The sequence below is a fragment of the Apium graveolens genome, chromosome 6, assembly GCF_009905375.1.
Source record: "Apium graveolens cultivar Ventura chromosome 6, ASM990537v1, whole genome shotgun sequence".
Lineage (NCBI taxonomy): Eukaryota > Viridiplantae > Streptophyta > Magnoliopsida > Apiales > Apiaceae > Apium > Apium graveolens.
Window position 1 is genome coordinate 17,413,716 of NC_133652.1, and position 72,089 is coordinate 17,485,804.

General features: G+C 35.4%; 3 protein-coding genes across 3 annotated transcripts; 1 reads left to right on the forward strand and 2 right to left on the reverse strand.

The window, feature by feature from the left end:
• Positions 1-32,797: 32,797 nt before the first annotated feature.
• Positions 32,798-35,830, forward strand: LOC141668346 (glycosyltransferase BC10-like). Its single transcript, XM_074475199.1, has 2 exons — positions 32,798-33,730; positions 34,981-35,830. The coding sequence occupies exons 1-2, from the start codon at positions 33,182-33,184 to the stop codon at positions 35,623-35,625; spliced, it is 1,194 nt and encodes a 397-aa protein (XP_074331300.1). The 5' UTR covers positions 32,798-33,181; the 3' UTR covers positions 35,626-35,830.
• Positions 35,831-36,035: 205 nt separating this feature from the next.
• Positions 36,036-38,861, reverse strand: LOC141666544 (cytochrome P450 98A2-like). The gene is made up of 3 exons (XM_074472601.1): positions 38,309-38,861; positions 37,306-37,703; positions 36,036-36,875 (listed from the first exon to the last, which is right to left on the reverse strand). Exons 1-3 carry the CDS (start codon positions 38,790-38,792, stop codon positions 36,228-36,230), a joined length of 1,530 nt encoding a protein of 509 aa, XP_074328702.1. The 5' UTR covers positions 38,793-38,861; the 3' UTR covers positions 36,036-36,227.
• Positions 38,862-40,017: 1,156 nt separating this feature from the next.
• On the reverse strand, positions 40,018-44,423 carry LOC141666545 (putative protein phosphatase 2C 15). The gene is made up of 8 exons (XM_074472602.1): positions 43,330-44,423; positions 42,604-42,775; positions 42,344-42,497; positions 42,209-42,272; positions 41,964-42,071; positions 41,697-41,822; positions 41,329-41,561; positions 40,018-40,437 (listed from the first exon to the last, which is right to left on the reverse strand). The coding sequence occupies exons 1-8, from the start codon at positions 43,540-43,542 to the stop codon at positions 40,218-40,220; spliced, it is 1,290 nt and encodes a 429-aa protein (XP_074328703.1). The 5' UTR covers positions 43,543-44,423; the 3' UTR covers positions 40,018-40,217.
• Positions 44,424-72,089: the final 27,666 nt, after the last annotated feature.

A 72,089-nucleotide genomic window follows, 5' to 3' on the forward strand; every position in this document is an offset into this window, starting at 1 on the left:
ATGATTTCACTAGATATACGTGGGTTTATTTTCTACACAGGAAGGATGAAACTCCAGAAATTCTTCTAGACCATATAAGGCAAATTGAAAATGGATCCACTCATAAAGTGAAAATTCTGAGGAGTGATAATGTCACTGAATTCAAGAACTCAAAAATGGAGGAATTATGCAAGTACAGAGGCATATAACAATAATTCTTAGCTCCTGGTACACCTCAGCAAAAAGGTGTTGTTGAGAGGAAGAACATAACCTTAATTGAAGCTGGCAGAACTCTGCTAGAGGAAGCAAAACTACCCACTTACTTCTGGGCTGAAGCAGTAAACACAACATGTTATACTCGGAATATCACTCTGATAAATAGAAATGGTGTTACTCCTTATCAAATGCTAAAAGAAAAGAAGCCCAGTCTTAAACATCTTCATGTATTTAGATGTAAGTGCTTTATTTTAAGAACTCATACTGATCAGCTTGGAAAGTTTGAATCAAAGGCTGATGAAGGAATCTTTGTTGGATACTCACCATCAAAAGCTTACAGAGTGTTTAATCTAAGAACACACACTGTAGTAGTCTCCATAAATGTATCTTTTCATGAAAAGAAGATTCCTGGTTTTGAAGAAGACACTCATGAAAGTTTAGTATTTGCAAATTAAAAGGCATTGTTAGAATCTGGATCAAACTCTAATGAACCGTCAAATCCTGATGATCCAAACCCTGACACTCCTTCAGATTCTGAAGATAATCATTGTGCTAATAAGCCTGCACAAGTTGAGGGGGAGCAACAGCAAAGGTCAGGTGATGATGCTAACACTGAAGAATCATCTCAAAGTTCTTCTCAATCCAATGTTGATTCAACATCAGAAGAACATGAGTCAAGTCTCAATAATTCATCAGAAAATGACCCAACGGATTCAGGGGGAGCCTCAAATGCATTTGATGAGGCATTAGAGATGCACAAAAAGCCCGGGCCCGAAAATCTGGCCCGGCCTGATCCGGTCAAAGCCCGACCCGGTCAAATCCCGGCCCGGTCCCGGCCCGGGCTTCGGGCCTCGACGGGCCCTATATTTTTAGGCAAAGCCCGTCCCGGCCCGGCCCGGTTAAAAGCCCGGGCTTCGGCCCGGCTCGGCCCGATTAACAGCCCGAAAAAGTCCGGTTATAATCTGATTATTATAATATATTTTCTTATATATTTATAAATTCACATTTACTATAAATATAAATAATATTTTAAACACATATATACATATTTGTGATTAATAATATTATTTATATATTTCTTTGCATAAATAATGAAAGAAGATATAATAAGTACACTATATATATTTGGATATCATTGTTATCATAACAATGATAAAACATATTATTCTATGAACATGTTTATTTTTTGCCGAATTTAAATGTTTTTAATGAAGTAATGTTTTCATAAAATATTCCATGTTAACTAATACATTTTTACGGTGATCTAGTTGTTAATACATGTATTCTTCGGAATCTCTAATAATACTCGATCCGATTTAATTTAGAAAAAAGCCCGGCCCGATCCGATCCGGCCCAAAGAAAAGCCCGGTTAGGCCCGCCTTGAGGGCCCAAACGGGCTCTGACATTTTCGGAAAGCCCGGTCCGGGCCAGTCAAAGTCAAATCCCGAAAAGCCCAGCCCGGTCAAAGCCCGGGCTTTTTAAGGCCCGGTCAAAGCCCGGCCCGGTGGGCCTTTTGTGCATCTCTATGAGACATACAATTCAGGGGGAGCATCTAGTTCCAGAAGGACACTTCCCAGTGCCAGAAAATGGACTAAGGATCATACTCCTGGTCTGATCATTGGAAATCCTGATGATGGTGTAAAGACAAGAAGTGCAACTCAGAATGAATGTTTATATCATAATCTACTTTCAAAAGAAGAGCCAAAGAAAGTAGAAGATGCACTCAAGGATGCAGATTGGGTCATGGCTATGCAAGAAGAATTGAATGAGTTTGAAAGAAACGAAGTGTGGAAGCTGGTGCCTAGACCTAAGAACGGGTCAATTGTGGGCATAAAGTGGGTCTTTAGAAATAAGACTGATTCTGATGGAACAATCATCAGAAACAAGGCAAGTTTGGTGGAAAAAGGATATTCCCAACAGGAAGGTATTGACTATGATGAAACATTTGCTTCTGTTGCTAGGTTGGAAGTAATCAGAATCTTCTTGGCATATGCTGCTCACAAGAAGTTCAAAGTCTTCCAGATGGATGTCAAGAGTGCATTTCTCAATGGAGAACTTGAAGAAGAAGTCTATGTTGAACAACCACTAGGATTTGTGGATCCTAAACATCCTGACTATGTTTACAGACTTGATAAAGCACTCTATGGACTGAAGCAAGCACCTAGAGTATGGTATGAAACCCTTGCTCAGTTTCTACTTGAAAGTGGATTCAAAAGAGGTATAATAGATAAAACACTGTTTTATCTGAATAAAGGTAAAGATTTGCTTTTAGTTCAAATTTATGTGGATGATATTATTTTTGGATCAACTAATCAAACAATGTGTGATAAGTTTTTAAAGTTGATGCAATCAAGATATCAAATGAGTATGATGGGAGAGATGAGCTACTTTCTAGGCTTGCAAATTAAACAGACTGATAATGGCATCTATATCAATCAGTCCAAGTACACAAGAAATCTACTGAAGAGGTTTAATATGCAAGAAAGTGCAACTGCAAGTACTCCTATGGCAACTGCTACAAAACTTGATCCAAATGAAGGTACAACAGTTGATGTGACATCCTACAGAGGTATGATTGGATCTCTGTTATACCTAACTGCTAGCAGGCCAGACATTATGTTTGCCACTTGTTTGTGTGCAAGATTTCAGGCAAATCCAAGGGAGCCGCATCTTATTGTAGTGAAGAGAATTTTCAGATACCTCAAGGCTAAAGTTTTATTTGGACTTTGGTATGCAAAAGAAGCTGATTTTGCATTATGTGGTTATTCAGATGCTGATTTTGCTGGATGCAAAATAGACAGGAAAAGCACATCAGGAAGCAGTCAGTTCTTGGGAGGCAGATTAGTCTCATGGTTCAGCAAGAAGCAGAAATCTATTTCTACTTCAACTGCTGAGGCTGAATATATTGCAGCTGGGAGTTGTTGTGCTCAGTTGTTATGGATGAGAAATCAGCTCATGGACTATAGATTATCATTCTCAAAAATTCCTATTTATTGTTATAATCAAAGTGCTATTGCTATGACAGGAAATCCGGTGCAACACTCTCTTACAAAGCACATCAGTATCAGATATCACTTCATAAGAGAGCATGTCATGAAAGGAACCATAGAGCTTCATTTTGTTCCTACTGATCAGCAGCTGGCTGATATCTTCACAAAGCCATTACCTGAAGCAACATTTACAAAGCTTGTGAATGAACTTGGTATGGTTAATTGGGACAAGTAAATTTTTTCAATTTATATTTGATCAAATTCTGATGTATATTGATCAAATCCTGATATGTCCTAAATGTTGTGTTTTTAGATATTAAACCAGAAATATTTGATGTATTCTATTCTATATGCATGATAAATTAAGTAAATTTATTTGCTAATTGTGCATGACAGAATAAATATATCACTGTCATCATTACACATCAGTCTAGGGAGACGTGCCTTAAAAGGAAATCTTTTGGTTAATTCATTAAGTTAACTCTACACTTAATCATTAATCAGTCCTCTAGTCCCTTGATATTCCTTTGGCTATTTAAAAGTCATTTCATCTCAGATATATCATCTTTTTTCTCACACAAAACTATTCTCTCTCTTTTAATCCTCACTATTTTCTTCCTTCATAAAAAAATGGTTCTTGTAAACATGTTTATGAACTATGAAAACTTTAACGTCGAGTTCAGTTATGGTGACTGGGAGCAGGAATGGCATGTCACTGTCATTCCTGATGAGATATGGAACTTGGTTCCACAAGAGGTTCAGACAAATCTCTTGTTCTTTGAGATGGACCATCAACTCTATCTTGATCGCTTGGAAGAAGAACGGAGAGAGGCTCTTCTTCAGCAAGAACGGATCATCCGTCTTGCAGTACTAGTTGTCAATAGCAGGAAGAACTAATCGATAGCCTTCCTTCTTAGACCAAGGCTGCTGATATTCACCATCTTAGACTAGGATTATCTTGTAATCTACAAATTTCATGAAATGTACTCTTTTGATATACTAATGAAATTTCTTTTGATTGCAAGATTTAGTCTTTGTTTATCTCGAATTATATGCATGTGAATGTTCTTATTGAAGCCTGTTAATCTTTACTTCATCCACTTAAATTGTATTTTTTGATGAATGTTTTGATTAAAATTGTGGTTACTAATAATTTGTGATACTTTTGCAAACAAATGTTGAATTTGAATCGACATATCCTGAGTTAGTCAAATCCTGACAGAAGAAAGGTCTCAAATCCTGATGACAAGTTAACACGTTCTAATTCAGATTATTAGTGTTAATCAATCTCTGAGTAAGCTTTATTATTGCAATTAAGTGTCTCGCTTAATTAATTATTAATGGTGGATTTTCATATAAACAAATTTCTACGGTTGTGTCTTGATATAACTATATGTATTTTGTATTTACTTCCGCAATTTACTCCATTTTCAAACTCAATTACTCAGTAATTGTTTCCTGTTCGAAGTCGAATTCTCTAGGTTACCTTCTTCATACGAGTGTGTAATACATATTTCTGAAGAGTGAATCTATAAAACCAGAAGAAATTTTATGACACGGTTCATCATACACATAGTTTCACTGCGCACATCTCACACTTACTCTCTCTCACAAGTTATTCACATCATGACAACTTCTGAAGTTTCACCACTCTTCAGTCAAACCACAATCATTCATGGAAATACATTTGGCACTAACAATTACTTAGCTTTGCTTACACATCAGCAGTTACCATCATATTTTCATAATATTCAGGATTTTCTCCTTCTATGTCCAATTGGGTATGCTCTCAAAAATCCTGTTAAGGTATCATACAGGGCTGTCATGCAGGTCTGGAACACAGCTGTGGTAAATTCAACACATACTGGCTTTTCCTTTGAGTATAAGGACCAAAGATATGAAGTTGATGCTGACATTCTGCTTCAAGCATTGAGATTGCCTGCTCTTGATGGTGCTCCTGATACTCATACCACTGAGCAGCTGTTTGACATGCTCAGGACTTTGGGTTATCAAGGAGAAATCACAACCATTGGAAAATTGGCCAGGACCAAACTGAAAAGAGAGTTGATTTTTTTCTTTGACTGCATCAGTAGATGTTTCTTGAATAAGACAACAAACTTTGATGCTCTTCCATCCACTTCCCTGAGAATCGGGTACTCTCTTCTTAACTTTGGTAATTTTGATTATAGTAATACTATATTACAGTTCATAATTGCTAGGAGAGCAGATGCTTCAGGAGCAATAGGGTATACTAGATTTTTACAACTGATTTTCACTTATCTATGCCCTAATGCTATTTTTGATGATGATGAATTACTCCCTATTTTTCAAATTTCTGAAAAAGCAATCACTGATCATATTAAAAGGGATGAAAAGAATAAATTTTCAGGACCACCCTTTCTTCCTAGAGAGGTCTGGCAATTTCTGTTAAGAAATAGACCTACTCCTACACAAGTGCCTGTAAATCCTGATGTTGTCACCTCTGTCACAGTTCCTGATGCTAAGACTCAAGAAATCACCCATCTTATTTCTAACCCAAGCATTTCTTCTTCCAAACTGCAAACACAACAAGCCTCTAAATTAGCCTCCTCTGCTGTCTCTCAAAAGACATCAGTTGTAACAAAGAAAAGGCTGTTTAAGAAATCTGTCATATCTGGACAGAATGCTAAACAAGTCTCACTGAGTGAGAGTGAGAAGAAAGAAGACTGCTTTCCAATCAGGAAAAGAAGACTGATCATTCAATAAGATTCTGAATCAGATGATCATATGCCAATAGGGTCCCTGTCAAAAATCAAGAAGCCTATTGATCAAAATCCTGATGACTTGTTTGACACTACTGGAATCAAGAAGCCAACTACTGATGCTAGTGCTCTGCTTGACAAGCTTCCAGAAATTGAAGCAACTACTGAATACAAGAAAACTGCAAAGAGCCAGTTGAAAAGAAGAAGTGAAGAAGTAGTTGGATACATCAGAAAGAAGAAAAAGACTCAGCCTCTTGACAAGGATGTTAGTACACAAGAACCTAGGTCTCAAAGGGATTTAGCAACTGCATCACATCCAGTCACACAAGAACCATCTTCTCAAAGAGAAGATGCAGACACTGAGGCTGCACAAATCATTGTTAATATTGCTCAGAGTGATCTTTTTGCTGACTCTGTTCAACTACTCCAGGAAAAGCAAACTCATCAGGAGATACTGTCACGGGTGGATGCAATCATTGATGATCCTATTTTTAAGAAGAGCACACAAGAACCTTCACCAGGCATTGCTAAAGCAGCTCACATCTCTCAGACTCCACAAGAACCATCAGTTCAAAGTACTGATGTTGGTCTTTCAATTTCTCCTGACAGATCAAATCCTGATGATACAACAGCTCCTACTGAGAATCATCCTTCAACTTCACTAGCTACAATTGATGATCCATTACTAGTTGCTAGTTTGAAAAAGCATCCTGATGTGTTGTTTGTTCCTCCACTTTCATCACTTCCACTTGAGGAATCACCTTCAGGTATTGCTAACTTCTCATATATTCTCATGTTTGTATGATTATAAATAGTCTCTTATTTGAGGTTACCTCTATTTATATGAAAATCATACAACTCTTCTCAGCCATCTCTTATTTCTTTGCTAAATGTGTGATTGAGCCTTTCTGAGAGGCTATGTGAAAATATCATATTTAAAAAAAAAAGAAAAATATTTTGAGTGGCAGTCTCCTGTACTGGCAAAAGGAGAGGTAGTTTTGAGACAAGAATCTTATAAGTTTTTCTTTACTTATAAGGTTTCTTCTGTGAGTATAATGTTACTCTTAAAAGTAATATGTTGTATGAGAAGTGATGAGATCACTTGAAAAGAACAGAGAGATTTAGGTGTTACTATGTTTCTGTTTCAGGATCACAGCAGCCACATGCATCTCTTGCAAAGAATCTGGATAAAGGCAAGGAAATTCTGCCTGATTCTGCACATTCTTCTGGTGGCTTGTGTGACGGCCTCAACCCCGGGGTCACGAGTTGATGTCAACAATAACAATATTAACAACTTAACATAATCAAATTCAACATTATTATATAAATACAACCCCTTTTTCCAAGATCTTTTCCAGGTTTAAGTATGACTTAGGTTATAATCCTCACAAAACCAACTTACTAAAGACAATCCTGACAATACTATCTTTGTTCAGCAACTCAACAGACCCGCTTGGGTCCAACACAACTACCTCAGAGGAGCCTGACACAGAAGGAACTGGAACTCTGCACTGATTACCACGGGAGAATCCCCTAAGCATCTGCAATACATATATATAACATTTTGCAAGGGTGAGCATTCAATTGCTCAGCAGTACCACTATATGAATAGTAATAAAAAACAGTTTATGAAAAACAGTTATAGGAACATAATTCATAACTTGCTAGAAAACAAGTAAAAGATGTGTGAACTGGATATCAAAACTAGCATGCTCTGTAAAACTAAATTATCAGTTGTGTGCTGTGCATAAAAACCAGAGTTCAATTTTAGCATGCTACTTTCATTTTCAAATCTTTCATGTCATCACGGGACCTATAAAACTTGTCCCATCACAGGACCTATAAAACTTGTTCCTCTCCGGGAACCTCAAAATCACTTGCTCAGATATAACAGTATTGGATGATCACTGGTGAGACAGCTGATCAGGCTATCCTATGAAACTTGTTCCGGAACTCAGAGACTAGCTAGGTCTCTGTCACACTGGGATGGTGGTTATAATAGGGTGCGCAACCACTTCGCCTCATACGCGAACTTCCATGCCGTTACGGGCCTTCTGCGCACACTCATCCAATTATCTGATCATTTTTATCCAATTTTCTAAATCACTTACCTATCTCTTGTCAAAACAATTATCACACAGCACGTTTTCGAAAACATTTTCATTTAATTTAAAATTTTAGAGATAGGCATTTTTAGAAGTTACTTTTCCCCCGAAACCAAGTCAACGAAACAATTTGAAACCCAGGGGATACGTAACTTAAATCGTTTTGTTCCACTACAAGAATAAAACAACATTATATTCATATATGCTGAACCATAAAGATATGGTCAGGGGTACTTGCCTTGCAGAGCTTTACCACTAATACCGATTGACCTTGAGCCGACACGGACGCTCAGGCTTTAATGTCTAACCACTAGATTATCCTGGATTCGACTTTAACACTCAGGTCCTTCGATTGGAACCTTACTGAGCTCGTTGACTGTCCACTAGGCTATCTAACGCCAACTCTTGGGCTTTCCGACTAGCACCTACGAAGTCGAACACCCTAACTTAGACCTTTGATTATGCTTGACATATTCTCGCTAACCATCTACTCGAACGTTAACAAAACCCGACTCGTAACATACTTCATATAATAATACACGTATTAATTAGGGTTCACATCTTCGAAAGTCGGTTCGGTGTTCATTTTCAGAAAATAGGTATATTTATCTTTTTACGAAATTAGGGTTATCGATTTTTCGTAAAGTATTTCATCACAACACATAATCAAATTTCGTATAAGGTACGCTGATATAACTGATCAATGTTCCGATAATCATTAGGTACGGCTTCATATTCCCGTAATTTAATTTTTCGGAAATCGGGCAGCACCTCCTTTGATTATCGGCTAACCCGTCAAACGTCCCGATGTCAAATCAATCACAACCAATTCAAATCAACCGCAATACAATTCCCAACCACTGATTCCAGTCCAACACTGACAATTCGCAAATTCACAAACATCAATTAAACACACTTATTATTCGCATTTTTATGTCTTAACTCGCATTTTATAATTTTATTCGCAATTTGCATTTTAAATCATATTTTTTATTTTAAATTGTAGGACTCAGAAATATTCATCATAGTCCACCGTCGGCTCGCCGAAGCTCATCGCCGACGACGACAAAATTTACGGGTTCCCATAAATACCGGGCATCCTACTTAAATTCCATCGATTAATTACTATAATCCTCGCAATAAAATATTTTATTTCACGAATCACAATCAACGAATTTCTGCAGAAATAGAATAATTAAATTAATAACAGAAATTCACAAAATCAACGTGTGTAAACACGCACCAACAGACAGGGGAGGGGAAACCACCGGAAAATACTACATACGGCCGGGAAATAGGTTGAGACAACAAGGAAACCAAGCGACAACACAAGACACCAGCACAGACCAAACAACAACATACATATAACATACACATGCGTATACACGCATATATATCAACAAGCCTAAATAGAGCAGACACAACCGGAAACGAACTGGATCAAGGCGGCGGCCGAAAACCGCTGAAATAGGGCGGGAAGGGAGGAGAAAGGAGAAGGAGGGAGAGAGAGAGGCGGCAGAGGAGAGAGTAGATAGAGATTGAGAGAGATTCCGGCGAGAGAGGGCCGAGAGATTCCGGTCGAGAGACACAGAGAGAGACGGGGGCGGGGGAATGAAGAACAGGGACGAAAAGGGGGGTTTTGGGGTTGTTGTGGTTTTTTTATTTTATTTTATTTTTTTATTTTTTTTTCAATTTTCTAAGAAGCTGCCACATTGCTATATTATTACTGAGAGACAAGCACGTGTACCTAATTGGACACGTATCTCCTGCATTCCGGGTTCAAACTCTCTTTTTATCTATTTTTAACAATATAACTTACGAGCAAGAAAACAGAATAATATTGAACTAATTTTAAAATCTTAGAATAATTGTATACTAATAAAATAAAAATTTACATAATTTTTAAAGCGTTTCTGGATCGCGCATCAGACCCGTAATTCGCAATTAATGAACCGAGCTGCACTTAAAACAATTTCAGGAAATCACGAAAATAGTCTTAAAATGTTAGATATATCCCGAAGTAAATAAAAACATAATTTTCAAAATTTCAAAACAATTTCGGAAATACAATTTATACTCGCTTTTATCATTTAAACGAATCAACGCGCGGGTGAAATCAATCCCAAAAATTCTCGATATACTTTTAAAATTCTCGGAATATTCCAAACTTAATAAAATATAAATTTCATAATTTTTAAATAATCCCAGAATTAAATACGGATTTAACAAATAATTGAAATCAGAAAATCATATATGGCTAAATAATTGATGAAATATTGATTTCTCAATTTTAAAAACTCCTAAAAATAATTATTAAAATTATGAAGCCATAAAATGATTTTAAGGATAACCCAAGTATTTATGGAAATAAATCCTAAATAAAATCACCTTTAAATATAAAAGTGACACAACACAACTTCACTACTAATTACACAAATCATCCTCGAACACCAATAATCACATATAAGTAATAACAATTTAATATCCAGCTGACAGAACCCACAGACATATTGCACTTGTAGCACACAGAATTAGCTTTGCAAATCCCAGAATGTTTCCTGCCATAAAACTTGCAATCTGGCATTGGTGGACGATCGAGCCTCTGCTGATTTGAATTCTGAGAACGGTTGCCTTGTCCTCCATTTCCTGATGGTGGTCTCTTGAATCCCACATTCCTGTTACCCTGAAATCATGGTCTTTTGTTGAAACGGCCCTGAAAATTACCTTACTGCTGACCTCCTTCTGAGGTTTCTATTTTCCTTTTCTTCCCATCCTTTCCTTTCTGAGACATGTCACTCCTACTTTCGATCACCATTGCTTTCTGAACCACTGCCACATATGAAGTTAACTCAAACATGGCCACTCTGTTCTGAATCCAAAACTTCAACTCCTATTCAAACCTTCTGGCTTTCTTTTCATCCGTATCAACCTGGTCTGGCATGAACCTTGCTAACTCAGTAAACTTAGCCTCGTACTCAGCCACGGTAAGATCACCCTGGGTCAGGTTCAAGAACTTAATCTCCATTTGGTTGTTCATATACCTCAGGAAATACTTCTCCAGGAACAACTCTGTGAATCTCTCCCAAGTTATAAACTCACCTCCTTCCAATGCCCGCGTGGATTCCCACCAATAGTTCGCCTCGCCCTTTAGAAAGTAGCTTGCAAACTTGGTCTTCTGTGCAGTTCCTACTCCGACTAATTCAAAAGCCTTTTCCATTTCCTTGAGCCATGCATTGGCTTCCACAGGATCAGCACTTCCCTTGAACTCAGGTGGCTTCACCGTTTGAAACTGCTTAAAAGTCACTGCAGGTGGTGCTGCTGCTTGCTGCTGTTGTTGCTGCTGCTGTTGTTGTTGCTGCTGCTGCATAAGATGTAACATCTGCTGCTGCATTAGTCCAAACATCTGGACAATCGCTGGATCTATCCGACTCTCGGTACGATCCTCTCCTGAATTATTCCTTCTCTTCGGTGCCATTATTCTTGTAAGAAACAAACAACATATATAATAATCTGTCAAGCATTGTGTCAAATATGTAGCAATTCCTTAGCATATCAAAATTCGCAAACAGTATCTCTTCCCAAAATATCATAAACTTGCTACCATATTAACACAAGCGACATGATTATCACATAATCCTGCTTATTATCTCAAGAATAATAACACAAAGAAAATTTACTCAGAGTTATCCAAACCTTTTAAATCCTTGCTTGAAATCTTAAATAACTAACAAAATAGCAGGGCAATGACACAAGGCCTAAGGCTAAACGCAAAACAGGGAACCTAAACAACCTAACTACAACCCAGCCCAATAACCTAAATTTAATCCTATAATAGCTAAACTACACGCACCTATCTTATGTGATCTTCCTATGACTCATCTATGACAATCCTACACCTGTTTCAGTGACCATAACATGTAGCTCTGATACCAACCTGTGACGCCCTCCAAACCCGGGTCTAGATTTGGGGGTCACCTGCCACTAAACTATAATAAAATAATCACAGCGGAAAGATATAATAAATATGACCCCTTTACCTGCACTGGATCGATCACAGATTACAGTATGAAACAGGCACTAATACAAACCAACTGTTATTACAAACCATAAGTCTAATTAGTTTTACAACTTATTCAAAATTTATTACAAACCTTTATACTATTCAAGCATCCCAAACTATCTACCTGGAAAACACACCAAACTATTTACAAGCGCTTGACCTCTAATCAAACCTGGAACTCAAGCCTGCTCCGGTTTAGCTGAAAGATTAGATTAATAAACAAGTATGAGCGAAAAGGTGCTCAACAAGTAATATAGAGTTTGTAAGTGAACAATAATAACAATATCTGAGTAAAATCAGAAGCTGATATAAACTTTAAAGTTTAAGCGACCGTGTAATAAAATACAATTACGCACTATGCTGTTCCTGATGATCAGTCATGAAACAACACCGGTATCCCCCAGCCATACCGTAAATATAGGTATCGATATCCCGCAGCCATACCGTACCTATTGGATATCCATGAAGAAGGCATACATTCGCCTAGCAAGATTTAACACTTTCGTATAATAACTCACGCTGGACCGGTGCCTCAGTCTCTTGTGCTAACCAAGAATCAATTCACAAAACAATTTTGATTAAAGGAGTCGGATCAATGACATCCTTATCTATTCAACTCCCCATGTCACATGGTCCGGAGTTATCTCAACAACTGATGGCGAAATAACTAGAATAATTAGTTATTTGTTAATCTCAATTCAAAGTTTCACTGTATAGAGTATATCTAGATAGTATAGTTATTCACTATTTATCAAATCAAAAGATTGGTTCTAGCAGAATGATTGCTAGAATAAGAAAATGTCAATAAATATAGGAGTATGGATATTCAATGTGCTATCAGAGTATTTATAAACAGTTCTTATATTTGAATATGTAAAACAATAAACTATTCTGAATTTAGAATAGGGAAGAATACTTGCCTGGTATGCTCAATAACTTTTCACTAAAACCCTGGCTTATAACTACTGGTTATCAACTTCGTCTAGCACTTGACCACACTATTTGCTACTCGATTCTATAAACAAAAGAACTATCTTAATTGACAGAACCAAACTCAATCGACGTAATTATACGTCTTGATATCTACCCGATCATTTATAACTAGCATGGCATTTTAAAACTATAACAGATAGTATGTATATCACGTAACACGTAATCATGGCATTCGTATAACACGTACTCACATATTTCATGTAACACATAAGTCAGATCATTAAGAGGTACGTCTCAGTGCGTTCAGAATGAAAATCAGTTCAATATTAGCATTTATCGATCAAATACCGACTCAAACTGCTAATCAAATCAAATGACATTGCAATACAAAGGAAATTAGGTTTCAAGAGTATTTTTATTGGAAGCACAATATTTTTCTGAGTCTGTACGCGTTCGTTTCGTATTAAACGGACGAACGGTTTAATTATTATGAATAAAATAAGAAATAAATAGATTTAAATCAATTAATAATAATATTAATTGATTTTTAAATACCAAAATATAATTTTTAAAACCTTAAAATAATTTTTTTAGAAATTATTTGAGTTAATTATAAATAATTTATATTTATTTAACTATTTATAAATAAAATTAATTGATTAATTGATTTTTTAATCAATTAATTAAATTCATAAATAATTAACTAAAATGAATTATAAATAATTAAATCAAATTATCTTTTTGAAAATAATTAAAGAAAATAATTTTTGGAATTTAGAATAATTAAGAAAATAATTTTTAGTATTTAAAATAATTATTAAATGATTTTTAGACGTAAAATAAATGATTTTTTAAAAATAAGAATATGAATTTTTGAAATAAAAAAAAAAGTAAAAAGAAATTACCAGAAATAGATTTATAAAACAGGGGAAGGGGTTTTGAAGATTGAAGGGTGGCTGGGGTAGGGGACGATCGGAGTTCAGGATGAACTCGGCCGGAAACTGGGAATAAACCCAGAATCCGGCGAGCTCGCCGGAATCCGGCGTCTCCCAAAATCCACCCATACGACACCTTTCGACCCCGATTTTTGTTCCCAACACTTTTACGCGTCGTTCCAACCCTGAATACCAACACCACCACCTCCTGACATCCCCAAAACCCGATTTCCGGTCAAAACCCCATAGAAACCGGCGAAAAGCTCCGGTTTCCGATCAAAACACCCAAAACACTGAATCCTTAACCAAAAATTACCATACCTATCTCAATTTGAATCTAATTAATCGTACAACAGGTTCACTAAATCAAAAACAATCACCAATCAATCATACCTTCGAAAAATCGACTTAAAAATTCAAGAATATTCAATAAATCGACTTCAACACTCCGGGAATCAAACAACACATATTTATAATCAAAACGACTGTAGGAATCATGATAAAGCTATTCCTCACATCAAAAACAATCAAAACAGTCCCAAAATCATCAATCAATTCGAATTAAAATAACAAAAACGACGAACATCGATATTCATAAACAATCGATCCCAATCGACAAAATTGGTATCAAAAGAACGGCCTCCTTACCAGCTAATTCTGTATCAAAATCGTCACAAACAGATCAGAAACAAGGGATCAATCGACCAAAATCCTGATGAACAAACCCTAGCCCCCTTTTTCCTATTTTCTGAATTTTTGTTTTATTTTTTTAGTAATTTTTGAAAATAAAATAAAATAAATAAAATAATTCTGCTATTTATACTTATAACAATTATATCCCCAAAATTATTTAAGGGTGTTTTTATCCTTTAATTATAATAATAAGGCTCCAAAATAATAATTACGGGGAATAATTTTAAAAATGATAAAATACAACATTAATATCAAAATTTCCCAAAAATTGCAAATAATTCGAAAATACAAAAATAAAGGGTATTTGAAGTACGAATCATTTTATAAAAATAAAAACACTGATTTTATGGGGTTTGTTGTCCCGGTGGGGTCCCGGTCCATTGATTTTTGAAAAACGGAAACGATCCCTTAATTACCAGAAAATCCCGAAAACACGTAAAATACACTCAGACGCGCATAAAATCAAATAAAGCAGGTATCTTAATAAGAACGCTGAGAAATACGTGTCCCGATTGCAAATAGATTCATATAATTGCAGTTTAAGCATATTTTAATCAATCGAAAAATTCTCTGGCTCGCACAGAAACACACATAATAGTTATAACATCTCATATCATGGCATTAATTACTTTAAACACATAATATTTATTTATTTAACATATAATATTCACATAATTTTCCCGGTTATTACAAAGAAGATAAAGAAGTTCAGAAGCCAGAAGAGTTGATTATACCAAGGAAGAAAAGATCAGCCACTGACATTGACCAAGCTAATACAGCAAGACAGAATGTAGCTCCTGATGCAGATACAAATTCTGAAATAAAAGCAAATCCTGATGCTATGAATCTGATAACTGATTTTGACTCTAATCAAAAGATTGATATGAGGATAGATGATCAAGCATGCAAAGAATATTTGCGGAGAGTCTTAAAATCAAAGAGAGAGCTATGGCATAAAACAAAAGGGAAGATTAAAGATTTGTCTACAAGTTATGTTCCTCTCAGCAAGAAGGATAAAAGATGGAAAGATATTTAAACATTTGACTATCATAAAGGGTTCAGGCATGTTGAATTTGTGTCAGCAGGGTTAAGAGTTTCTATCTCAGAACAGGAAGATGTTGATAAGTCCATCAAGAAGCCTTCTTGGGTGGTATACAATGAAAAACTGAAACTTATCAAATCTCGAACCAGAGGAGGCATTGGTCATTCCAGTATGGAGATCTTAGAATCTGATATGCTGGATACAAATACTCTGACAGAGAATCTTGGTGAAAAGGTTTCTCCTTTACATCTTGAGAAAGTTGAAGCTATGAAGATTGTTCATAGAAAGATAAATGATAATGATGTCAGAGAAGAGATTCTGTACTTTTTCAGGGATGGTAAAGTTAAGAGCTTTACATTGCAGCAACTCTTAATGAAGACTGTGACAGAATTGAAATATATTCACTAACTTCTTAGAGTTAAGAACAGTGTCACCAAAAACTGGTCTTCTATGATACTTGAAGTCATCAGAAGAAGAGTTATGACAAAAGATGATAAATACAATGGTGATTATGTTCCTGAGTACAGGACTTATACTGGTCAAGAAATGCAGATGAAAAAGGGAGTTGCAGTGCTACAAGTTTTTCTCAACAGTCCTCAGTTATCCTTCAGTCCTGAATCATGAAGATGTCAGTTTAAGCTTCATGTTGATTGGTAATCTTGAGATAAGCAAAAGCTCAATTTCTAAGTTAAGATCAACTATCTATCAGCTTGGAGAAGACAATGAAGAGAAGAGAGAGCTGAAGAAAAAGCTTGTTAAAGTCCTACGAGACAAGGAGGAAGAAAGATTGAAGAAATTTCTTGGAACAACTGTCAGTTATCTGGAGATACTGAAGTAAGCTTTACTCCTTGTACATTTTGTAGATTGGTTTTGGCATCATTGAGAATGGAATTTATGCTTCATTGCATTAAGCATAAATTGGGGGAGATTGTTACATATTGAATTCTCAATAATCAGAAGAAGCTCAGGATATGGCTGTTCGGATGTCATCAGGATCTGATGTACCATCAGGAGTTGGCATGTCATCAGCATTTGCATGACATCAGTATTTGAAGACAGTCAGCATTAGAGGATTTGTTATGTTCCTTATAATGTGGAGCAGATATTTGTTACGTCTGAGTTATAGGACTTTATCTGTTTAGTTTAAGATATGTATCAGTTTTAGTTGGTTTTTGATAATGCATATCTTAGATTAATCTGTTGTAGTTGTGTAGTATATAAACACAATTTAGGTCATCACTTAATAGAGAACTCTTGAGGATCATTCGACCTAGCAGCTCTCAAGAACATCAGTATTTCTTGAGAGGATTTTATAACAGTTTTTATCAGAAATATAAAAAAATGTTATATTTTATTACTTATTCGAAACATTTATACAATTGTATCCAACCCCCTTAAATAATTGTATCTTTACTAGGCAACAACTCTATCAGAATTAGTTGCAGGTCACTATCCACAGAGACTTTCTCTTTTTCAGGTTCGGTGTATTTGGAGGGGTCTTTAGGGGCATAATGAGCTGGGATGACCGTATCTCCATCAATAGATTCATCAACCCTTTCCATGGGAATAAAAGGGTCATTCTTGAGAATCTGGATGTACATAGGATTGGCCATCCTTATAAACAGCATCATCTTCTTTTTCCACAATGTTTAGTTGGATTTGTCAAAGGCTGGTATCTTGATACTACTTAACTTTTGTGCACTCATACTTCCAAGATCTTTATCTATTTACTTTCAGATTTTGTTCTGATACCACTTGTTAGATTTTGAGTAGAACACGGGGGGGGGGGGATGTGTTTCTTTGAATTTTTAGCCCTTTAAAGTTTGTTTGGATATTGTGTGAACAAAGCAGTTTACATTTGCAGAGATATTGTGTTAACAGAAATAAAACAACAAGCACAATATTTCAAAACTCACTTAATTTGTATTAATTAAGTTTGTCTTGCTATAAATTATGTGTTCTTAAAAATATAAGAACTCAGCTTCTTCCTTGAGAGAATAAGAGAAAATATGGATCTGTTTGGTATTTTTAAACTAAGGACCATTGCATGCTTTATACACTAGCACCACGGGTTTACAAGAATGGCACTAAAATGTAATAAACTACTTTCTAAAGTAACCTTTTTCTATTTCCATTTCTAGCTCAGCAAAACTGTGTAGAATCTTGCAGGTCTGTGACCATACTTTGTCCAGTTAATCTTGACCCTTGATCTTACATTCTCCCAACTACTTTGTAGACTTTTCAATCTAGTGAATAGATCATTTGTTGACTGATAATCTTGAATTTTGAACTTGTTAACATTCTGTATTTGAGAGGCATATCGAGATCTCCAGTTTGTTTTATGGAGAAGTGACATCTCGATAAGTATAATGACTTATCGAGATCTCTGAGTTCTCTATAGGTATATTTGACTTATCGAGGTCTCTTGATATTTACATGTGAAATGACTTGTCGATATGCCTGAGATCTCTACATGTAGAATTGACTTGTTAATATCTCTGAGATCTCTATATAGATTTTAACTTGTCGATACCTCTGAGATCTCTATATGAGAAATTGACTTGTCAATATCTCTAATTCTTAATATCTTCATTTGAATTGTCGATATCTCTGAGTTCTCTACATGCAGAAATGACTTGTCGATATCTCCAGTTCTCCACATCTTCATTTGACTTGTCGATATCTCTGAGACTTCTATATAAGCCATTTTTGGACTTCTCGATAAGTCATTCTAGACTTCTCGAATGACTTCTCCATATTGCTTGATATGTGACTTGTCGATATCTTGACTTAAGGCATTTTTCATAGAACAATTTTATTCAACTCCAAACTTTTACACTTTTCTCTGAGGCATGATCATGGTTTGATCTTCTTTTAGAGTTTATTTCTTAGCTTGAATCTTTTCACTGGAAAAATACTCCTGTATAATCTTCTAACCTTTTTACAGACTCAAGAAATACAATACATAATACAAAATTTATTATCAAACAATTAAATCTCAGGGTTGTCAATGTGACTTAGTCTTATTATTACACAGGCATGTCTTGCACAACACTCTTTCTTCTCATCCCTTCTTCATGGTCTTCGGCTCTCATCTCTCTCTAGCTCGGTACTTTCTCTCTCTCTCTCTCTCTCTCTCTCTCCCACCCTCTCTCTCCCACCCTCTCTCTCTCTCTCTTCGAGATCTCACTCATTTCTTAATTAGTTTTCGATATAAAAGCGGCTATGTGTTTAGTTTTATCTCCTCTACAACAACCCATATATGCATGTTTGTTTTAATGAAATTTTTTGAAACCCTTTTTTGAGCCCGGTTCGATTCCTCCAAATTATGAATTTGGGTGATGATTTTGAAATAATTCTTGATATAAGCAGTTCGAATATGTGGGTTATGTGTGTTGTAGGTGAGGCCCGTGTTCGGAGACCCATGTTTGGGCACCTCCGGGTCGAACAACCGCCGACGATGAGCTCCGGTGAGCCGGTCCGGTGGGGATATGATGGTGATGTTGAGTCCTTAAGGCATTTTTTATAGAACAATTTTATTCAACTCCAAACTTTTACACTTTTCTCTGAGGCATGATCATGGTTTGATCTTCTTTTAGAGTTTATTTCTTAGCTTGAATCTGTTCACTGGAAAAATACTCCCGTATAATCTTCTAACCTTTTTACAGACTCAAGAAATACAATACATAATACAAAATTTATTATCAAACAATTAAAATCTCAGGGTTGTCAATGTGACTTAGTCTTATTATTACACAGGCATGTCTTGCACAACACTCTTTCTTCTCATCCCTTCTTCATGGTCTTCGGCTCTCATCTCTCTCTAGCTCGGTACTCTCTCTCTCTCTCTCCCACCCTCTCTCTCTCTCCCACCCTCTCTCTCTCTCTTCGAGATCTCACTCGTTTCTTAATTATTTTTCGATATAAAAGCGGCTATGTGTTTAGTTTTATCTCCTCTACAACAACCCATATATGCATGTTTGTTTCAATGAAATTTTTTGAAACCCTTTTTTGAGCCCGGTTCGATTCCTCCAAATTATGAATTTGGGTGATGGTTTTGAAATAATTCTTGATATAAGCAGTTCGAATATGTGGGTTATGTGTGTTGTAGGTGAGGCCCGTGTTCGGAGACCCATGTTTGGGCACCTCCGGGTCGAACAACCGCCGACGATGAGCTCCGGTGAGCCGGTGAGGATATGATGGTGATGCTGAGTCCGAAATTGTAAATAATTATTTTGTTTTAGTGTTTTATTCGATTTCAGTCCATGGTTTTAAAATTTCAGAATTTGGTTGATGAATATTGGTTCATTTTATTTGATATATGTGTTGATATGAATCGTATTATTATTTCACAATTTGATTTCGAGTTGCATGTTAATTCGAGTAGTTTCAGATTTTTGATTTGAGTTTAAGTGAATTTGGTTCGTGATGGAAGTAATTAGGCATTTGTATGATCGAATATTAGTGTTAAAATTATATATATATGTGCATGTCGAATTCGAATTAACAATGGAAAATTCAGTTTGTTTTCTTTAGATTTTTATTCAGTTTCAATTTAAAAAACAAGTAATATGTAAATCTTAAATTGTTATAAAAACGTTGGATGAAAATATGTGTGTTGTCGTTAAGAGTATGGTTTTGGAATTACTTGTCGGTATGCCATTATGGTGATTTTTGTCGAACTTAATTATGAAGAGTATTTGGTTGAATAAGGTTATATGTATTATGTGTAAGATATTTTAATTTATTGGTTATGGATTAAAGGATAGCATGTGTATATGAATACTTCATGTCGAATTTTCAATATAAGTATGTTGATGAATCATCAGATAGTTAAAATATGTAAAAATTTATATTGGTATTAAGGGTTGTTTATAGAGTGATACAATAAGTATGCGAGTACGAGTACGTTATTGGTTGTGGTTACATGACTTGCTATAGGTGGATGATGATATATGTTATGTGTTAATCGAGATGTACTTATATATTTTCTTGATTTATAATAAAGTAACGTCGATAAAGGTTTGAGTATAAGTATATTAATTAACTCGAAAGGGTAGAAAGTTTAGACGTTCAGGGGAACGTCGTTTTATTATGGGATCCCTAATTAGGTTTTATTTTAATATGTAGATTTGGAAAGCGAGGGCGCTCAAGGTAGAAAATGAGAGCAAGTTCTAGGTGACAGTTGAAGGAATTTACAGATGAGCGGAAGCGTGATATAACAATTATTCCGTAAAAACCATGTATCGCACATATAGAAAAACGTATAAATCAGAAAAACGGAGGAATCTTAACCATACCTTGAAAATCGAAGCTTTATAATATGGTTACTAGCAGTTGCTCCTCAGTGTGTGAAGCACTGTACCGGTATCCACCAAGAATGATCCTCTTCGATGAACCTTTTTTTTATAAAACCAAGCTTTTATAAAAATGGAGTTTTGGGAGAGAGAGAGAGAGAAAGAAGATGGAGGCTAGCTCTTCTTAGGGTTTTCACAAAACCAAGTGTATGTTTAGAATGAGCCATCTCATTCTATTTATAGGGCTCTCCTAGGGTTTTTCATAATATATCAATATATATATATATATATTAGCCCCACATTTTATCTTTATAAAATGCTTTAATAATAATTAAAACTATTTTAATCATTATTTCTTTTTCTAAACTATTTAGAAAATAATTCTCTCTCTCATTATTTCATCGAAGAAAATATTCTTTTATGGTGTGACCCTGTAGGTTCAATATTATGTCGGTAGTAGAAATAAATAATAATAAACTTTTATTAATTATTTACATGAATACTAAAATTCACTAAATATAATTAACTGATTAATTATATTTATTCTACATCGTGAGTGATGCTTCTCAACATATCGCGACTATCCGGATAATATGAATTCACTGCTTAGAATACCAAGAACCTGTAAGTGACTAGTTACCGTACAATGAATTCCTTCTACCCTTACAATATCCCGATTAAATACAAGGCATGGATCTCGTGTCAGGCCTATCAAATTTAATTACATGATTTCTTATTCATAATGCAAAGTTCATATTAATACAAATTAGAAACTCTTTTCTAATTTCATACACTCTGGCCAGAGATTCCAGAACTCGCATACTAAGAACAACATATGATATTCTCTTCCCATACTGGAAGGGGTAGATCCTCTATTGACGTTAACTATCTCTATACACAAATCCCTATGCCCAAAATAGACCTAATGGATGTCCTTGAGACTAAGGACTAAACCAAAGCACAGTTCATTATACACAATATAACTTTAACGATCTTAAGTCTAAGGACACTTGTACAACTATCACTCAGTGAATAACTATTGACACATGAGTAATATCCATTAGTTGTTCAACTTATCGAGTCATGTTCAGTGAACTTATTCCCTAATAAGCACCTACATACTAGCTATAGTGTCACCACACAAATGCCTAAGAGAACAGACATCCTCCTGAAGGGAGCAAGCATAGTATGTACCAATCTTTGCGGATCTACTAACATCCGATTAGTTATCCTATGATCAGGAACTGTTTAAGTCTAGAGTTATCATCTTCTAGATCTCACTATTATAATCTCATTATAATTCTAGAAGTTTTACTCTAAATTATGGAGCATCTAATTTAAAACACTTTAAATAGATAAAGCCCATAATAAAACCAAAACAAGTCTTTTATTAATTTCAATGAAATCAAATAGGAATACAAGAAAGTTCTTCCTAACTCATCATACATGATTGGATTTAGGACAAACACTTTCAATCTCCCACTTGAACTAAAGCCAATCACCCTAGTATCTAATACCCATCTTCTCTTTATGATGATCAAAGTGAATCTGAGACAATGACTTTGTGAGTGGGTCTGCTACGTTGTTATGTGTGTCAACTCTCTCAATCTTGACATCTCCTCTTTCAATGATTTCCCTAATCAAATGAAAGCGTCGCAAAACATGTTTGGAATTTTTATGAGACCTAGGTTCCTTGGCTTGTGCTATTGCTGCGTTGTTATCATAATACAACACAATAGGCTCCTCAATGCTAGGAACAACTCCCAACTCAGAAACAAATTTCCTCATCCAAACGGCTTCTTTTGCAGCCTCACTTGCAGCTATATATTCTGCTTCCGCTGTGGAGTCAGCCGTTGTAGACTGTTTGGAACTCTTCCAACTAATCGCACCACCATTCAGAGTAAACACGTACCCTGACATGGATTTGTTATCATCACTTTCTGATTGAAAACTAGAGTCAGCATAACCCTCTATTTTTAACTCAGATCCACCACCAAAAACAAGAAAAATATCCTTAGTCCTTCACAAGTACTTAAGGATGTTCTTCACTGCTTTCCAGTGGTCTTCACCTGGATCGGACTGATATCTGTTTGTCACACTAATTGAATAAGCAACATCAGGCCTAGTACATAACATCGCGTACATGATGGATCCTATTGCTGAAGCATAAGGAATCTTACTCATACGCTCTCTTTCCTCAGGTGTCTTAGGAGACATCTTTTCGGAAAGGGATACTCCATGGCTCATCGGTATGAGACCTCTTTTGGAGTTTTCCTTGCTAAACCTTTTAAGCACTTTCTGGATGTATGTACCCTGGGTAAGACCTATCATTCTTCTAGATCTATCTCTATAGATCTTCATACCGAGAATGTAGGATGCTTCTCCCAAGTCCTTCATAGTGAAGTTCTTCGATAGCCACACTTTGACTGATTGGAGCATCGGTATATCATTTCCTATAAGAAGTATGTCATCCACATATAATACAAGAAATGTTACCGCGCTCCCACTAACCTTCTTATAGACACATGGTTCATCTATGTTTTTGATGAAACCAAACTCTTTGATTGTCTCGTCAAAACGGATGTTCCATGTACGAGAAGCTTGCTTTAAACCATATATGGTTCGTAGCAGCTTACACACTAGGTGTTCATTTCCCTTGGAAAGAAAACCCTCTGGCTGTGTCATATACACTTCCTCTTCAAGTTTCCCATTGAGGAAGGCCGTTTTTACGTCCATTTGCCAGATCTCATAGTCGTAGTAAGCAGCAATCGCAAGCAAAATCCGAATTGATTTTAACAGGGCTACAGGCGAAAAAGTTTCATCAAAGTCAATCCCTTGCCTTTGTCTGAATCCTTTTGCCACGAGCCTGGCCTTATAGGTCTCCACCTGGCCATCTACTCCAATCTTTCTTTTGTATACCCATTTGCACTCAATAGGCTTCACACCCTCAGGTGCTTCAACCAAAGTCCATACTTGGTTGGTATACATAGATTCCATTTCGGATTTCATGGCACTTTGCCATTTCTCTGAGTCAACACTACTCATAGCCTCATTATAGGTCATAGGGTCGTCATCATCAATGATTGACAACTCATTGTCATTCTCAATGACAAGGCCATAATACCTCTCAGGTTGGCGAGACACTCTCCCTGACCTACGAATGGGCTGTTCCACAGAAGGTTGTTCAGTCTGAACAGGTATTTCCACTTGAACTGTAGTAGTTTGTGCATCTTGAACTTCATCAAGTTCAATTTTGCTCCCACTATTTCCTTCAAGGATAAACTGCTTTTCCAAGAAGGTAGCATGTCTGGAGACAAACACCCTATGATCAGTGTAAAAGTAATACCCTAAAGTCTCTTTAGGATATCCCACAAAACTACATTTTACGGATCGAGATTCCAGCTTATCAGGGTCAACTTTCTTGACATAAGCTGGACATCCCCAAATCTTAACGTGTTTAAGACTCGGTTTCCTTTCTTTCCATATCTCATATGGAGTTTGAGGAACAGATTTGGAAAGCACCTTATTCAGTAAATATGCTGAGGTTTCCAATGTATAACCCCACAGGAATACTGGAAGATCCGCATAGCTCATCATGGACCGAACCATGTCTAACAAAGTTCGATTTCTCCTTTCAGATACCCCATTCAACTGTGGAGTATATGGAGGAGTCCACTGTGAGACTATACCATTTTCTTTGAGATAATCTAGAAACTCTCCATTCAAGTATTCACAACCTCGATCTGATCGAAGAGTTATAATACTATGTTTGGTTTGTTTCTCCACTTCATGCTTATATTCTTTGAACTTTTCAAAGGCTTCAGACTTGTGTTTCATCAAATACACATATCCGAATATAGATCGATCATCTATGAAAGTAATGAAGTATGAAAATCCACCCATGGCTTGCGTAGATCGATCATCTATGAAAGTAATAAGTATGAAAATCCACCCATGGCTTGCGTAGACATTGGTCCACATACATCTGTGTGTACCAATCCTAGCAAATCTGTAGCCCTCTCTCCATGTCCACTAAATGGAGATTTGATCATTTTGCCCAATAAACAAAACTCGCATGTAGGATATGATTCAAAATCAAAGGGGTCAAGTAACCCTTCCTTATGCAATGTTCGCAGTCTATTTTCACTAATATGACCCAAGTCTGCATTGCCACAAAAAGGTGAAATTTTCATCATCCATTTTTCTTTTATTAGTATGTTCAATTTGTAGTAAATTATGCTCTACATCACATACATACGGACCATTATTTAAAATACCACTTCCATAAAGAACGTTATCTCTAAGAATTGAACATTTATTATTCTGAATAACAAACAAAAATCCAGCCAAGTCTAACATGGGAATAGAAATAATATTCCTCACAATCGAGGGAACAAAATAACAATTATTTAAGGCATATGTAAATGAAATGATCCTACAGCTTCAGCAGCAACTCTTGATCCATTTCCCATCCGTAGAATCACCTCCTCTTCCTCAAGAGTCCTACTTCTCCTAGGTCCCTACAACGAATTGCAAATATGAGAACCACAGGCGGTATCTAATACCCAAGTAGAAATTTAATTTAATGACATATTCACTTCAATAATGAACATAACTGAAACAGAAGCGGTAGTCTCACTACCCTTCTTCTTCTTCAATTCTACAAGGTAAACCTTGTAGTTCATTTTCCAGTGCCCCACCTTATTACAGTGGAAGTAAACAGCTTTGCTCTTGGGGTCTTCAGCTTTTGGTGGAACCGACTTTTTCTCATCTACTTTCTTCTTCTTGGAAGGGTTCTTCTTCCTTTTCTTAGGATTGGAACCTTCACCAATTAGAAGAACAGAGCTCTTCTTAAAGGGAAAATTCGATTCCGCAGTCTTCAACATGTTGTGGAGTTCAGCCAGGCTGACATCCAGCTTATTCATATGAAAGTTCACAACAAACTGCGAAAACAAACCTAGAAGTGATTGCAAGGCTAAGTCTTGAGTCAGTTCCCCATCCATGTTAAAACCAAGTTGTCCAAGACGTTCAATCAAATTGATCATCTTAAGTACATGATCATTCACAGATGATCCCTCAGACATCCTACAACCGAACAGCTCCTTCGATATCTCATATCGATCTGTCCTCCCTGCCACATCATACAACTCTTGTAAATGCGTAAGGATAATGTGAGCATCCATATGCTCATGCTGCTTCTGTAGCTTAATGTTCATGGAAGCTAGCATGATACATTGAGCAACATTTGTATCATCTATCCATTTACGATACACAACATGTTCATCATTATGTGCATCGTCAGCAGGTTCAGCAGGCTTAGGTGAGTCAAGCACATGTTCCAGCTTCTCAACCCTGAGAACAATTCTCAAGTTTCGAAGCCAGTCAGCAAAATTAGGACCAGTCAACTTGTGAGCATCTAGTATGCTCCGGAGTGATAGTGTAGAAGACATAACGTATATAGTAAATCTGTAAATGATGAACACATAACAACACTTAGCAAATATTTAATTTCATTTCAAAACACTATATGAATCGGGTCTTTATTCATAAGTGGTTCCCACTAGTTTATCTAATTTATACGACCCCCTTAAGTGAAAAATTAAGCATTCATAATGCTAGTGGGAATAGGGATCCTACATTCCATCACACAACCTCGGCTGTAGCACGAAACGTCATGTGATGTTCAATAGGCAGACAACTCTTGTCAATTACATCTTATGTTATTCCCTAATAAAACTTTAGCCTCTTGAATAATTGAGTCACGGTTGTAGCACGACAGACTCAAAATTCTAAGTCAAGTCTAACCCAACATTTTGTACAATTGAATCAGTCTCCAACGGCCCACGGCTGCAGCACGTAACGACCTTTAGATTCTAATTCAATGTACACATCTCTATGTAATAGACAAGTATTTCTTATTTCGAAATCAAAACCCTCGGCTGTAGCACGAAACGACAATGATTTAAAAATAAGAACTACTTTCTACCATGTTGGAAGGCTATGACCGACACAAGCTCGTTGTGTCATTGGCCAATTACTACTTGATATTATTTAATTTTAGAGGGATTATATTATTTTACAATCATAATCATATTATAAAGAGATTCTTCCTTTTAAATTAAATATTTCAAATCAATAATCGATAATCAGATGATTCCCAGATCGGGGGGAGCATTGTCTAGAGGCGTCACTTAATACCCCTTTCTTACAGATCGAAATCTGCTTTTGACAGAATCATCCTTTCTCTCAAAATTGAAAATTCATATTTAATTACGTATTTCATAAACACAAGAATCTCATGATTGTATTCATAATATTATTGTTAAGGCAAGAAACGATTCTTATTCTAGATTTTCTAGAGCACGCCTTATTTTGATTTAAGTTCACCTAAATCTATCATCGCATGATAAACATAGGCATATATCTCACATATAAAATAAATAAATAAGTAAGCATGTAAGTAATATCATGTCACATATTGATATAATGATGTATGGATTTATTATAGCATTTAAAAGTAATTAAAACAATTAAAACATGCTTTAAAACACTTTTGGGAATATAAACAGTTCAAAACTTTTATATAAAAAATATTTGACCACTCCATTAGATCCGTCTCGGAAAAATGAATCCAACGATATATTGCACGCCCAAAACGGAGTTACGAAACTCCCAAAAAATCAAATTTAATGTGGACAGACGGGCTGTAACACATTACAGGAACGTGTTACAAGGGCCGTAACGCATTCCGGTAATGCGTTACAACACTGTTAAGCCATTAATGTGTGTAACGCATTCCGTGAATGCGCAACAGGGTGTAACGCATTCCCAGAATGCGCGACACCCCCCCCCCCCCGAGTGCGCCTCACGCGCCCAGGTCGACCGTTGCTTGCAGTTCAGTTTTTTTTTCTTTTCTTCCCTGCCGTTGTCAGTTCACCTTTCAGCCGTTTCAAAAAAAAAGGGTAACCCCATAACTTTACTCCCTCACTTACTAACTTTTATTAATATGTTATTATTTTAATTTTACTATTAATAAATTAATTAAAATTTAATTAATAAATTAATAAAAATCAAAATAATATAATTTCTTAAATCAGGCAATAGCAAAAAATTATCATATCAGCCAGGGGTCCTTGTGCAAATTTTAATCATATTTTTATTCACATGCATAATTATTTCATGAATTTTAGTTAAAACAATTTTTAAAAATTCATAACAAATAATCTACACATCACAAAATTATGAAAAAAATACCTAGATGATCTACAACACTTGTAGAACCCAGATTAGTAATCAAGATCTTATGCAAAAATTATTTCGAATTAATTCATAATTAAATCTAAATAAACTTGCAAAAATCATAACAAATCCATACATGCATAAAAAAATCTGAATTTTTTTATATGAATCTCTATATGCAGAACCTAGCTCTGATGTCATTAAAGGAATTTACGGATGAGCGGAAGCGTGATATAATAATTATTCTGTAAAAACCATGTATCACACATATAGAAAAACATATAAATCAGAAAAACGGAGGAATCGTAACCATACCTTGAAAATCGAAGCTTTATAATATGGTTGCTAGCAGTTGCTCCTCAGTGTGTAAAGCACTCTACCGGTATCCACCAAGAATGATCCTCTTCGATGAACCTTTTTTTATAAAACCAAGCTTTTATAAAAATGGAGTTTTGGGAGAGAGAGAGAGAGAGAGAGGAAGAAGATGGAGGCTAGCTCTTTTTAGGGTTTTCACAAAACCAAGTGTATGTTTAGAATGAGCCATCTCATTCTATTTATAGGGCTCTCCTATGGTTTTTCATAATATATCAATATATATATATATATTAACCCCACATTTTATCTTTATAAAATGCTTTAATAATAATTAAAACTATTTTAATCATTATTTCTTTTTCTAAACTATTTAGAAAATAATTCTCTCTCTCATTATTTCATCGAAGAAAATATTCTTTTATGGTGTGACCCTGTAGGTTTAATATTATGCCGGTAGTAGAAATAAATAATAATAAATTTTTATTAATTATTTACATGAATATTAAAATTCACTAAATATAATTAACTGATTAATTATATTTATTCTACATCGTGAGTGATGCTTCTCAACATATCGTGACTATCCGGATAATATGAATTCACTGCTTAGAATACCAAGAACCTGTCAGTGACTAGTTACCTTACAATGAATTCCTTCTACCCTTACAATATCCCGATTAAATACAAGGCATAGATCTCGTGTCAGGCCTATCAAATTTAATCATATGATTTCTTATTCATAATGCAAAGTTCATATTAATGCAAAATAGGAACTCCTTTCTAATTTCATACACTCTGGCCATAGATTCCAGAACTCGCATACTAAGAACAACATAGGATATTCTCTTCCTATACTGGAAGAGGTAGATCCTCTATTGACGTTAACTATCTCTATACACAAATCCCTATGCCCAGAATAGACCTAATGGATGTCCTTAAGACTAAGGACTAAACCAAAGCACAGTTCATTATATACAAGATAACTTTAACGATCTCAAGTCTAAGGATACTTGTACAACTATCACTCAGTGAATAACTATTGATACGTGAGTAATCTTCATTAGTTGTTCAACTTATCGAGTCATGTTCAGTGAACTTATTCTCTAATAAGCACCTACATACTAGCTATAGTGTCACCACACAAATGCCTAAGAGAACAGACATCCTCCTGAAGGGAGCAAGCATAGTATGTACCAATCTTCGCGGATCTACTAACATCCGATTAGTTATCCTATGATCAGGAACTGTTTAAGTCTAGTGTTATCATCTTCTAGATCTCACTATTATAATCTCATTATAATTCTAGAAGCTTTACTCTAAACTATGGAGCATCTAATTTAAAACACTTTAAATAGATAAAGCCCATAATAAAACCAAAACAAGTCTTTTATTAATTTCAATGAAATCAAATAGGAATACAAGAAAGTTCTTCCTAACTCATCATACATGATTGGATTTAGGACAGACACTTTCAACAGTAACCCTATTTAAATCAAGAAGGAAAGCTTTTGAGGAAAGTAATCAAATCCCCTCTCATAAAGTGGTTTATGATATGAAATGTTAAAGGAAATGATAGAGATGATATGATCATGTTATTCCTGAAACTTGAATACCTGATTGATAACATGTTTCTTTATATACATACCATACTTATTTCAATACATTGTTCGTTTCGATAAAAACTATGCTTCCATGATACCTCCGCTTTGATAATGTCTATGCTTTCCTGATACTTACGCATTGTTAATATTCATGCTCACCTTTTTATCGTACATTAACTTTCATATCCCTTGTTATACCCGTTTCTTCAATACCTGGAATTTTGAAATGAAATTAAGAATGATTTTGGACTTAAAAGAGTACAAATGATTTCAAAGGACGGTAATTCTTTTAAAAGTGGAATGTGAATTGAGATTATAAATGAATTTCCGATAAAAAGGTTTTCTTCGAATCCTAAAGATTGGAGACGTAAGTGGTCGTGTAATAACGATCCAGCCAAGTGTATGGAGCCTGAAGATAGACCGGTATATAAAAGGCCGATATAGTGCCTTAGGTACCTATTATGACCAGATGGAGGTCAGTACGGGCTGATGACCCGTATCGTATTTATCAATTATACCTCTAATCCCATTTTCTGAAAATTATGAGAAATATGATTTCGCAAAATATCTATTACATATGAGTACATTTTATAAATCGATTTCAAAGAAAATGGAAAGATTGAATCAGAATTACTTGAACCCCATCAACCATTCTTTCAATCACCTCCTGGAACCTAAACACTTAAATCTCAAAACCAAAACTTGTGGGTAAAAACCCTTTTAACATTTGAAGAGATCTGAATACTTATTGATCATTAGGGTTACTTGCTGAGTTTTATACTCATATTATTTTGTTATTATACTAACCTTGACAGTTAAGCTTGAGGATGGCGAGTCTTAGACGTACTTCAATGAAGAGTGTTTATAATGGTCCCTTACGTACTGGTTAGATTTTTCATTCCAGATCAAGTAGAAGGAGTCACTGAGATCAGCGACATATTTTGGGTTGTGAAAATTTTTGATTCAGATACTCTTGGGTTATCTGACAATTCCAAGTCAGAATTATTTTATTATTCATAAAATTTTATAATAATATCAGTTTAATGTTTTGATTGTTAGTTGTACTTGTTTAATAACTTATCCTATATAGGTCCTGTAGTGTCTCGGGGTTATTATTTTATTGCAGGGTTAATTATTATTATATTGGTGTCGTGGCTACTCGATGTTATACCGGATCTGGGGGTGTCACAATAAATTATCAAAAAAAAACTTAGTTCAGATCAATATATAATTTATACTTAATCTCATATTACCTTTGTTAGATTCTCGAACGCGAGGCTCGTTATATGGAATTATGGATCAAATCCAGTTCATTATTTTAATTTTAATTTTTTTAAGCCCGTAATATTTCGTATATTTTTTTATTTTTTGTTAACACCTAGATATTATAACTAATAAGTAAGCGAAGGTATCTCTATGTTATTTTCAGGGAGGTGCATGAGGATTATTCTATTCATTTAGGTCTTACTCTTGAGTTTTTAAATATGAATAAAATAAGTGTTTATGAAATAAATTATTTTGATCCCATTCTTGTAGTGAAAATTTGTCAAATTTGCATTCATTAATATTTGTTTTCGCTTTCTTTTTTTTAAAACGCGGGAGCGCGATTATGAAGAAAAATGAAATTACTTTACTTACCATTCACTTCCTTTCCTTCCTCCATCTTTTTTTTAACTTTCTCCGTCTCTTTTTAGTTGTCACATTTGACTTTTTTGCAGTCAAATTTACCAAAGTTTGACCGAATTTTATTAATATTTTATAATTGAACTCGAAATAAAAAAATTATATAATAAAAAAATATTTTTTCTACTTTATTATATCATTTTAAGTTTTTTAAATAATATAAGAACAATTTTTAATCTTTGATAAAAAAATTAGTCAATTTGACCGACAAAAAAATGTGACAACCAATAAGAAACGGAGTGTTAGACCAATGTATTTTTATCATTTTCTTCTAAACTAGAAAATTTCATAGTTTCTGGTCAGAATTCTGTTAATTTTTGGTCAAATAAACCCAAGAAATATGGGATTTTAATTGAGATAGTTTATTGACCAGAATAAAAAAAAGGATCTAGAATTTAACTTACCTTTCTTTCATCGAAGAGACGTATATCAACTTCTTGGTACAGCCAGTTACATACCACTTAGTTACCACTCGTAATTTCCAAGATTTGAGTTTCTTGTGGAGCATTAATTCTGTCTAACAAACTTGAAACTGTCACACCGTTAACATTAGTAACATAAACTTAAATATATGGTCGAATTAAATCAAAATAATTGTACACATTCAATAAAAAAAAACTCAGATTTTTTTATTTGAATGCACGGAAGTTTCCTTTTTAATCTGTGCAGGAATTATATAACAAACGACATAATAGACCGACGAAAACATGAATGGGGGAAGAAGTAAAATTAAGCAGCGCTTCCTATATGGAGGATCTTTACACGTCTTTGAAGAGTCAAGCCAACAAGGAAAGTATAACAAATTAAGTTAATAAATAATTCAATTACAAAACAAACTAAGCTAATTGAGCCCCATATAATTGCTCTAATTGGCCAAGTGTCTAATCTCTATTCGATCCAATCAAAGATGTTTCCAGAAATATAATAAAGTCATATTTAATGACACCCTTTACATAATTACAATACATAACACAAAGTTTCGAATTATATACATAGTATCCGACGCCATAAATTATTTCAATAATCTCTCTCTCTCGTGGCTAAGCTACAAATCTTTTCACGCGGCCTCCCCATATTGCCCTGCTAGCTCATAACCTTCTGTGTTCATACACACGTATATAATGTTCTCATATGCACCTAGCTAGCTTTTGTATTTTGTTTTCTCTAGTTTGTTTGTGTAAAAGCTCCAAATAGTAAAGATTGCATCACATTGTTTTTGTAAGGCCTATACATTCTCTCAAATAACGTTCGTGTTCTTTACGGAAACAATCTCTCTACTATCCTGCTTCGATCTTGCAGGTATTAATCTTTAATTCCCTGCACATATATCTTTTTTCTCTCTTTCAGCATCCATGAAAAACCAAAATCCAGTTTCAACAACAAAGGTGTTTAGTTCTCCAGCACAAGGATTTGTAAATATCCTGTATTACATTCTTTTCTTTGCTTTTGGTTTAACTTTCGGGATCATCATTACTTTTTACTCTAGAAACTTCACATTCAATCTACAATTGACACAATTCTCTCTCTCAACTTCTTCATATTCACTGTCACCACCATTATCATCGTTATCTAGCAGTGCTAGTGTTAGTAAAACTGTGAAGAGTCGTACGGGGTTACAAGAATATATGAAGCCACCTAAAGTCATGCATGATATGAATGATGAAGAATTGTTATGGAGGGCTTCAATGGTTCCGAAAAGAAGTGAGTTTCCAGGTGTTGAGCCTGCGGCTAAGGTTGCTTTTATGTTCTTGATCAAACAGACAGTGTCGTTTGCGCCTTTGTGGGAAAAGTTCTTTAAAGGGAATGAAGGACTTTACTCAATTTATGTGCATTCTGATCCTTCATTCAATCAGTCCCAGACTGAAAGTTCTATGTTTCGTGATCGGAGAATCCCTAGCAAGGTACACTTTGGAATTATAACTTGTTGTTACAATATTGCTGCATTCGGATTTTACAACATACAACATTACTCATTCTCCAAACACCCCTCTTTGTAACTTTCTTGCTAGTCATCGTTTGAACACACTTTTCCCCCGTTTGATTTGCTAAAATTTATACTTTCTGAGACCTGCATCCTCCGCAATTTAGATAAACTCTGTTTGTAGAGAGGGGAATTCACCCGATTACACATCTTACTTGTTAACTAACCAGTACTCTAAAAGATTCTGGGCCACCTAACTCTGTCTTGGGGTTTCGCAACATAAGATTAACAAAAGATAAATAAATTAGGCATTGTCATTTTAAACGTCAGTGTGCGCAAACGTTATGCATTACATAGCTCATAATCTCTTAATTTAATAATTTGCATTGGTTTGTCCGGATGTTTGATCTGCTTTAAACGTCATAGTCTGCATTGGTTTTTCCGGAGATTGGATCTGTTAATTTAATAATCTGGTTTGTAAGCTTTACTTAAAAATGGTTAAATCCGAAGCTTAGAGAATCTTTACTGGCGTTTACCTTGTGGAAGATAGCAGCTGTCAGTGCAGAATATGCTTATGTAATCTCAAATAAATTATTACCAATACATGTTGGCAGGGTAACCTATGGTCTTTACTTGTTTATTGTCATGATTATTACTTAAACTAATCTCTCCTAAGAACATTGTGTGAAGACAAATATATACAAATTTAAAGAGGCGACACAAGTAATGCTGAGTCCTTGTTGTATTTCGGTGAACCCAATGTTAACAAACAAGTCATGTTGTATCTCCAAGGGGAAAAGTCACATGGGTAGCTAAGCTAAGCTACTGGCTGGCAACTAACTATAGTTTCACCAATCTACATTCACAATTTTTTTAACTCTTCAGTACCTCCTCTTGAAAGTGACTGGGGGAGTCAAATTGTATGTAATGCACAGGGGTTTAGTCCATGGAAAACCAATTGCCTTAAATTATCTAACCCTAGTAATTAACAATAAAAAAGAAGATAATAGAAAACTTGTAACTACAATAGAAGAAGATGGTATGTGTTCAACGTTTTGCTGTTGATGCAGGAGTTTTGTGCATTGTGTATGTGATTTATCATGACCGTGATATGTAACTTTCGGGTTACTATGTACTGTCATTAAATAATACTGTCTTGAAATTTGATGATTCTATTTATTGCAGTATTATGTATTTATGTTTGTTAAATCATTCATTCTTAATATGCAGGCTGTAGAATGGGGTAATGCCAACATGATTGAAGCTGAACGCCGTTTGCTAGCTAATGCACTTCTTGATTTCTCAAACCAGCGTTTTGTTCTGCTCTCCGAATCATGCATTCCTCTATACAATTTCTCCACTATCTATTCTTATCTTATGAACTCCTCCGAAAACTTTGTGGAGGCATATGATTTACAGGGCCCTGTGGGACGTGGTCGCTATAGCCCACAAATGTACCCAACTATAAGACTTGATCAATGGAGGAAAGGTTCTCAGTGGTTCCAGATTGACCGTGAATTAGCCATAGAAGTGATCGCTGACACTACATATTTCCCTGTATTCCAAAAATATTGCAAGGGCGCATGTTATTCTGATGAACATTACCTACCTACAATGGTGAGCATAAATCATTGGGAGAGGAATTCAAACAGAACGTTAACTTGGGTTGATTGGTCGAGAGGTGGACCGCACCCATCGAAGTACTCAGGATCAGATGCTACTAAAGACTTTCTGGAGAGGATGAGAACTGGAAAGCAATGCAAGTACAATGGTTATAAAACCAATGTTTGTTACATGTTTGCAAGGAAGTTTTTGCCAGGTGCTCTGGATAGTTTGCTGAGACTTGCACCTAAGGTTATGCATATTAACTCGTGAACATGACTTAAATTTCCAATTCTAAGTGACTAGGGACTGTAATACTGTAATTTATACGTCCTTTTTATCTCCTTCCTGCATTTGATTCAGTATTGCAAGTTTAGTGAAGGTACTAAGGCAGCCATTTGTAGAAGCATTTGGTATACATTTTGTATATGAAATTTACGAGGAACTTATAAAAGAATTGCATCCAGCAACAATACAAGTACTCAGAGCTTATATGTAATATGATCAGATCAGAGAGGTTCATCTACTATTTTTTTTTATTAACAGTTGGTGAAAGAAGATTAACAGAATCTTACTAGGACTGGCAAAACAAATTATGGAAAAATAGTAGAATGCAAGATTAATAATAATCTACCAAAAAGTCTTACAGCATAAAACCCGAAATGGTTAATGACAATGTACTATACGCAAATAACTCTGGAGAGGAATTAGTTAATGCATTACCTTTATACTTACAAAGGCTTGAAGAACATACAATGTTGATAACATAAAACTGAAACCAGGTTCAAGTGGAAGAACACTAAGACAGATACCAATTATCAAAAAAGCATTGTATTAAGCTAACAGTGTGATATCTTAAACATTTGAAGAAGACATTACATATCCTCCACTGCCAAACGTTTGTACAACTGACTTGGCAACCTCGGTGTTGGAACAGCTTGCAGGGGCGTTTTCATGTAAGTTACCATTCCAGGGCTCTCTGTCATGTCAATCTCATCTGAGCTCAACCCACTAGGTGGTGCCCATGAGTAGTGGTGCAAGAGATGACCCAACATTGATGTCACCAAGTTGATACCTAATTGTGCCCCAGGGCAAACTCTTCTTCCAGCTCCGAAAGGTAGTAGACGATAATCATGCCCTTTCATGTCGACATCCTCTTCTAAGAACCGTTCAGGCCTGAATTCTAATGGGTTTTTCCAAACAGCAGGGTCACGAGCCACGGCCCATACATTTACATGCACATTTGAACCCTTAGGAATGTCATAGCCACCTATTTTGACATTGGCATTGGCACGGTGTGGGAGCATGAGGGGAGTTGGGGGATGTAGTCGTAGAGCCTCTTTCGCCACACATTGAAGGTAGGGGAGATTCGAGAAATCCAGTTCAGTTAAAACACGCTCATATCCTATCACACGGTCAAGCTCCTCTTGGGCTTTTTCTTGCACCCTTGGGTTCTTAATAAGTTCTGCCATGCCCCATTCTACTACAATTGCAGTTGTGTCTGCTCCTGCCGTAATCATATCCTGGAAAAATAACAATTATACCCTTTAGCATTCACCCAAATGTGTGTTTGTGTTATTTCTTAAAACCCTTGTCAATTTATAATACTAAGAAGTGGAATACAGGGGAATTTGCCATTTGATACACTGGACTAAATTTACCAAGAACTAGAGGCAAGATAACGGATCAGAAAATAATGTTTAAACCTTACTAGTCACAAATGGCCAATATAAGGTGATTAATACCAAAAATAAGGGCTCAAATCGATCGTACAAAATAAATTTAAAATCCAGGGTATCAAGTGTTTTAGCATGTAACATCAGGTATCACATTGGCATTAGGACAGAACTACAAGGAGAAGAAACTATAGTTTTTTGACAAGAAATTTTAACGTATAAAGAAACTGAAATAGAAATTAACAGGGTAATGAAGAAAGGAGAGGCAGAAAAATACCCAAAGTAGACCAATAATGGTATCCTCACTAAGGTCATATTTTGCTTGAAGGGTGAGCAATGCATCAACAAAATGTTGTTTGGTGCCACCGGACTTTTGACGAGCAAGAGTATGCTCTTCCATGATGGCACGAGTGAGATTATCTCTCCGCGCTCCATGTTTTGCAAATGCTTCCTCTTCCAGTGGAAACAACCATCGGAGCCATTGAATGTGTTCAGCTGTTGCAAGAGAGGCACCAAGTTTTAGACCATTAGCAATAATAGCCTTGAACTCCTTGCCTTGCTCATCCATCACCCCCTCCGAGTTGACAAATCGTTTTCCAAAAGCAAGCCTGGTGATGTTGTTGAACGCAACACCTCCTAGATACTGCCTTACTAGCAAACTTTTCCCTATGGTATCTGCATTTCAACATCTAGGTGTCATATAATGTTGTGTAAACGTCGTTCCCTGACCCAACAATAATCCTCGCTATGTAAACATAACCAGCCAATACTAAATACAGAGCAATCTAGAATATACGATCCTACTTTGTCGAGTACTTTCATAAAGAGGAATGTTATTTTCTACAGCAAGTACACAAGACAATCGATTCATTTGATTTCGGTGAAAATATGTTCGATAACTTCAATTACTACCTCTAAATATCATCAATGTCTCTGTTCCATATAGTTTATTGAAGATATAATAAAACTACTCCATCCCATCTTGACCATATCAGGATTGCACCTACTAATCTTTATCAAATAAAAATAAACTGACCTGTTTTACATCCTGGTTGCATAAAGGTCCTATAATTTCAGGCTGAAGGTAATAATCTCTTCAGCCAGGAAAAAAAAACAAATGGCCTAAGCCCTAAGGTTTATGATACAAAACAGGGGATAACACAGGGGAGAAACAGGGGATAAAAAGTCACTAAATTTCGCATGAATATAAACTCAGATTGATGTTTTTTTTCTAGTTCAACCTGCTTGTATTTGTTTAAAGTAAAAAGAAGAAAAAATACCTGAGTTAGTACAATCTTTATAAATGGATTCCACCATAGCTGTAACTTCATCTTCTCTAACAGGTCTTATAGCTTCAAGTCTCTTAGGAGTAAACAGCTCAAGTGTACAAACTTTCCTAACTTTAACATAATGAGGTCCATAATCAGCCCATATTAAATCCTTGCCATCTCTACTAAACTTAGCTGCTGATCGGCTTCGATGCCGATCAGCTAACTGTTGATCCTTGTCTTTCAGCACTTCTTTAGCTAGCTCAGTGTTATTGACTATAACATTCAGAGTTGATCCAAACCAAACTGATATGATAGGACCATAAGTTGTAGACCAATTGTTGAAGCACCGGAACCTAACCGGTTCGATGTCGTAAAGATTGCCTACTATAGGCCATGGACGAGGGCCGGGTGGGAGCTTGAATCTGAGCTTGTGGTAGAGCTGGTGTAGGAGAAGTATGGTGCAAGGGATGATCAAGTATAGAAAGAGAGCCATGAAACAAGACTTGGGATTATGGTAAAGGTTGAGAGCATGTATAAAAGATGGTAGGAGTTGGTAAAGGGTGTTTTTGTAATTATAATTTTCTAAGGAAAAGAATTTTTTAGCTAGTGAGGTTTTGTAATCATTAAATATTTTTTTAGAAAAATATATTGAAAAAATAATAAGAAAATTTTGTAAAATTTAATATGAATCATGCAGGAAACAATTTAAAAATTTTAATATAAAAACAAATGAAGCATGGGTGAGGTGGGTGAGGGGTTGAGAAGTAAATGGTGGTAAATGGTCTAATGGGAAGTCAAAATAGCTGGCGAAATAGTGGGTGCGGGTGGGACCGGTTAGAGTTGGTAAGGGTTGGTGAGACGCACCCAACTGTAATGGTTTAGGGATTACTATTCACAAATTACAATTGATAGCTTATGAGCTTATTATTTTAGTTTAATTATTTTTTTTTAATTTATATATATATATATATATATTATCATTTCTGATATTATTGCAATATTATTTTTTTTTTCTTACAATGGATAGGTTTTCTTCATGTATATTTGATTACTAGCGAATACAACTTCTAGTAATTATGAAAATGGTGATTAAAATTAGAAACCGTATAACCTTTTTACGTAGTTGAACACCCTCACTTAATCACTATTTGACAAGTTCGAATACATGTATTTCACAAGTTCGAACTCTCACATGTAGTAAAAGAATAAGGAGATAACTGTATGATAATTGTTAGAAACTTCAAACTAGTAAAAGAAAACAATTAATAGTTTAACAGACCTTTTAAGAAAGTTGATGAAGTATTTCTCTAAACCCCCAATTTTGGTCCAAGCCATGATTGTTAAGGAGGTAAATTGAAATGAAGGTAATCGCTAATACAAATTATTTGGTGACCACCTAAGCTCCGACCAATACAAAATCATTGCCTTGCTTTGTCAATATTGTCCAGGTCAGTTAATACAATTACTAATCTATTAAATGTTTTTATAGCAATTTGTTAATCACTTTGCTGAAAGTAATTTATCATATCCATAGAGTATAGAGCTCCTGTGGATCGTCATTTGTCATCAAGCTAAACAGTTTTTAATAAAAACTAGGCTAGTTTCCATCTTAAAAAATCAATTTAGATTTAAAAGTCTTCTATATTTTTGGATTGAATAAGACTTAAATCATTTACACCGAAGCAATCTGCTTCTCAAATTCAACTAGTTCACTTGGATTTGGCTAAATCTTTCGAAAGAGATTGCAAATGACCTTGTAGAGTCGTAGCCACGACAAAATCTAACATTGTCTAAAATATAAAAATATGTATATTTGGTGCAAAACCTTTTACAAATTAATACTTTCCTGGGCTAAGAAATATAGGGACTTTAGAAGAATGAATATAAGAGAAGCAAGCACAAGCAACAAATTGTGGGTTTATACCACCTTAACTCCACTTGGTATCTTTCCTTCCATGGCATCCTTCTTGTTACGACAATCAGCACATAAGAAAGGACCTTGCCATGGTTTTGAACTGGTGGAGAATATTGAACCAGCATGGACGGATATGCCCTCACTTGCAGCTAGGTCAGTTTGACAAATGGCACACATAAAAAGACCGGATGTTGATTGATTGCAGGTGTCATCGTTTCCTAATCTATTTAGTACAACGAGAAAAGTATGTGTGTTAAAACAGAAGGGTGCATATCAAGTGAAGCTTGTAAAACTTGAATACGTGTTGAACTCCACAGAACAGTAGCATAGAGACTACTAAATGCACAACAGCACAAGATGATATTAATATGATGCAAGATATAGGCAAATAACCGAATGGGTCACTGTGACTTGTTGCACGATTCTAAAAGTCTAGAAATGCTCTAGTTTCTGCTGTTTTCAGTCATATACTAAATGAAACTGTGAATGATAATGCTAGACAAATCCCAAAAAAGTACTCTTATTCTGGTATATTCAGATATATGAAAAATCAATATATTTTGGTAACCACCAAAGGATTGCACGAAATTAAGATACTGTTATGGACTATAAAATATAAATCAGAAATAGGACTCTTTATGCCTAGTCCAATATAGTTTTCACTTTTAAGTTATGTGAAGTATTAAAAGAGGTGAGCTGCTAGATACATACTTCAGTTCGTAAAATATATTAGACAGCTAGGTAGCATCATACAGAAGCCTTCCTACATTAAGGTGGTGGCCTTAATTAATGCAACTCAGATTAGCTACACCTCATAAGGAGGAAACAACATTCCAGGTCTCTCAGTTATAACTTATAAGCAATTCAATAAGACTTATAAGCAATTCAATAAGACAGCTTGATGCTGCTGATCTAGTGGTATTACCCTCACCTCTGTTAGGAAGGTAGAGGTTCAAGCCTTGTCAAGTTGCAAAAGACAAGAGTGGGTGTGTGACTGTGTTCAATTAGTATGGGGCATTGTTTCGAATTTGTTATCTAGTAATCTACTAAGAAAGAAAGAATGGGAGTATAATTTTTCAAATAGGTTAGAAGTGAATTGCAAAAAGTTTTAAACCTTTCAGCAAGCATTGCAGAACCCTCTTCAAAAAGCTCCTCTACAATACCAACAGCTGATAGTTTCCTTGACAGTTTGCTGGCAGAATCATGGGACCTCTTTCTGAACAATAGAGCTCTAAATCTGTTCTGCTTTTTTGGAGGCGGAGAAGGTGGTGCTGAATTATCAGGAGGAATTACGTCTACAACAATACAAGTTGTGTCATCCTTCAGCCCCCTTGTCCTCAGTGCTTCCTAGTTACCATCCAGTAAAATGCAATGTGAAAATTCAGGTTTTCGCTTAATGTGCCCATGAATGTTATATGAAGAATACATGAGCATTTTGCTTATGCATGTACAGAAAACATTACACAAATATGAGCTTATTACCTTAACTACTTGTCTAGCAGCAAGTTCAGCAGGCAATCCACGACATGATTTGGCAGCCATATCCGAAGATAACGCATCCCAGATACCATCGGATGCTATAATAAGCCGCCCTCCCGCAGTTGATAACTTTTATAATGATAAAACCATGTCAGGCCACAAGCCAGTAGCAGACTTTCAATTAACGCGTGGACAGTTTAGTGTATGAAGCCAAAAATATAGATTGCGTTCTTAACAAATTAATTACAACTGTTAAAATTGATTACTCACTTTCACTTGTTTAACATATGGTATTGGCACAATGAATTCTCCAACATCCATGTCCCCAATTGATCTGGAAAGGCATAAGCCCCCTGGCCAGCAACGGAGGGGACCAATCTGTGAAAATAGCAATATAGTTAGATGGTACAGATAAACCAAAACAAGTAATTTTTTTTATAACTATAAAAGGAAGCAATATATAATGTCTTGATGATGTACAGCATGAAACTTTAATAACTAAAGAAAGTACTCGCCTCTGCACCGCCAAAGATACTAAGCCTTCCAACTTCACCTCCACTTGCTGTTACACGTTCTCTTCTGAAATGGCAATGGAGTTAACATCTGCAGTATGAGATATGAAAATCAAAACATTGAAGATAGACGCTCACTCATCAACATTATCTTCGAGTCTATGATCTACAGTCAATTCGGAAACAGCGCCTCCTTGGGTATCTAAGATGCAACGAGAATCTCCAACAGATGCAACAGTAACTGTCCATCGATCTATTATAACAAATGTTACTGTGGTTCCCGAAGTTAATCCTGAGAGACAAAAAGTAACAGTCGATCAGTTACATAATGAATAATTGAATCACAGTATATTAAGATTTAAAGGAGAGGAAATATTTAGAAATTTCAGAACTCATGCCTCGACTCTGGAATTCCTTGTCAGTTTTTACAAATCCTGCAACTAATGCCCTAGGTAAAGCTTGAAGCCACTCATCTCGTCCAAGTCCACGAGGAATAGCATTTAATACATGATTTAATAAGTGATCCCTTGAATATATAGCTGCAGCACTTCCATTGTGCCCATCAAATATCTGAAATCGGAAACAACATCATATATAGCATAGGAAATCATTCTGCAGAAAAATTGAGCAACAGAAAATCATACTATTATTTTCAATTATTTATAAATTGCACACAAAAGAATTAAACAAGAAAATTATTTGGTCCATTTTATATGGCACCAATGATTGCTTCTAATCATTAGTACAAGTTGAATTGCCAACAACACAATGAAAAAAATTGTGTTTCTGTAAGAAAATTGCTTTAGAGAGATTACATAGCAGCTCAAGGACATAATCTATCAGATAAATGAAGAATCAAAAGCGAGCTAATAATCCTTTTGAGTATGAACATAGGACGAACATAGTAGAAACCAAACCAGAAATACTTAGTGTATATCGTATAGCAGGGTCATTGTAAAATGAGATGTACTCAGAATCTTAGACCTTACATCTACTCCTACTAGCAGAGCAGAGAGAATGTTTTAGTAATGACCCGAATTTAACAGTGCAATAACAAGAAGAGCACCGACATAAGAGCTTCGCATAGAATGCAACATTTAGTAGATAGCAGAAAGACTGCATACCGCGAAAACTGAGAAAACGGATGAAGGATTCCCTGAAACTCGCTGACAATCAGTCTTCATAAGGAAGAAATCCTCCCCTTTTCTAGATTGAGCTGCATATCCATATCTAACAGTAGGCTTCTCCATTTTCTCATTCCTCATCTCTCTACTCAGTAGTGCAGCTAAAGGCACAAGATCATGATGATGCTGATGCCTTTCCACCTTAGACCCCATCCTTTACAACCCCAAAATCTATCCAAATTTCTTGTACACAAATCCCAACAACAACTTCCTAACACTCACTCAAACACAAAAATGATCCCCCAAAACCCCACCTGCCAAGATCACTTTTTTTCCCACCTGAAAACTCAATTTCAATGCAATCACTAAATTCAAGAACCTTCTAACTAAAAACCCACCAGCCAAGATCACTTTTTTGAACCTGGGGAGAACAATTTTTCTTGCAATCACTAAATTCAAGAACCTTCTAACTAAAACCCCACCTGCAAAGATCACTTTTTTTCACCTGGGCAGCTAAATTTTTCACTGAAATTACTAAATTCAAGAACCTTCTAACTAAAACCACACCTGCCAAGATCGCCTTTTTAGCTCAAATCTTCACTAAAATCAAGAACTTCACAACTTAAAACCCTTAAAAATCAAAACTTTATATGTTCAAGTATCAAGAAAGATACAAGAACAAAATATTTAAACAATATATAATGAAAGAATCAAATAAACTTGGAACAACTAAACAAGGGCTGTCAAATTAAAACAAAGATATGATGAAAAAACAAATGTTTGTACGGATTATGTTTGTGAGTGAAAGACAAATGTAGATCTGATTACAAGCCAAGAAAACAAAATAGTTCTAAGTAAATTGACTAATTAGTAGTATATTATTAAGTAGAAAATTAACACGGAAGATCAAAAAACGCGGATTGGTGATGAGAAATGAACTCTAATGTTACAATCATACATTACCAAGAACATGAATAATACAAACATTCTTAAAGAGAAAGACAAGCAACATGGTATATATAATTATGTTCAAGTAGACATACAATGATATACTTATGATACTTACAGATTAATATGAAGAGTGTGTGTATTTTATGTTCATGTATGCAGTACCTCCACTTGACAAAAAGGCTAAGGTTTTTTCTTGTACAGCTGGAAAATGCGTGAAACTTCAATGAGTATTATTTTAAGAATTAATTGCACTTTACTCCATAGTACTATTTTTCAAAAATAAACTTGCACCAAAATTTTGGGAAATTCAGTTTGTACCTTTATACTTCAATTTTGGGATTCATTATGCACTCATTTCAGAATTCTGTTGAATTGGGTAGGGGTATAAACGGAAATTCAATAAAAATATTAAGTAAATAATTTCATATCTTTTAAAATAATGTTAAAAATTGAATTTTGATACAAAATTGTAAGTTTTTAATTTTTTAAATAATAATAATAATTTCAGTTTTGATTTCATTTTATATTATTAATGCTAGTATTTTGTAATTTAAAAAAAAATATTTTAACAATTAATTTTGATTATATAATTAAATTTAATTAAGTAAAGTAATAAAATTTTGAAATTGATATTGAAAAATGAAAATTGAATGTAAAATTGATAGTGTTATTTGAAAATTAAAAATTTATTATTTTATAGTTGATATAAAATAATATACAATTTTTAATAATATTTGAACAAGCTAAATTTTATTTTGATCAAGTATATTGTTGAATTTCCGGTTTTACCCCTACCCAATTTAACAAAATTCTGAAAAAAGGTGCGTAATGAATCTCAAAGTTGAAGTATAGGGGTACAAACTGAATTTCCCAAAGTTCTTGTACAAATTTGTTTTTGAAACACAGTAGTAGGGTGCAAAGTGCAATTAACCCTTATTTTAAATAATAAGAATGTGGTCTTTTTTTATTCATTATAGTTTTTTTTTGGTAGTGGGAATATGAACTTATTTCTTCTTTCCGGCACGAGGTCATGAGTTCGACTTTTTCTTAACCCCTTACTCCCGAATTTTAATTAGGAAGGAAAGTAAGTGCTGAATGAGTAAAATAGTTTCACTTAAATTCATATTTGTTCTCCCGAATTTTTAAAATGAGCGAAAACAAGTGGTAATTAATGTAAATTTAACAAACTTTCATTTCAAAACTTTCACTTGAAAAATGGATTACCTCCTTACCATTTATTTTCTTCCCTTTAAAAAACAACTCGGAAGCGAGTCCTAAATATATTAAAAAAATACGTGGCTTAGGAGAAATAGAAGAATTTTTAAATAATAAAAAGGATGGCCAGAAAGTTTTACTAGTAACTTTTATTCTAGAGAAATGGAAGTAAAAAAAATTGAAAAGGAGGTGGACCCTACACAAAGTTGTTGCGGCGGGGGGAAATCTGACACGTGGTGAGTGAGTTACAGCTTGCATTATTTTCTGTGTAAAAGTGGGTTGCAGCTTGCATAAATTTCCGTGTAATTTCTTTTTCTTTCTTTTTTTTCTTTTTGCGGAGTGTTTTCTGTGTAGTTTCTGAAATTTATTGTATTTATAAATAGTTAAAGTGGGTTGCAGCTTGCATAAATTTCCGTGTAATTTCTTATTGATAAGGGGAAAGTTTATTTTACTGATAAATTGATAATCTGCATAGATACAAATCAAAAGAATATATTCCAAGGTAGCTTGTAAGATTGGGTGAAATATATTAAATAAATATATTATGTAGATAACGACCAAAATATCATGATTTTTTGCTAAATACTTGAAAATTCAGTAATGCTAGATATCCGAAGTAAATTTTAAAAATATTCTCAAAACACTTGACGTGATTCATACTCATACAGTATGTATGAATGGAGAAATTTATTTTATTTGCAAAAAAATCAAAAATAAAATGACATTACATCATTAGAGAACTGTTGGTAAATATTTTCGAAAACTCTAAGAATTTGAAACTTTACATGTTTAAAAAGTTGACCTGGTTGTACATAAAACATTGCAAGACTGTGATGTTAAATTTGGAGAGGGGTACATTCAACTCATCACACTGTTCCTATACACAAATTGGATTTATTCGTAAATGACGGTGCCCCTATATCAGGTCACATTCAGGCAAGCTGGGAGCTGGCTGTTTTTGCGGCTACATTATTTGTCACCATATTTAATTTATGGTAAGGTGAGGCAACACATTCTCTCTGTTCCATTAAATTTTTTACATCACTTTTTGACACGTTTTTCAATGTTTTTTTAAAATATAACTCCATTATTTTTTTTTTCATTTTTCTTTTTCTGTATAAAAGTTAGTGAACGTATCGAATTCAACGGAACGGAGGGAGTATATTTTTATAAGGCTTCATTAACCGGACCTAAATTTAACTTTTCGCTTTATTTTTCAGTTTTTAAATACCTTTTTTGAGAGTTGGAATATGAACGCGATGAAATAATTTAAGTGCTAATAATTTATTTATTATTCCGGATTCGATTTTTAATTATTTTCAATATTTATTAAACAAATGCTAATTCGTAAGATATATTAGCTTATTTATTTAAAGAAAATCGAGCCAGAATATGAACGAGATTTATAGACGGAGGCCAGAAAGGGGGTGTTAGTTGAGAAATAAATAATGGGAGAAGGTTTATAGCAGAGATTGACATGAAATTGAGGAAATGTATGTTGTACTACCAGTTTTTGTTTATATTGGTGAATGGTGGCTGATCTGATTATCTTCAATTAAATGCATACAGTTGATTTCCAGTCCGTCCTTGGCCAAAAATCATCATGGACACAATTGTTGTATGTTTTCTTGAGATCGCTATGTCAACACACAAAATTTATTTCAAGACGATTGTAGTATATTTCTTGCAGGGTGACAGTTTTAAAATACTAGACAAGGGTGGTCAAGACATGTATCACGATGCTCGAGACAATTTCAGGGTAGGTTGAATCTAGATTCGAACATTGAGAGTAGAAAACAGGCAAACAGCGATTTTATGGTTCGACGTAGTGGCGTAAACGAGTCAAACTGTTCATTAGCTATTTGAGTCGGGCTCCTAAAAAATTTAAATTTAAATCGTAAATAATTGAGCCAAGCTTGAACTCGAGTTTTTCGAATTTTTAGTCGAGTTAAGCTCGAGCTTAAAATTACTCGGCTCGTAAAGTTTGCAAATTTTATCGAGCCTCTATTATTTTTATTTTTTTTATTATAAAATATTTTTTATAAATTTTTATTATTTAAGATTTTTTATATATTATATAGAGTCGAACTTGAGCCGAACCGATGAGTTTTTGTTAATATTTATTGAAGTTAATTTGAGTTTTCGAGCCGAACTCGAGTCTACCGAATTTTTTACGAACCGAGATTCGAACTTAAAATTAAAGGCTGGATCGAACTCGAGATCGAACTATTTTAATCGAGTTTGAATTTAGTATGACAATATACAGCTTGGTTCGGATAGACTACGCTATAACAAGTCTAATATGAAACATTCAAGAAACTACATGGGTTGATTATTTGCATCGACAGAAGTCGTTGGACGAGGACAGTGTGTCAAATCCTACCGGCCTTGCGTAAATTTCTTCGTAGGGAAAAACAAGACCCCATTTTGAGGGCCCGGCTTTCAAGATAGATTTGTATCCTATCTTCTTATCCGATGAACTTTGATTTGTTTTGTCGCAGAATGTTAGAATTAGCAAATTGTTATTCAAAATAGTTTTAAAAAAATACAGGCCTAAAATCTCTACGATACACGAATTATTTTTAATATTATATATATTTTTTAATTTAATTAGAAGTAAAAAATTTAAGTTATGAAACTTATTTATTTAAAATTTTAATAATATGATTTTGTTGTGCAAGACATGCATGTAATATAACAAGACTAATTCAAATTGACAACCATAAGAATTAGTTGTATGATAATCTAAATTTGTATATTGTACTGTATTACTTGAGTCTTTAAAAATGTCAAAGACTAGACTGGAGTATTTTTCTGTGAACAGTTTCAAGCCTAAGAATAAACTCTGGAAGAAGATCAAGAAGATCATGTCTCAGAGAAATTATGAAAAAGCTTGGAGTTGAATAAATTTGTTTTGGAAAAAATATTTTTAAGTCAAGATATCTACAAGTAACAGATCGAGTTATATATAGAAGTCATTCGAGAATTCCAGAATGACTTATCGAGAAGTACAAAGTAGCTTATAGAAGTCATTCGAGAATTCCAGAATGACTTATCGAGAAGTACAAAGTAGCTTATAGAGAAGTCTCAGAGATATCGACAAACCAAATAAACACATGAAGATTGAAGATATCGACAAGTCAAATTATCTACAAGTCAAATGTATATAGAGATCTCTGAAATATCGACAAGTCATTGCTGCATTAGAGAACTCAGAGATATCGACAAGCCAAATGAAGACATGAAGATTGGAGATATCGACAAATCAAATTCTCATTAGAGATCTCAGAGATATCAACAAGTCAAAATGCTTATAGAGATCTCAGAGATATCGACAAGCCATTTCTACATGCAGAAATTTGGAGACCTCGACAAGCCAAGTTCACTTATAGAGAACTCAGAGAACTCGACAAGTCAAAACACTTATAGAGAACTAAGAGATCCCGATAAGCCATTATAATTATCGAGATATCAGTTCTCTATAGTTCAAACTGGAGATCTCGATATGAAGCTCAAGTACAGAATGCAGACAAGTTAAATATTTAAGATTATCAATCAATAAACGATCTAATCACTTATATTGAAAAGTCTACAAAAGCAGCTTGAAGAGTGTAAGATCAAATTCCAAGATTAACTGACAAAGGAAAGTCACATATTCACAGGATTTGCAAAAATATACTAAGCCAGAAATGGAAAGCTTTAGAGATAACTTAAAGTAGGGTTTAGTACATTCTATTGCATGTTGTGTAAACCTGTGTTTACTAATCTATAAAATAAACACTGGTCCTTTGCTTTTTAATTTGTATCAAACAGATCTAGAATTTTCTTGTAACTCTCTCAAAGAAGAAGCTAAGTTCTTTACTTATAAAGAACCCAAGATTTGTAGCAAGACAGTAGCTTAATTTTAATACAAAATTAAGTGAGTTTTGAAATATTGTGTGCACTGTTTATTTTCAGTTAACATAATATTGTTGCATTTCTTATCTGCTTTGTTCACCAAACAATTAACTTTGAAAAAGCCTTAAATAACACATTCACCCCCCTCTGTGTTGTATTCATTACCTAACAAGTGGAATCAGAGCAAAATCTGATACCTAACAAGTGGTATCAGAGCAAAATCTGAAAGCAAATAGATTAAAGATCTTGGAAGAATGAATACACAGAAGATTAGCCGTATTAAAATTCCGGCCTTTGACAGATCTAACTACACATTATGGAAAAAGAAAATGATGCTGTTTATAAGGATGGTCGACCCATTATATGTTAAGATTCTTTAGAATGGTCCTTTCACCCCTATAGAAAGAGTTGAATAATCTACAGATGGAGACATTGTCATTCCATCTCATTATGCTCCTAAAGATCCTTCACAGTATACTGAACCTGAAAAAGAGAAGTCTCTCTGGATAGTGGCTTGCAACGATCTTAATAGAGTCACTTGACAATGTAATATATAATAACATTATCAACTGTGACACATCCAAACAGATCTGGGAGAAGATAGAAATTCTATGTGAAGGAACAGAGGAAGTTAGGTCAAATTAAAGGAGAATTTTGGTATCTCAGTATGAGGGTTTCATGGCTAAACCTAAAGAAAGTATAACTGATGTTTTTGAAAGATTCAATAAGTTGATTAATGGCTTGCAGCTTCATGACAAATACTATGAAGCTGAGGAGGTTAACTTGAAGTTTTTGCTCACCCTTCCTGACCATTTGGAATAGAAGATCTCAGCCATAGGAGAAGGGAGAGACTTGAGCGGGATGACATTGGAGGTTTTATATGCTATCTTAAAAACCTATGAACTGGAAATGATTCAAAGAAAGTCTTTAAGAGCTGGTTAAGGGCACATTATTGATGGATCAAGTGCTCTAGTGGTTAATGACAACCAGTCATCTGATGATGAATAGGAAATCAAAATTCCAGTTGTCTCAAGCAAGGAGCAAAAGAACAAGGAACCACAGAAGCAAGTTATTCTTGAGCTTGAAGAAGATGAATTTTAGACCTTAGATGAACTGGATGAGTTAGATCAGTCCATGGCTTACTTAGCAAGAAAATTCTCTAACATTAGAGTAAAGAAGCCAAAGTTCTTCAAGAATAAGAGACAAACATCCAACAAGGACAGCAGCTGGAAAGGAAAAACACAGTATAATTCTGGAAGCAAAAATGGTTACAAAACATGATCTAATTGACAGATCAAATATCAGGTGCTTCAATTGTGATGAATTGGGCCATTTTGCTACAGAATGAAGGAAGCCAAAGAAAGTGAAAAAGGACAAGGTTTATCTTGAATTGGAAGCAAAATATGAGGCTCTTCTAAGAAAGAAACAGGGTAAAGCCTATATTACAGAAGGAAAGAGTTGGGATGATTCTGAAAATGATGAAGATGGGGAAGTAGGAAACTATGCACTCATGGCCTTGGAGCAAGGAGAGTCATCCTCATCAAAAATAAAGGTACCAACTCTTACCACCATTGATTTAAATAAAAGTCAATATAAGGAAACTGTTGAAAAGATGAGCATACTCATAAACTAAGGAAACTGTTGAAAGTCAATATAAGAAAACTGTTGAAAGTCAATATAAGACTAGCATGATAACAGCTATTGTGGAGGTCATTAGATTATCAAAAGCTAATGAGAAGCTTGAGAGTGAGAAATAAAAGTTTGATCTACTGCTTGTGGAGCTTGAAACAGTCAAGCAAGAAAATGAATATTTAAAGAACAAGCTCAAGTGTGCTACTGAGATGGAAGTGTGTTGAGGGAGAAGCTATAAAAGAATGAAGTGAAATTGAAATCATTCAGAAATGCATCTCAGTTAGTTGGTCAGTACCATGAGAAAAACAAGCCATGTGCTAACATAGTTATTGGCTTGGATTATGATGCATTAAATAGCAACATGAAAGTTGAAGGTGATAAGGGAAAAGCAACTGCAAGTGAAGATGTCCCAGCTATGCTGAGAAAGGTCGGTTCACCCATGTTCAAAGCATGTGAAGTAAATTTCAGTGAAGAAGAGTTGATCATAAAGCAAGAAATTACTGATGAGGATAATGCAAAGAAATGTACAGAAACACTCAAACTTCTGAAACTGAGAAGAAGCTCATGGTTGATCAAACTCCCAAGAAGCCAATCACGGAAGGTAAAACAGAAGATGCAAGAAAGAAGAAGAAAAACAAAAATGGAAAGATTGGGATAAACAAAAGCAACAACTTTGCATTTGTTGTTGATGCTCCTAGAAAATAATGTCAGAAATGTGGCTCTACAAATCATATAACTCACCTTTGTAAAAAGGCTGTTAGTGAGCCAATATTGGGAGCCTGCAAGTATGATGAAGCAAAGACTGAAGATCCTTATTCATTTTATGATAAGTTTGATTGCATTCCTTGCAACATGAAAGTAATGCCAAGTTGCCATAAGCTGAGATTAGACCTCAAGTAAATCAACATTGAGTCTGTATCCAAAAAGGAAAATGTAAATCAAGCAATGAACACCATTCTTTCTGAATCAACTCATTCTAAATCTGCACATTCTTTTAACAAGAAGAAAGTACCCTACACTTTTTGGGTGGTTAAAAATACTTAATCCTCATTGTGTGCAGGGCAAAGTGAAGAAAGTCATATGGATCATAGACAGTGGATGCTCAAGACATATGACATGAGATATGACCCTGCTATCACAGTTTGAGGAGATGGTTGGCCCATTGGTGACTTTTGGAGACAACAACAAAGATTATACAATGGGATATGGAAAATTGATTACTGAAAATGTTGTCATTGAAGATGTAGCATTGGTTGCTGGTTTGGAAGTAAATCTCCTAAGTGTCGATCAATTTACAGATAGAGGATTTAATGTTAAATTTGACAAAGGAGAATGCTTAATCATCAACAAGAAGACTAATGAAGTTGCTTTGAAAGGAGTAATAAAGGGAAGCCTATTTGTTACATATTTGAACTCAGCAAATGAGGATGGAATTTGTTGCTTCTACACCAATACATCTGAAGAACAAAGCAAGTTGTGGCATAAAAAGCTCTCTCACTTGAATTACAAAGCAATCAACACTCTAGTCAAAAAGGAGTTGGTAAGAGACATGTCCAATCTGAAGTTTGCTCAAAATGAAGTCTGTGAAGCCTGTCAAAAAGGAAAAATGAAGAAATCAAGTCACAAGAGTAAAAATATGAATTCCATAAGTGCACCTTTGCAACTTATTCACATGGACTTATTTGGACCAGTTAATGTCTTATCAATTTCAAGAAATAAGTATGCACTTGTGATGGTGGATGACTACTCAAGGTACACATGAGTAGAATTTATGCACTCTAAAGATGAAACTCCACACATCATAATTGAAGACATCAAGAAGATTGAGAAACAGGCTGAAGATCAGAATTGTGCGAAAATATTGAGGAGTGACAATGGCACAGAATTCAGAAATGTAACTTTAACAAAATTCTGCAAAGATAAGGGCATTGTTCAAGAAATATTAGCAGCTAGGACACCTCAACAAAATGGGGTTGTTGAAAGGAAAAATAGAACATTAGTGGAGGCTGCTAGAACAATGCTGCAAGATGCCAACTAGTTTTTGGGAAGAAGCTGTCAACACTGCATGCTACACTCAAAACAGATATCTCATTAACAAGAATCTTGGCAAATCACCCTACTCAATCGTATCTAAAAAAAGTCTACTGTGAAGCATCTTCATATTTTTGGAAGCAAGTGCTATATTCTGAAAGACAACTCTGAATATGTGGGAAAAATTGACTCTAAAGTTTTTATAGCAATTTTTCCGGGATATTCATTGGAGAGAAGTGCCTATAAAGTATATGTGATTGAATAGAAGAAAATCATGGAAAGCACATATGTTACTTTTGATGATGACAAATGTCCAGGCTTGGAATGCCTTAGTGAAAATGAAGCTCGGACCCTAAAATTTGAAAATCTTAACATTGATAGTGATTCTGAAAATGAAGCTGAAGTCAACACAAATCACAGAATGGATGAAGAGTCAACTGAACAAGTGAATCATGATAATGGAAGCTCATCTCAAATACTTGAATTTGATAGCACAAACTCAGGGGGAGAAAGAGAAGAAAGTTCTGCAAGTCATGCCAGTGGTGAAGAAAATGCAGAAAACTCAAGTCAACAAACTCACACCAGGAAGTGGGATAGGAGTCACACAAGAGAAGCAATTATTGGTGATCCAACTATTTGAGTGAGGACTAGAAGTGCACCTGCAAATGAATGTCTTCATGCATGCAATCTGTCACAAGTTGAGCCCAAGAAAATTGAGGAAGCTCTACTTGATCCTGATTGGATATCTGCTAAATCAGTTTGAAAGAAAAAAAGTTTGGGAATTGGTTCTTGCACCAAGGAACAGAAGTGTAATTGGAACAAAGTGGGTGTACATGAACAAAATGGATGAAAATGGAATTATCACCAGAAACAAATCAAGGTTGGTTGCAAAAGGCTACTCACGGGAAGAAGGAATTGACTATGATGAAACTTTTGCTCCAGTTGCAAGACTTGAAGCAATAAGAATCTTTCTTGCATTTGCTGCACAATCAAATTTCAAGGTATAACAAATGGATGTGAAGAGTGCATTCCTTAATGGTGAGTTGGAAGAAGAAGTTTATGTGCAACAACCAACTGGTTTTGAAGATCCAGAATTTCCAGATTTTATGTACAAGCTACTCAAGGCTCTCTATGGACTAAAACAAACACCTAGAGTCTGGTATGACACATTGTTAGAATTGTTTCTTAAACATGAATTCACTAGAGGTACAATAGACAAGACTCTCTTCTACAAGCATCATGGTAATGATATGATCTTAGTTCAGATCTATGTGGATGATATCATATTTGGTCCTACTAATGAAAAGTTATGTCAAAGATTCTCTAAACTCATGCAGAGTAAATATGAAATGAGTATGATGGGAGAACTTAGTTACTTTCTTGGACTTCAAGTCAGTCAAAGAAGTGATGGGATTTTCATCATCCAAACTAAGTATATCAAGGATTTATTGAATAAGTTTGGTATGGTTGATTGCTCACCTGCATCTACACCTATGTCTATAGCTACTAAGTTGGATGAAGATAAGAAAGGAAAAAGTGTAGACATTTTAGGTTATAGAGGAATGATTGGATCTTTGTTGTACTTAACTGCTAGTATACCAGACATTATGTTTGCAACATGTCTGTGTGCAAGATTTCAAGCCAATCCAAAGGAATCACATTTGATGGTTGTGAAGAGAATTTTCAGATATTTGAAGGGGGCTCCAAACTTGGGATTATAGTATCCTAAGGGAACAGGTTTTGAAGCCGTTGGATACACAAATGCATTAAACAATGATAGAGCTGCAATCCCCAGGAATGGAACTAACTACCTTGCTTTCACAGATGCTAACCAAGCTCCTGACATTTTCAAGGGGTTTGTGAAATTTTTATCTGAGTCCTATCTTGCAGGAGCTTTGACTGCTAACCCAATCCTCTACTGAGGATAGTGATAATGGTACATTTATAGTGGTGAATTTCTCTATTGGAGGCCTACAGATCGAGTTCAATGAGCAAGATGTGAATGCAACTTTGGCATCCCTACTGAGAACATGGTGGAGGTTCCCACTCAACAGGAACTGTATGAGTTCATGGATTTTGTTAGTCCCTTAACAATATGACAAGAATTACAGAAGGGGGGGTTGAATGGAATTCTTGAAACTTTTTCTTAAAATAAAATTGTTCTAACTCAAATATATATATAAGTGAATTGATTAGCTCAATGCAGAATAAAAACTTAAATGAATCAAATCACAAGTAATTAAAAACAAGAGTCTTTAAAAACTTTCTGGTGGATTTGAATGATTCCACCAGAGATATATATTATATATCGAGAGAACCCTGTGTGCAAAATGCTCAAAGCTGCTTACAACAATTGAACAACTAAGACTACAGAGAAATGCTAAGAATTCTGCTTACAAATATTTCTTTGCTATGTTGCTTAGATCAATAATTTCTTAGTTGGTACTTCTTGGTTTATATATCACCAAGATTATAAAGTAATGAGACAGGATAATAAAACAAAAACTATCTAGTCTATTACAATGCTACTTCATTACTATATTCCAACATCTTTGAATATCTTCATAATAGCATGAAAATGGCAATGCTTCTTTGTTCTCGAAAACTTAGTTGAATAGGCTAGCACATTCCATTTGCATCCACTCGACGCATGTGACTGTGTTGTCACTGTCAACAAATATTTGAATTCTTTATCCGTCGGGTTCATGATCATCCGTCGAGTTATTGATCATCCGTCGGGTTGTCTAGTTGATCATCCGTCGACTTCATTGTAGTTTATCCGTCAGGTAGCAATCTGGCACTTGACTTCATTTCATTTATGCAGAATTACAAGACATCATCTATGTAAAATTAATCAACCTATTCTTCGTATCTATTTAAAGTCAACATGACTTGAATACTACTTACAGAATCTATACAATGGTGTATGCAGACATGTGCTACAATCTTATTGTTACATAAGCTACTCACTCGATGGATAATGAGTTGTCATCCATCGGGACTATAATGAGTCATCCGTCGGGACTATAAATCTTATATGTCGAGTGCTACATAATTTCACTAAGTAAAATCTACCAAGGTGTTTTGTTCATGAAATTATCAAGTACACAATATATACACAACAATCTCCCTCAATTTATGTCTACTGGAATTGTAGCCATAAATTAAGAGATACTTGATGATAACAAAACACCCTAAAAATATAACTTTAAAAAAAAGTAGATATTACTGAAAAGTGCTTCAAATAACAAAAATTGTACAAAGTTTTGCTCACAGTCATTTTCAAGATGCTCCTCTAGCCTGAGCAGATTTATCTAGTTCCTTGAAGGTCTGGATCTCTTTCCAAGCTTTCTATTATTTTCTTCAATCTGATTTTGGAGCTGCCTGTGGAATTCCAATTCATCAGATTCTTGGAGATTTAGCTTTCCTTGCATTTCCAAAAGAGTCTCATTGCTAGAGATGCTCAATTGGTCTTCTAATCTGAAAAATCTTCTCACACCTTTGTCATCCATGAACTCCATCAGCCAGTAGGGCCTTAGATGCACTCTTCTCCCTGTGTAAGAGATGATTAGAGTCTTTAGGAGTCCATCTTTGGCTCTAACACTCCTTAGCTCTTCAATCTTCTTCAGTACCAATCTTCTTGCAGTAATGTTGAATCCAAAATTCTTCTTGAAGGATGAATAAACTTTAATCAGTACAACTTGGCTTTCTTGAAGGATCCTATGAAGTGGCCACTGAATCTCCTTTCCTCCTTTCCTCCTTTGTACTTGAACACTAACCTTTCAGGTAGGTTTCTGTATGCATCAATTCCTATCACTTCATCTAGTTCATCTAGATAGAGGTTTAGATCAGAAAATTCTTTGATGTCACACAAGTACATGTAATCTCCCCTATTGTCTTTGGACTGAGCTTTGACTACAGATTTGGATTTGAGAGGTGACAGCTTTACTTTCTTGACTGCTCTTGACTTTGTTCTTCTTGGCTTGCTAAGGATTGGTAGATTGAAGTCAGGAATTGGTATGTTCTCCTATTCTATTGGCTCATCCTTGGGCACAATAGGTTCATCTTTAATATTCCTGTAGGGATCCACTACCCTAATATCTTCAAATACCACAGAGGGCTTTGATGCTTGAGTTGTAGATGGTGTGGATTCCTTAGGAAATTGATCTTCCAATTCCTTGTCAACAATATCCAGTTTCCTTTTAGTTCTTTTAGCCAATACCTTGATTCTTGGAGATTTATTCTGTTGTTCAACTTGCTTCTTTGATTCAGTAATTTCAGATGGTTGAACAGGAATTTGTTGTGATGAATTTACAGCATGTAGCTTGGCTAATATAGCAATTTGCTCTTTCTTCTGTTTAGCCTTTTTAGCATCTAGAGCAGCTTGCTTCTTTTCCTGCTTCAATCTAGCCTTTTCTTTTCTCTTTGCTTGGGCAAATTGAGGATGTCCAGCCACCACACAAATTTCTTTCCCATTCCTGAAAATCTTGACAATTCTCCTTTTAGAAGCTGAATCAGCTGGATCTTTGTAGAAAGTGTGGCGCCCTCCAAACCCGGGTCAGAAGTTTGGGGTCCACACACACACCTTATTAATAACCTGCTTATAACAATGATAAAGATAATAATAATATACAGTGACCCTACTTACCAACTACCATGGACCGCAACAGGTTAAAGTATGCACACAAGCCAAAGACGCACTTATTTACAAACCGTTCAAATCCCAACTATTCCAATTCAACACTGAGTATTAAACATTATTACAAACTTTTATAAACTTAAATTATTCCAAAAGAAGCCTACTAGCTCAACTCGATCAACTTGAACCCCTAGCTCTTGCGTTGGACTGGGGATCCTCGGTACCAACCGGTTCCTTCTTAACTAGAAAAGAACATAAACAACATCGCACAAATAAGCTAACTAGCTCAGCAAGTCACAATGACAAAACTGAGAATAATGATCATCAGGTAAATATGGTTATGAGATCAAGTGAACAATGGGTTATGATTTAGAATTGGATATTATATTTTCATTTTAAAAACCAAGGTTAGGCTGTTGTTCAGTCACGCACTAACCCCGAGCAAACACACATCACTGCTCTAACTACTGTATCCAAGGCACGCATTGGCCTAACTTGACCATTATATGGTCTGACCACGAATCTGGTCCACAATTTTATAAAAATAATCCAATTCTAACATAATAACAGAATAAGAAGTAATAAACAATAAACAACATCATTAACAACATTGGGCATTTAATAATGAAAATTGTTACAATCTGCATAGGGATCAATATGGCAGTTTCAAAGCATGGATGCTAGGTAATGAAAGAATTGGATAGCAAGGGAAATAATGTTTCAAGGATTTGGCCTTTCAAAGTATAGGATACAATGGTTTGAGTGTGTAAGCAATATCTCGAGAAAGTTCAGAATACTTGCCTGGTACTAGCTTACTATACTGCACTCGCTTTCAATTACCAATGTCTTACTCCTCGACTACCTGTTTCCCTTTCCTACGCCTCGCCTCTTCTTCTCACATATCATAAGCATCTATCAATATTCAACTTGCACAATTCTATTCGACACATACTTCTATCTACCCTTCGTTTCACCCAAATCCGATTAACGGATTGAAAGTTACGCAATAAACAAGTAACATCGAATACATAGACCGACAGTTAACCAATCATGTCACATATAACACATAACACATCACATAATCAATGACATAACGTTTATAAAGAAGTTTCGGGTCATAAACAAGCTTTTGGATATTTAAAATGATTTTAAAACATTTTTCGGAATTAAAACAGATCGTTGAATCAATTTTAAAGTAGTAAACAGGGTTCGGTTGGCCAATTCTGGCTTCAAAACAATTTTATAATAATTATCGAGCCTTGAAAACAATTTAAAATAATATTTTAAAGCTCGAAACTATTTTTCGGAATTTTTAAATCATTTTTAAATAATTAAATCTAATTAAATAATTAATTAAAATCAATTAATAATTAATTAAATCAATTAACCATTTAATTTTCGAATTAATTGACTAATTAATCAATTAAAAATTAAATAAAATTAATTAACTAATTAATTAAGAATTATTTTTAAATTAAATATAATTTTTGGAATTAAAATAATAATTTTTGGAATTTTCAGAAATTAAAATCGAATTTTTACAATAAATATCAATAGGAAAATATGATTTTTGAATATTTTTAAAACAGGAATCCAAAATTTGCAAGTTCTGGAAATCTCAGGGACCTAACTGTTTCTTCCCCAAAAGATAAGGTACTAAACTGTAATTTTACAGGGGGGTCGCCGGAAAAGTTCTGTCTCGCCGGAGAAGACGATCCCGGCGTCCTCACCCCGCCAACACCTCCAGATACGATCTACACATCACCAGGAACTTATTCATGCAATCAAAACACATCAATCATCCCGGTTCTGGCCGGAAAATGAGCAAGAACATTGTCGGTTTCCGGCGAACATCGAAAATTTTCAAAACACAACTCGCTTCGATTTACTAATCCTCTGTTAACGAGCTATATACCAATCGATTGCAAATTTTATAAGGAACATAATCCACTATAAATCAACAGCTAATAACCCCTAAATCAAAAAGCCCCAAATTTCAATTGAAAATATTCATACGGGTTATAAACCCTAATTTTAAAATTCGAGAATTAAACCCACTTTTGAGCATGTTATTGAACTCCAAATCAGACGTATGACATATGAAAATCATCAGGAAAACAAGCTCTACAACATGCAAGCATCAAATCATACAAACAATCATCCGAACAAAAATTCATACTTTTAATAAAATTAATTCGAAAATAAATAATTTTTCAGAAAATAAACCTTGATTTCTGCAGTGATTTGGAACACAAAATCTGATAGAATACCTCAAGACCTTTGGATTGAGTACTCGAGCTTTTCAAACGGACTCCGGTAACACCTCCGATTGTTGGTTTGATTCTCAGAAAGGTTTATGAATATATGAATTTTCTCTGAAAATTTATATAATTACTGACTGCAAATAATTTTTGATACGACATAAAATACGGTAAAAGGCTATTTATAATTACAGAAAATTAGTATCCTGTTGGATCATTCTGGATATAAAATGGTACGTTTATTTGTAAAACTGATCCAAACGGTATCGGTTTTTCAGGATAATTATCCAAATCAGTATAATTTGTACTGCGGTCTTGGTCTCAGCGCCTGGTTACACGTACTACGAGGTGATAATTGGGATAGTTTAATAAAAAGCTCCCGTTTATCGAAAATACGAGTTTTATTGATTAACCGAAACGAATATTGTATCGAAAATGTTGCGCCATGACCCGCGCAGGACAAACCGTACGCCGGATCGAAAAAGTCGAAACATGGAATATGCTCAGAATATTACAATTAGGTTAGGAAGGAGTTCTTGGAAGAGTTTCGGGTTCCAAAAACGTAACCACGGATGACGTCGGTTGGTTCCCGTTTTTATAAAATAGATTTTAAATACCCGGAAAAAGATTTTATGAAATTCATATGATTCCTATAAATTTATAAATCAACATAAAAATAATTAGGAAGATATGACAATTATCTATATTTTATTTTGGACATATAAAAATTAAAATACTCAATTAATAATATTTTTAAACATCCAAACACATTTAACACTTAACAATTAATTTACATAATAAATACTGAACACATATAATAATTATTTATTAGCAAAAATAATTACACGATATATCCCGGATATTACATCCTTCCCCCCTTAAAAGGATTCTGTCCTCAGAATCTCCTAAGAAAATAAACGAGGGTACTTTTCTCTCATATCACTTTCTAACTCCCAGGTTGACTCTTCAACCTTTGGGTTTCTCCATAACACTCTTACTAGCTTTACTACTTTATTCCTCAATACCTTCTCTCTTTCCTCTAGAATCTCTATCGGACTCTCTACATATGACAAATCTGCCTGAAGCTCTATTGGCTCATATTCTATTACATGCCTGGAGTCTGGATTATACTTCTTAAGCATCGATACGTGAAAAACATTGTGAATGTGCTCCATGTACGGAGGTAACGCCAATTCGTAAGCTACTTTGCCAACGCATTTTAGAATCTCAAAAGGTCCGACATATCTTGGGCTCAGCTTTCCTTTCTTCCCAAATCTCGTTAGTCCCTTCCACGGTGATACTTTCAGTAATACCAAGCTTCCTTCTTCGAATTCCATGTCTTTCCTTGACTGGTCTGCATATTTTCTTTGACGGTCCTGTGCTGCTATCAATCTTTTCTGGATAACTTCAACAACTTCTTTTGTCTGCTGCATTAATTCAGGTCCAAGTATCTTGCGTTCTCCTACTTCGTCCTAATATACTGGAGATCTACATTTACGTCCATAAAGGGCTTCATAGGGTGGCATCCCAATACTGGCGTGATAACTGTTGTTATAAGCAAACTCTACCAGAGGTAAATGCTCTTCCCAACTTCCTTTGAAATCAATAGCATAAACACGTAACATGTCCTCGATTGTCTGGATCATTCTTTCACTTTGGCCGTCCGTCTGTGGTTGGTAAGTTGTACTCATATTCAGTCTTATTCCCAAACATTCTTGAAAACTTTTCCAAAATCTTGAATTAAATCTTGGATCTCGATCAGATACGATAGACACCGGGACTCAATGACGAACTACAATTTCCTTCAGGTACATATGGACCAACTTGTCGAGCGAAAATCTTTCATTTATAGGCAGAAAATGAGCTGACTTGGTAAGTCTATCCACTATAACCCAAATGGCATCATGATTAGCCCTAGTCCTTGGTAATCCAACGATGAAATCTATGGCAATATGTTCCCACTTCCACTCTGGAATCTCCAATGGATGTAGCAATCCACTTGGTCTCTGATGCTCTGTTTTAACTCTCTGACATGTATAACATCTGCTAACCCATTCCGCAATTTCCCTCTTCATGTCTGGCCACCAATAATTCTCCTTTAAATCTCTGTACATTTTGGTACTCCCTGGATGGATTGAATACCTTGAATTATGTGCTTCCTGTAAAATTTCATTTTTCAGCTCCGTCACCGGGGGAATCCAAATTCTTGAAGAAAACCTAAGAATATCTTGATCATCTTTCTGCGTGCACAATTCCTCACCTATGAAATGATTTATATCTTGATCCATTACATCTCCCTGACATTTCTTTATCTTTTCTAACAACTTCGGCTGGAACGTCATACTATACACTTTCGCTTTCTCAGGCTTGCAAACTCTAATCTCTAATTCCAGTTTCTAAAATTCTTTATATATCTCTTCGGGTACTGATAACACATTTAACTTTTCCTTCCGACTCAACGCGTCTTCTATAACGTTCACTTTATTGGGATGATAATTAATCGAGCAGTCGTAATCCTTGATCAATTCTAACCATCTCCTTTGCCTCATATTAAGTTCCTTCTGTGTGAATATATATTTCAAGCTTTTGTGATCCGTGTAAATCTCGCACTTTTCTCTATATAGATAATGTCTCCATATCTTCAAAGCAAAAACTATAGCTGCTAGCTCCAAATCATGAGTAGGATATTTCTGTTCGTGTGGTCTCAATTGCCTTGACGCATACGCAATCACCTTATCGTGCTGCATTAGAACACATCCGAATCCTTTATGAGAAGCATCGCTATAAATTACAAAATTCCCTTGATCGTCTGGAAGTGACAAAAAAGGTGTTGTGATTAATCGTTGCTTCAATTTCTGAAAACTTTCTTCGCACTTGTCGTTCCATATAAACTTTTCATTCTTCCGTGTAAGCTTTGTCAATGGTATTGCAATCCTTGAAATTTTTTGAACGAATCAACGATAATATCCCGCTAATCACAAGAAACTTCTTACCTCGGTGGGTGTTCTCGGTCTTTCCCAGTTTGTAATTGCCTCAATCTTTGCTGGGTCCACTTTGATCCCTTCATTACTGACTATGTGTCCTAAGAACTGAACCTCCTGTAACCAAAACTCACACTTCGAGAATTTAGCATATAACTTCTTTTTCCTAAAAATCTCCAAAGCGGTTCTCAAATGTTCCGCATGATCCTCCCCTGTCTTTGAATAAATCAATATATCGTCTATAAATATAATAACGAACTTGTCCAACTATTCCTTGAAGATTCTATTCATCAGGTCCATAGACGCTGCCGGGGCATTGGTCAATCCAAAAGACATCACTAAAAATTCGTAATGTCCATACCTTGTTCTGAAAGTTGTCTTCGGTATATCTTCTGGCTTAATCTTCAGTTGATGATATCCCAATCTTAAGTCAATCTTCGAGAAAAACTTGGCTCCCTTCAATTGGTCAAATAGATCGTCAATTCTGGGTAACGGATACTTGTTCTTGATTGTAAGCTTGTTGAGCTCCCTATAGTCGATGCACAGTCTCATGCTTCCATCTTTCTTCTTGACAAATAATACCAGGGCTCCCCACGAGGATACACTAGGTCTGATTACTCCTTTTTCTAATAACTCTTGCAATTGCTTCGCTAGCTCCTTCATTTCAACGGGCGCCATTCTGTACGGGGCCTTGGATACCGGTTCTGTTCCAGGTGCTAAGTCGATTGCAAACTCAATTTCTCTATCTGGTGGAAGTCCTGGTAACTCATCGGGAAACACGTCTGGAAATTCATTCACTACTGGAATATCTTCAAGTTTCGCTGGCTTCTGACTCCTATCAATCACATATGCCATGAAATGCTCGCATCCTTGTCTTAGTAACTTCTTGGCTTGAATCATTATTAAGAACTTCTTTACTTGTTTCTGGCCCTTGAACGTTACTATTCTTTCATCTGGCGTCTTTAACATTACCTTCTTATTTCGACAATCTATTTGGGCATCGTGCCTAGATAACCAATCCATTCATAAGATAACGTCAAATTCTCCTAACTTAAATGGTATCAAATCTACACAAAACTTACTACCAGAAATCTCAATCTCACAATTCCCACAAACTTGATTAACAGATACGCGTTCTTGATTTGCTAATTTCACAGTCATTATTTCATTTAAATACTCAACTGGACAATTTAACTTACTAACAAGATCTTGTGAAATAAACAATCGAGTTGCTCCCAAATCTATTAACACTTTAGCACATAAAGAATTCACATTAAGCGTACCTGCCACGACATCCGTATCCTGGATAGCATCCTTCATAAACATGTCAAAAACTCTAGCCCTTGGAGTCTCATTCACTGCTGGAGTAGACCCCATAATCCTCAATGCATTACTGACTGGGGCTGGTGTCTTGCCATCCCTGGCTATATGTCCTGGCTTCTCACATTTAAAGCACATAAATCCAATGGCTAGAACCTTCACTGCTGGATTCCGGATAGGCTGATCCTTATTTGCTGGCTCTCTTGCTGGCTAATTTTGGCACTCCCTTGAATAATGCCCTTTCTGATTGCACTTGAAACAAACTACATTCAACTTATTACAAACCCCCCCATGCTTCTTCCCACATACTTGACAATCTGGAAAAGTTAATCTCAACTGATTTGGCTGATTCGCATTAAGTGGACGGTTGCCCTGGCTTCCGTCGCCTGCATTTTGTCTCTTGAAATTAAAATTTCTTCCTGGCTGAAACTTGCCCTTCTTAAAATTTGGAAACTTCCCTGGTTGTGACTGACCATCATTCCCTTCAAATTTTCTTTTCTTGCTTTCTTTCTCCTTTTGTGACATCTCACTCTCTGTCTATGCGATCATAGCCTTCTGTACAACTCCTGCATAGGTATCCAATAAAAAAATGGCTACCTTCCCTCTGATCCATGGCTTCAAACCTTGTTGGAATCTTTTAGCCTTCTTCCTGTCAATATCCACATACGACGGCACATACCTTGACAATTCCTCAAACTTACTCTCATAATCCGTCACCGACATGTTTTCTTGCTTTAGTTCTAAAAACTTCAACTCCATCTGATCCTGGACAAACTGAGGAAAATACTTTTCTAAAAATAATTCCTTAAACCTTTCCCAAGTAATAACATATGTACCTTCCAATGTCTTCACCATCTCCCACCAATAGGTGGCCTCATTTTTCAAATAGTAACTTGCAAACTCAACCTTCTGTTCATCCTTTACTTTTACTAAGGCAAATACCTTCTCTATCTCCTTTAACCAAAAGTTTGCTTCAATCGGTTCTAAGGAACCCTTGAATTCTGGTGGGTTTACTGCCTGAAAAGTTTTAAAAGTTACCTGGAGATTGGTCTGTCTTTGTTGTTGTTGTGCCATGTGAACTGTTTGTTGGGCCAAGATTTGGAGAATCCGGGCTATTGTTGGGTCTATAGGTCCTGGGTTCACATTCGGGTTGGTATCATCTTGGTTGTTATTATTGTTGTTGGTTTCTTCATTCTGGGTGTTGGTGCGGGTATTTCTTCTGGGAGGCATTTTCTGTAAAGAATCAAACAACTTATTTAGCGTTTAAATCAAATTCTTTGCATAAAAGAATTTTTTTATAAAACAGAGATATCTCTTTTTGAAAACGGTTGTAACAGTTGAACTAAGTAAATTGCTTACTTCTTTACAGAATATAAACAGTTATGGAAAACAGGGTACATGGTATCACAAGGGTATAACTGGTACAATAAATAAGGTAAAATAAAACAGGTGCAATAAAATAAATGACAGTGCTGGAAAGGAAAAAGGTACTGATATATATATAGATCAAAAGTTTTGGGTAGTACAAGCGTAAAGACGTTTCGGAAGTAAAAGCAAAAGGGTACAACAACCTACTCACTAGTCAGCATAGCTAGCCTATAAATACAACCCAAAAGTCTACTGATACACACTACACACTACTGTACATAATACATAACCATAATAACACTGCTCAACATCTCTGTCTCTGGATCTCTGACTCATGGCAAGTCTGGACCTCCAATCTCCTCAAGCTCCTCTAGAACCCACTTAGCCCACTCTACTAGGAAATCAGGGGTGATGTCCTCATGTGTAGCCTCAGCAATCCTCACAGTGGCTGCTCTACGAAACACCTGAAGCCTCTCTCTAAGTCGCCTCTCACCACTCCCAACCTCTCTGGTATGCATGATATGTAGTAACTCCTGAATCTGACCCTGTAGGAATCGCTGCTCCATAAGGTAAGCCTCAAACTGATGATATGGGATAGGATAAGAAGAGAAATGGAAAGGTACTCCTGTAACTGAATGACCAGTAAAGCCTGAATCATCAGGTGGGGGTCCTCTGATAGGTGGCCTCATGCCTGGGGGTGGAATAGCCTGTGGGTGGAATAGCCTGCAGTGGTACGAGCTGCAACACAGGTGGAGGTAGTATAGCCAACACTGGTGGAACAACATGACGTGGATCTGAAGATGGTACTCCAACTGAAGGCTCTGAGTGACCAGCTGATACGGGGATAAAAGAGTCGGCCATCGCTGCTATCTGAAATCATATCGCAATATAAGAATCTCGAACCACGACGCGAATCATACTAATACCTATTATGCTGTAGCACTCAACCTTTCGACGTTCTATCTTTCTATTCCTTACTTCTAATCCTAACCCTCTACCCATTCCCGTCAATCTAGGCTTGTGTCAGTGACTTATAACCTGTAGCTCTGATACCAAACCTGTGGCGCCCTCCAAACCCGGGTCAGAAGTTTGGGGTCCACACACACACACCTTATTAATAACCTGCTTATAACAATGATAAAGATAATAATAATATATAGTGACCCTACTTACCAACTACCACGGACCGCAACAGGTTAAAGTATGCACACAAGCCAAACACACACTTATATTACAAACCGTTCAAATTCCAACTATTCCAATTCAACACTGAGTATTAAACATTATTACAAACTTTTACAAACTTAAATTATTCCAAAAGAAGCCTACTAGCTCAACTCGATCAACCTGAACCCCTAGCTCTCGCGCTGGACTGGGGATCCTCGGTACCAACCGGTTCCTTCTTAACTGGAAAAGAACATAAACAACATCGCACAAATGAGCTAACTAGCTCAGCAAGTCACAATGACAAAACTGAGAATAATGATCATCAGGTAATTATAGTTATGAGATCAAGTGAACAATGGGTTATGATTTAGAATTAGATATTATATTTTCATTTTAAAAACCAAGGTTAGGCTGCTGATCAATCACGCACTAACCCCGATCAAAGCACACAACACTACTCTAACTACTGGATCCAAGGCACACATTGGCCTAACTTGACCATTATATGGTATGACCACGAATCTGGTCCACAATTTTATAAAAACAATCCAATTCTAACATAATAACATAATAAGTAGTAATAAACAATAAACAACATCATTAACAACATTGGACATTTAATAATGAAAATGGTTACAATCTGCATAGGGATCAATATGGCAGTTTCAAAGCATGGATGCTAGGTAATGAAAGAATTGGATAGCAAGGGAAATAATGTTTCAAGGATTTGGCCTTTCAAAGTATAGGATACAATGGTTTGAGTGTGTAAGCAATCTGGTTCAGTGTTTGATATTTAGTTTGTATGTATTTGTGAAGCAGTATCGTATCTGGGTGCACAACAATCAATGGTTTAGAAGGAATAAGGTTTACGGCTCAAGATCAATAATTGGAACCAGGGTTTAGGGTTCAGTGCTTCAAGGCACTTGTAATATAAAACAGGACTATCAATTACTACAATATCTCGAGAAAGTTCAGAACGCTTGCCTGGTACTAGCTTACTATACTGCACTCGCTTTCAATTACCACTGTCTTACTCCTCGACTACCTGTTTCCCTTTCCTACACCTCGCCTCTTCTGCTCACATATTATAAGAATCTATCAATATTCAACTTGCACAATTCTATTCGACACATACTTCTATCTACCCTTCGTTTCACCCAAATCCGATTAACGGATTGAAAGTTACGCAATAAACAAGTAACATCGAATACATAGACCGACAATTAACCAATCATGTCACATATAGCACATAACACATCAAATAATCAATGATATAACGTTTATAAAGAAGTTTCGGGTCATAAACAAGCTTTTGGATATTTAAAATGATTTTAAAATATTTTTCGGAATTAAAACAGATCGTTGAATCAATTTCGAAGTAGTAAACAGGGTTCGTTCCGGCTTCAAAATAATTTTATAATAATTATCAAGCCTTGAAAACAATTTAAAATAATATATTAAAGCTCAAAACTATTTTTCGGAATTTTTAAATCATTTTTAAATAATTAAATCTAATTAAATAATTAATTAAAATCAATTAATAATTAATTAAATAAATTAACCAATTAATTTTCGAATTAATTGACTAATTAATCAATAAAAAATTAACTGAAATTAATTAACTAATTAATTTAGATTTATTTTTGAATTAAATATAATTTTTGGATTTAAATAATAATTTTTAGAATTTTCAGAAATTAAAATCGAATTTTTATAATAAAAATAAATAGGAAATATGTTTTTTGAATATTTTTAAAACAAGAATCCGAAATTTGCAAGTTCTGGAAACCTCAGGGACCTAACTGTTTCTTCCCCAAAAGATAAGGTACTAAATTGTAATTTTACAGGGGGGTCGCCGGGAAAGTTATGTCTCGCCGGAGAAGACGATCCCGGCGTCCTCACCCCACCAACACCTCCAGATACGATCTACACATCACTAGGAACTTATTCATGCAATCAAAACACATCAATCATCCCTGTTCTGGCCGGAAAATGACCAAGAACATTGCCAGTTTCCGGCGAACATCAAAAATTTTCAAAACACAACTCCCTTCGATTTACTAATCCTCTGTTAATGAGCTATATACCAATCGATTGCAAATTTTATAAGGAACATAATCCACTATAAATCAACAGCTAATAACCCCTAAATCAAAAAGGCCCAAATTTCAATTGAAAACATTCATACGGGTTATAAACCCTAATTTTAAAATTCGAGAATTAAACCCACTTTTGAGCATGTTATTGAACTCCAAATCAGACGTATGACATATGAAAATCATCAGGAAAACAAGCTCTACAACATGCAAACATCAAATCATACAAACAATCATCCGAACAAAAATTCATACTTTTAATAAAATTAATTCGAAAATAAATAATTTTTCAGAAAATAAACCTTGATTTCTGCAGTGATTTGGAACACAAAATCTGATTGAACACCTCAAGACCTTTGGATTGAGTACTCGAGCTTTTCAAACGGACTCCGGTAACACCTCCAATTGTTGGTTTGATTCTCCGAAAGGTTTATGAATATATGAATTTTCTCTGGAAATTTATATAATTACTGACTGCAAATGATTTTTGATACGAAATAAAATACGGTAAAAGGCTATTTATAATTACGGAAAATTAGTATCCCGTTGGATCATTCCGGATATAAAACGGTACGTTTATTTGTAAAACTGATCCAAACGGGTTCGGTTTTTCGGGATAATTATCCAAATCAGTACAATTTATACTGCGGTCTTGGTCTTAGCGCCTGGTTACACGTACTACGAGGTGATAATTGGGATAGTTTAATAAAAAGCTATTGTTTATCGAAAATACGAGTTTTATTGATTAACCGAAACGAATATTGTATCGAAAATGTTGCGCCGGGACCCGCACAGGACAAACCGTACGCCGGATCGAAAAAGTCGAAACATGGAATATGCTCGAAATATTGCAATTAGGTTAGGAAGGAGTTCTTGGAAGAGTTTCGGGTTCCAAAAACGTAACCACGGATGACGTCGGTTGGTTCCCATTTTTTATAAAATAGATTTTAAATACCCGGAAAAAGATTTTATGAAATTCATATGATTCCTATAAATTTATAAATCAACATAAAAATAATTAGGAAGATATGACAATTATCTATATTTTATTTTGGACATATAAAAATTAAAATACTCAATTAATAATATTTTTAAACATCCAAACACATTTAACACTTAACAATTAATTTACACAATAAATACTGAACACATATAATAATTATTTATTAGCAAAAATAATTACACGATATATCCTGGATATTACAGAAAGCAATTGATCTTGACAGAAGCTTCTTTTCATCAGGCTTGGGTGTCTCATACACAGTATCCAAAGGATTTTTCAATGATGATTTTGAGTAGTTTACCCTTGGTTTCAGAATTGTTTCAGCCTTTGGAGATTTGATACAGGAAGGCTGTCCTCTTTCCAGATAATTTATGCTCATCTCATTCACACTAATTTGCTTGACTTGAGAGTGATGGATGGATGACTTAACTGGCTCCTTGACAAGTTCAAACTTCTTCTGTATTTCCTCATCAATATTCTCCCAGTTGACTAAACTCAACTTCTCCTTATCAGCTGCTCTTATGTTGGCTGCTGTTGCATTGATCAGATCTATACTATCTGTAACTGATGGCTTTGAGATCTGTCTGTTGGGCTTGATGAAGATGAATGGCAGTTAAAGATGCTTCCATGGCTGACATTCTTGTGTCCAAGGCATCTATCTTGGTTGACAAATCAGAATTTTTCCTTAATTGCCTCTTGATGTCAAACATTGTAGCTTCTGGAAGTTTAGAATCTAGCCTGTCTGAAAGGGCCTTCTTCATCTCCTCAATATCACCCTTCATGGTGTTTACATCCCTAGCATGCTGGAAGCCTTGTATTTGTTGAAGTTGCAGGGAGGCTAGATGTGCCTGAAGGAGCTTCCTGGTGCTAGCATTGGTAGTGGTTTGAAGAGCAGTATTTGTCTGATTAATTAACTGGATCAGGGTTGTCTTGAGGTAATGCTCATCACAGTGCTTTGAGAATGCCCATGATGGCATACCTGATATTGAACTTGAGCCTACTTCTCCCCCTATGTCCATTACTTCATCTTCACTATCCCCACTCCCATCACCAAAGAAATCAGCTGAACCACCAGTCTCATAGTCCACATCACCAACTGTAGAAGGTAAAGCTGTGATGGCATCCTTAGCTCTCATCATGGACTGTGTGGTATGCACCTAATTCACCATCCTTTCTGCATTGTCATTGCCCTGTTCAGCTAGAAGTTGATAAGCTGGAACAAGGTGAGTAAATGTCTCAGCATCAAGGGAAGTGGAATCTATAACAGCTTTATGATGCTGAGATAGTCCTTCCCTGTCTGCATCCTGGACATTCATTGACTCACTAGCAATGACATCCATCCTTATTGCTCAAGTACCTGCATTTCTCTCATTTTCTCTCTTTTGTTTCATCAGGGTCTCACCCTAGCTCCCCACCCTCACACCCTCACCTTCACCTACTAAGGTGGGATTCCTCTCACTCTCTTTTGCCAATCCTGAAGAAATGGATTGCAGAGTTTCACTCATTTCCTCTCCTTTTTCCTGGGAGCAACCCAGACTCTCACTCAAAACACTCTTCTCTCTCAATCCTAAGAGTTATTGTACAACCACTAAATCTTCTGCACTTGAAATAAATGAAGTTTGAAGCTGTGCAGAGATACTCGACGGATGAGTGATATCCCTCGAGTGAGTGATTTTGCTATCCAACGGATAACTGCTGTCAAGCTTATCCGTCGGGATACAATCACTACTTGACGGATGAGCAATATCCGTCGAGAGAGTAGAAATGAATGAGCTTGGGATAGAAACTATTATTGACTCTGTGCTGATTGAAGATATTTGGGGCACAGATGAAACAACAGTTCCTGAAAGAATCGGCAAGTGAGCCAACAAATCATCTAAAAGATGATGCTCACTTGTATTAGATTTTGGCTTCCCCAACAGAGTTAAAGAAGGGGAATCAGGAATTGATGTGTTTATCATATCCACATCCAGAGAATTTTTTGGTGAGTTTGGTGTTTGAGGTGCTTCTATAACAAGAGATTTTGGCTGTAACTCCATATTTATTGGAGCCACATCAAACTGAATTTGTGAAGGTGCAGTGACTGTGTCTTTAGCACCAGTTTGCACAGTGTGTGTACCCTGTGCATCCCCAATGGTTTTTTATTTCTTCTTTCTGGCATAAGTTTGGGGTGAGCTTGTGTTCCTAACCCTCTTAGCC

Coding starts and splice junctions, on each gene's coding strand:
- LOC141666545 (XM_074472602.1), bottom strand. CDS start 43,542: ATGGGGTCTAAGGTGGAAAGGCATCAGCATCATCATGATCTTGTGCCT. Junction 42,498..42,603: donor CAAGGAATTCCAGAGTCGAG/GCATGAGTTCTG, acceptor TTTGTCTCTCAG/GATTAACTTCGGGAACCACA. Junction 41,823..41,963: donor CATATGTTAAACAAGTGAAA/GTGAGTAATCAA, acceptor TCATTATAAAAG/TTATCAACTGCGGGAGGGCG.
- LOC141666544 (XM_074472601.1), bottom strand. CDS start 38,792: ATGGCTCTCTTTCTATACTTGATCATCCCTTGCACCATACTTCTCCTA. Junction 37,704..38,308: donor TAAAGATTGTACTAACTCAG/GTATTTTTTCTT, acceptor GTTGAAATGCAG/ATACCATAGGGAAAAGTTTG. Junction 36,876..37,305: donor CCATTATTGGTCTACTTTGG/GTATTTTTCTGC, acceptor TTATTTTTCCAG/GATATGATTACGGCAGGAGC.
- LOC141668346 (XM_074475199.1), top strand. CDS start 33,182: ATGAAAAACCAAAATCCAGTTTCAACAACAAAGGTGTTTAGTTCTCCA. Junction 33,731..34,980: donor ATCGGAGAATCCCTAGCAAG/GTACACTTTGGA, acceptor CTTAATATGCAG/GCTGTAGAATGGGGTAATGC.